General features: G+C 40.3%; 3 protein-coding genes across 11 annotated transcripts; 1 reads left to right on the top strand and 2 right to left on the bottom strand.

The window, feature by feature from the left end:
* Positions 1-9,332: 9,332 nt before the first annotated feature.
* MEAF6 (MYST/Esa1 associated factor 6) lies at positions 9,333-27,421 on the bottom strand. 4 transcript variants are annotated; one of them, XR_011853222.1, is made up of 9 exons: positions 27,275-27,421; positions 24,805-24,920; positions 22,476-22,563; positions 19,484-19,529; positions 16,635-16,827; positions 14,595-14,624; positions 12,531-12,586; positions 11,921-11,954; positions 9,333-11,223 (listed from the first exon to the last, which is right to left on the bottom strand). XR_011853222.1 is itself a non-coding variant. In XM_072136773.1 (7 exons), exons 1-7 carry the CDS (start codon positions 27,362-27,364, stop codon positions 11,215-11,217), a joined length of 576 nt encoding a protein of 191 aa, XP_071992874.1. In that variant the 5' UTR covers positions 27,365-27,421; the 3' UTR covers positions 9,333-11,214. The 4 variants fall into 4 exon arrangements, 1 of the variants encoding a protein (XP_071992874.1); XR_011853224.1 differs by lacking the exon at positions 27,275-27,421 and adding an exon at positions 26,778-26,975; XR_011853223.1 differs by lacking the exon at positions 14,595-14,624.
* A 6,206-nt stretch (positions 27,422-33,627) lies between these two features.
* On the bottom strand, positions 33,628-39,915 carry SNIP1 (Smad nuclear interacting protein 1). The gene is made up of 4 exons (XM_072136765.1): positions 39,528-39,915; positions 36,991-37,102; positions 34,733-35,262; positions 33,628-34,331 (listed from the first exon to the last, which is right to left on the bottom strand). The coding sequence occupies exons 1-4, from the start codon at positions 39,698-39,700 to the stop codon at positions 34,049-34,051; spliced, it is 1,098 nt and encodes a 365-aa protein (XP_071992866.1). The 5' UTR covers positions 39,701-39,915; the 3' UTR covers positions 33,628-34,048.
* A 64-nt stretch (positions 39,916-39,979) lies between these two features.
* On the top strand, positions 39,980-54,210 carry AIRIM (AFG2 interacting ribosome maturation factor). 6 transcript variants are annotated; one of them, XM_072136767.1, is made up of 6 exons: positions 39,980-40,063; positions 40,706-40,801; positions 43,734-44,006; positions 45,552-45,731; positions 52,141-52,262; positions 52,812-54,210. In XM_072136767.1, the coding sequence occupies exons 3-6, from the start codon at positions 43,735-43,737 to the stop codon at positions 52,853-52,855; spliced, it is 618 nt and encodes a 205-aa protein (XP_071992868.1). In that variant the 5' UTR covers positions 39,980-40,063; positions 40,706-40,801; position 43,734; the 3' UTR covers positions 52,856-54,210. The 6 variants fall into 6 exon arrangements, with proteins under 6 accessions (XP_071992868.1, XP_071992872.1, XP_071992873.1 ...); XM_072136770.1 differs by lacking the exon at positions 39,980-40,063 and adding an exon at positions 40,124-40,342; XM_072136769.1 differs by lacking the exon at positions 39,980-40,063 and adding an exon at positions 40,409-40,623.
* Positions 54,211-63,592: the final 9,382 nt, after the last annotated feature.

The following is a 63,592-nucleotide window of genomic DNA, read 5'->3' as shown; positions in this document are numbered from 1 at the left end:
AGTACAAGATTAAGGATATAGACTAGTACTTAAGTCCTAACATCCAGGCACATATTGGTCTGGACACTGGGGTGGCCCTAGATGTGTGAATAGCCCAGGGCCCATGGGACACTTAATCCGCGACTGATTGCTGCCATTCTACAGAAAGCTTCTAACAGATCTAGAAAACTGTGAAGAATTGATACAGAAAGTATATTCATAAAATTGTATTATTTTGTTTACACAAATCAATTATTTGTTGAAAGTGCACAACCCCCTTAATGTCTACTAATTAAAGGGGTGGGCCACCTTAATGATAAAACTTAAGGCCACTTTATTTAACAATAATATTTAGTCCCTCTAGTCATATTCTGGGTGATTAACCTAGGCGCACCAGGACATTATTGTATGTTCTCTCCGTGTTTGCGTGGGTTTCCTCCGGGTCCTCCGGTTTCCTCCCACACTTCAAAAACATACTGGTTGTTTAGATTGTGAGCCCCATGGGGACAGGGACCAATTTGACATGCTTGTGCAGCGCTGCGTAATCTGTGTGCGCTATATAAAAAAAGAATTATTTATTATTATTATTTAGTACGTCCCCGTAGCTAGATAGTTAGCGCACAGGGACGTTCTATAACGTCATGCTTCTGGCACCGGCTCACGAACGGAGCCGGCACCAGAAGCAGCGGCTGTCAGCTGTCTATCACAGCTGACAGCCTGCGCTAAGACCCGTGATTGGAGCCGGCTCCAATAGCGGGTGTTAACCCCTTACACGCCGCGGTCAAGCATGATCGCAGCGTGTAAGGGTGTTTGCGCTGTGGATCGGATCCCCCGTGCCGCTTACCGGGGGATCCGATCCACTTCCGGGCAGCTCCGAGGACTGGCATGTGCCCCGGAGCTGCCCGGTCTCCCTGGCAGTCAGACCCCTTCCGGGTCTGACTACAAAGTGTCTGAGCATGCGCCTGCATGCTCAGACAGTTTACACTGCTCTACAATAAAATAGTATTTCAAGTATGTATAAGTAAAAAAAAGTCAAAAACACTAGTTAATACATTAGAAAAATAAAAAATAAATACATTCAAATATAAGCCCCTAAAATGTCACTTTCCTATAAAAACACTTAAGTATATAAAACACAAAAACACCCCGCATATTTAGTATTGCCGTGTCCGTAACAATCTGTATAATAAAACAGAATCGTTACTGGACCCGCACGGTACACGCCGTAGGAAAAAAAACGCAAATGCGTTCCGAAAAAAGATAATTTTTAATTAATACCCTATAAAAATGCTCTAAAAAGTGATTTAACCCCTAGGGGACTCAGCATCTTTTGGCCTAAAGGACACGGCCCCATTTTTCAAATCTGGCCTGTGTCACTATAAGTGGTTATAGCGTGGGAACGCTATGAGATATCCAGGGGATTTTGAGATTGTTTTCTCGTGACACATTGTACTTCAAATTAGTTTAAAAATTTGGATGAAATCTTTTGCGTTTAGTTATGAAAAAAACAAAATTTGGCAAAAATTTTGAAAAATTCTTTATTTTCAATGTTCTAAATTCTCTACTTTTGATGCAGATAGTCAAAGCACCCAAATAAATTCATAACTTACATTTCCCAAATGTCTGCTTTATGTTGGATGGTTTTTTAAGATTCCACATATTTTACTAGAATGTTATGAGGCTCAGAATTTGGGTGCCATTTTTCACATTTTTTGTAAAATCGCCAAAACCCGTACTTAGATGGACCTGCTCAACTTCTAATTGACACTGAGAGGCCTAAATAATAGCGAGACTCATAAATTACCCCATTGTGGAAACTACACCCCTCAACGTATGAAAAACTACTTTTAAGAAGTTTGTTAACCCTTTACGTGTTTTATAGGGGTTAAAACAGGGGTCCCCAAACTTTTTACATAGGGGGCCGTTCACTGTCCCCCTCAGACCGTTGGAGGGCCAGACTAAAGTGTAAAAATAAATAGCGGTACATGTGACCGCATCCATAATACACTGGCAACCCCCCTCAATTAATTATTTAATATACCGGTACTGCACCCCCTTGTGAACTATTTTATATATTGGCCCAATTAATTAATTAATATACTGGGACCTCTCTCCATTAATTATTGAATATGCCTCCCCCCCATTAATTACTAAACTGCCCCTCATAATTAATTATTTCCTATACCTGCACCATTAATTATTTCCTATTCTACCCCTCATAATTAATTATTTCCTCTACTGCCCCTTATAATTAATTATTTCCTATACTGCCCCTTATAATTAATTATTTCCTATTCTACCCCTCATAATTAATTATTTCCTATGCTGCTCCTCATAATTAATTATTTCCTATACTGCCCCTCATAATTATTTCCTATGCTGCCCCTCATAATTAATTATTTCCTATGCTGCCCCTCATAATTAATTATTTCCTATGCTGCTCCTCATAATTAATTATTTCCTATGCTGCCCCTCATAATTAATTATTTCCTATACTGCCCCTCATAATTAATTATTTCCTATGCTGCCCCTCATAATTAATTATTTCCTATACTGCCCCTCATAATTATTTCCTATGCTGCCCCTCATAATTAATTATTTCCTATGCTGCCCCTCATAATTATTTCCTATTCTGCCCCTCATAATTAATTATTTCCTATGCTGCCCTTCATAATTAATTATTTCCTATTCTACCCCTCATAATTAATTATTTCCTTTTCTACCTCTCATAATTAATTATTTCCTATTCTGCCCCTCATAATTAATTATTTCCTATTCTACCCCTCATAATTAATTATTTCCTATTCTACCCCTCATAATTAATTATTTCCTATTCTGCCCCTCATAATTAATTATTTCCTATTCTGCCCCTCATAATTAATTATTTCCTATTCTGCCCCTCATAATTAATTATTTCCTATTCTGCCCCTCATAATTAATTATTTCCTATTCTACCCCTCATAATTAATTATTTCCTAAGCTGCTCCTCATAATTAATTATTTCCTATTCTACCCCTCATAATTAATTATTTCCTAAGCTGCCCCTTATAATTAATGATTTCCTATTCTGCCCCTCATAACTAACTATACTAGCCCCCAGTCGCCACAATCTTTTTACTGCCCTTTTTAATAAAAAAATTAAAACCCTGTACTCACCTAAGTCTTCCATCTTCTTGCCGCGGCCAGGCAGGAAGGGGTGCGCGGCCGCGTGATGACGTCATCGCGCGGCCGCGCAGCCTAGTTCATGGAGCGATGTGCGCCGGGGTTGTATTCCGGCCACATCGCTCCAGAAATAGTGCTCGAGCGGCCGTTTCCGGCCGCACCGAGCACTATACAGTGACGGGCAGGAGCTTCCTGTCCGGACAGACGGAGGCTCCTGCCCGACTGTTGCAGGCCGCGAGGGCCCGGCGCTGGAGCGCCAAGTGTCGGGGGCCGGATCTAAACGGTCCGCGGGCCGCATGTGGCCCGCGGGCCGTAGTTTGGGGAACCCTGGGTTAAAACAAAACGGAGGTGGAGTCTGCAAATTGTAATATTTTTTCACAATACACTCATTTTGGGTGGAAAATTAAACATTTAAAATGGATTAAATTAAAAAAGGCTCCACAAAGTTTGATACCCAATTTCTCCCGAGTACACGGATACTCTATATGTGGTGGTCACCTGCTGTATGGGCGCACGGCCGGGCATAGAAGGGAAGGAGGCGCCATCCAAATCAGATTTGCTATGTCACATTGTACAGGCTATAATTTTTTTCTTTTTTTTAATGAGGACCTATAGGGGCTTATTTCTTTTGCCACATGAGATGCACTTTTCTGGTACGTAATTTTGGGGCATCTACAGCTAATTGGTGAGATTTAATTAACTCTTTGTTGGTGGAGGAAATGAAAATCATCAATTTTTAGGAAAATTTTTATGTGTTTTTTTTTTTGGCCGTTAACCATACCATAAAAATAGTATATTATTTTTATTCTATGGGTAGCCACGATTATGAAAATACTTCATTTATATATATTTTTTAATTTTTTACCATTTTTACTGAATAAAAAGTAATTTGGCAAAATTGTTGTTAATTTTAGCATCACCGTCTTTCATATGTATAACTTTTTTATTTTTCACCTCACAAATCTGTTTAAGGGCTTATTTTTTGCAAGAATGATAGCTCTTTTTAGTGGTCTTATTTTAGATTGCGTAACTTTTTAAAATCACTTTTTTTAGAGCATTTTTAAAGGGCATTAATAAAAAATCATCTTTTTCAGAGAGAGTTTTTTTAGGTTGTTTTTTACGGGGTTCACTTTGCGGATCTAATAACAATTCTGTTTTATTATACAGATTGTTACGGACGCAGGGATACCAAATATGTGGGGGTTTTGTGTATTTTATTCAATTGTACTGAATAAAAACTAATTTGGAGAAAATCTTATTCATTTTAGCATCACCATCTTTTTATATGCATAACTTTTTTATTTTTTGGCTGACAAATCTTGTTAGGGGCTTATTTTTTGCGAGAACAGTTGTTCTTTTTAGTGGGCTTATTTTGGAGTGCATAAAAATTTTTAAATCACTTTTTAGAGCATTTTTTTATAGGGTATTAATTAAAAATTATCTTTTTTCGGAACGTTTTTTGCGTTTTTTTCCTCCGGCGTTTACCGTGCGGGTCCAGTAACAATTCTGTTTTATTATGCAGATTGTTACGGACGCGGCAATACCAAATATGCAGGATTTTTTTGTGTTTTTATGTTTTTTATACTTTATTAAGTGTTTTTATGGGAAAGTGACATTTTAGGGGCTTATATTTTATGTATTTATTTTTTATTTATTATAATGTGTAGTGTTAACTGGTTTTGCATTTTTTTTTACTTATACATACTTGAACTTGAACCAGTGATGCTCTGATCACTGGTTTAAGTCCAATACACTGCTCTACAATACTCTTTTATTGTAGAGCAGTGTAAACTGTCTGAGCAAGCTTGCGCATGCTCAGACAGTTTGCAGTCAGACCCGGAAGGGGTCTGGCTGCCATGGAGACCGGGCAGCTCCGGGGCACATGCCAGTCCTCGGAGCTGCCCGGAAGAGGATCCCCCGGTAAGCGGCACGGGGGATCCGATCCACAGCAGGAACACCCTTACACGCCGCGGTCATGCTTGACCGCGGCGTGTAAGGGGTTAACACCCGCGATCGGAGTCGGCTCCGATCGCGGGTGTTACAGCGAGGTGTCAGCTGTGATAGACAGCTGACAGCCGCTGCTTCTGGTACCGGCTCCGTTCGTGAGCCGGTCCCAGAAGCTGGACGTTATGCTACATCCCGGTGCGCTAAGCATCTAGCCCCCGGGACGTAGTATAACGTCGTGGTGCGCCTAGGGGTTAAAAAATGTTATGCACTCCAAAATAAGCCCACTAAAAAGAACAACTCTTCTCGCAAAAAATAAGCCCCTAACCAGATTTGTCAGGCGAAAAATAAAAAAGTTATGCATATGAAAAGATGGTGATGCTAAAATGAACAAGATTTTCTCCAAATTGGTTTTTATGCAATACAATTGAATAAAATACACAAAACCCCCACATATTTGGTATCCCTGCGTCCGTAACAATCTGCATAATAAAACAGAATCGTTATTAGATCCGCAAAGTGAACCCCGTAAAAAAAACCCCAAAAAGATCATTTTCAATTAATACCCTATAAAAAATGCTCTAAAATAAGACCACTAAAAAGAACAATCCTTCTCGCAAAAAATAAGCCCTTAAACAGATTTGTGAGGCGAAAAATAAAAAAAGTTATGCATATGAAAAACACCTAAAGGGTTAAAAAAACGTCTTAAAAGTGGTTTTTCATACGTTGAGGGGTGTAGTTTCCATAATGGGGTAATTTATGAGTCTCACTATTATTTAGGCCTCTCAGTGTCAATTACAAGTTGAGCAGGTCCATCTAAATGCGGGTTTTGGTGATTTTACAAAAAAATGTGAAAAATGATACCTAAATTCTGAGCCTCATAACATTCTAGTAAAATATGTGGAATCTTAAAAAACCATCCAACATAAAGCAGACATTTGGGAAATGTAAGTTATGAATTTATTTGGGAGCTATGACTATCTGCATCAAAAGTAGAGAATTTAGAATGTTGAAAATAAAGAATTTTTCCAAATCTTTGCCAAATTTTGTTTTTTTTCATAACTAAACGCAAAAGATTTCATCCAAATTTTTAAACTAATTTGAAGTACAATGTGTCACGAGAAAACAATCTCAGTGTTACCACGCTATAACCACTTATAGTGACACAGGTCAGATTTTAAAAATGGGGCCGCGTCCTTAAAGGACACCTGTCATCAGGTCTGTGTCACTTGTCCTGTCACCTCTACCTGTTGGAGCAGCTCACAAGGATCCCATCCCAGCCTTTATCTAGTTATTTCATACATTAATCATTGTAAAATCATCTATTTTTTATCATGTAAATGAGGCTGGTCACATGGTCAGAGGCAGTGATGTCACTCCTGTTACCCCTCCCCTCTCCTGCTCATGTCTGTGTGTAATGTATAGTATAGCGTGTGTGTGCTGCATCTGCTGACATGCTGCATCCTCCTAATACACAGGTAAGAGACACAGACATCAGCTACACATGAATCTGACGTGTTCTGCTGTAACATGGCTGCCTGGAGCTGCTGTATCTCTCCTAAACACACACACACGCGCGCACACACACACGCGCGCACACACACAGGCTGCAGGGGATGTGGCCACCAGCAAGCACATCATTATACAGGCTGTCAGTCATGCACTGGGGGTGTGGCTGTTCCTCCCACTCATGAATAAGGTGGACAGCTTGAATATGCTAATGCTTCATTGGACATTTCACAGGTCATTTGCATACAGCTTTAGGACCTCATTGCTTAGGTTTACAGGCATGTAGAGGGATAATGAAGGGATAGAGGCAATGCTCTCTAATGGCAGTTTATGAAAATCTATTTAGTTTAGGGGGGTTATTTTGCATGACGGGTTCTCTTTAAGGCCAAAAGAGTCCCGTAGGGCTTAAAGGGCATCTACCACCCCGATTCTACATATAAAGGTAGAAGGGGTGGTAGGTGGATGGATTGGACGTGAGGATAGCCCTTTTTTGGGCTAATCCTCACGTCCCGGGTGTCTTTTAGAAAACTTTATTTCAGGTATATGCTAATTTTTTTATGCGGCTACTGGGGCGTGGAGTAGCCGGACATGAGGCTACTAGTCGCGGCTACTCCACGCCCCAGTATCCACGTTACTCCGCCTACCAGGTAATCTTCGGCCAGCTGCGCGCCCTCGTCCGAATCCCCCGACTACTGCGCATGCGTAGTTCCGGCCCCGGAGCCGCGCAGCCAAAGGAAACCCGGACGAGGGCCCGCAGCTACTAGGAGCTACACGCCGAAGATTACCTGGTAGGCGGTGTAACGTGGCTACTGGGGCGTGGAGTAGCCACGACTAGTAGGCTCATGTCCGGCTACTCCACGCCCCAGAAGCCTCATAAAAAAAAAATTAGCATATACCTGAAATAAAGCTTTCTAAAAGACACCCGGGACATGAGGATTAGCCCAAAAAAGGGGCTATCCTCACGTCCCATCCATCCACCTACCACCCCTTCTACCTTTATAGGTAGAATCGGGGTGGTAGGTTCCCTTTAAGCAACTCGCCTGTCTTCTTTGAGGTCCCTGCAATTTTTTCTACCTGACAGGGTGGGATCAGCAGACTAAGACCGTGTGTACATGACAGGCCTCTGAAATCGATGTGCTTGCAACAGATGGGAAGACATGGGGACGGCAAAATGTTCTATCTATCCTTATACATATAAATATTTATATACATACAGGGTGTAGCTAAAAGGTAGGGATGATAGAATATCTTGTGAACTGCACATTGGTCAAATATTTTTCGAAATGATACCAAAATCCCACCCCCATTTCTTATTGCAGATTCTGATTCTCAGGTAAAAAAATGACACATTGCATTGATTCAATCTAGGATTCAAGATGCTGGATGATTATTGGGTGTAATACAGTGACTATGGAAAGTATTCAGACCTCTAAAAAAAATTGGTAAGATTTTTGCTCATGAATGTACACTCTGCATCCCATCTTGACAACAATAATGTAGATATTTCTACTAATCTACTTGTGACATAGTGTGTCACACACATTGGCTCCTGCTGTATGGGGCTGAGCCCTCTCCATACAAGGTGGGCGTTTGCTGCAGTAGACAGTTGTTAGACAAGTATTGTAGAAGGACTCCAAAAAGTGTCTGCTACTGAGCATGCAAGGAGTCCTTGTATTATATTTCTCTATGATGCATGTACTACTGTACACTGCACTCGGTGCAAGGGATCTGACCAACACACATGTCTGTTTCAGCAGCGGAGCATGTTTGTGTGCAGGAGGTCTTAGCCTTAATACTATGTCAGCAAAATATTTAAGAGTTACCTTTTCAATAAATTTCAAAGATATCCAACTTTGTCTTCTCAGGGTCATAAATGTGCAGAATAATGAGAGAAAATGGCTTGACACTGCTGTTTGGCAGGCAACTTTAGTCCAGGAACACGGTCCATGGTTAAATCACAGCAGTGTGAAACGGCCCTTAGGATGCGTTCACACATTGTGTTGACGCATGCATTTTCAAACGCATCACGCAGAGAAGAGGAGATTTACCCAATTACATTGCTGTCAACATTGTGTTAACAAACACAATTATTAAGTGTCCACTACAACAGTCCAATAAATAAGCCTTCATTTGGAACTTGTTCTATGGCTGTTATCCTCTATCCTTGAATAATCAAACAACTATGACAAAAATTAGGTCTGATCTGCAAGCTGACCTTCTATATGGGAAGTCAAGGAGTCAGTCCTATCAGTGATTAGCCATCTCTGTATTCCTTGAGAGAAGCTGTCAAACCCTGACATGCCCTCCTCCTGATTCGTAGAATAGAAAGGGCAAAGTTTTAAAATGTTTCTGAATCTTTTTTCCATATCTGATTAGCTACTCCTGCTCTATATCATGCTGTCTACAGACTCCACATTTTCCAAATGACAGCTTCACTTTAATGTAAACAAAATATTTAACAGTTTCCTAGTCAAGTGTTTACTAAATGTCTAGCAAAATAAGCACCAAATATTGTAGCAGTTTATATTGAACAAATTTTCACATTTTAATTGGTCACATTGTGGGTTATGGAAAGAGCTAAATAAGGGGACATTAATATCTTCAATATAGACAAAAGGATCTTTTCGAAATGGAAATATTACTTTGTTTCTCTGCTCCTGATGTAGTACGTCAACCCACTTTATGTACAACTGATTTTCAGTTTTTACACAAGTTTAGTAAGATACACAACAAGATGGGACTAGCAAATGGTTGGTTTATTTTGTATATCCACAGTGACTGGACAGGTTGTAAATTCCATCAAAAATAACTGAGGCTGACAAAAGAAAAATTATTCAGATGTAATAATTCATTAGCTGGAAATCAGGTTGGTCCACATAAAAGGTAAACATACAGATTACTTAGAGAATATATATATGTAAAATATTCCAGAGCTAAAAACCTCAAGAACAAGTTTTAAAAAAAATCTGGTCAGAAGGGTGAAAAGGAAAAAGTAGTGATAGATGCAAAGATGTGGACATGTCCCATCTTTTTCCGGCAACGGAACGGTATGGTGCCGCACTGTACTGCTCCGTGCGCCCATTGCCGTCCTATGGGGGATGCAAGTACGGCGGCCGTATATACGTCCCCAACGGTAGTCTGAATTTAGCCTTAAGCCTGGGTCACATAGGCAGAGTTCTGCTGTGGAGCATCTTCAGCTATTAAAAATTGTGTGATAAGCTTCTTGAATCCAGGCTGGAAGAACAGACTACAGGAACATGAAGTTTAGCATCTACAAAAAAGTTTTATAATACAATTCAAAGATATATCGGAATAAAGAGAATGAATATACATATTATTGCATCCTGTAATATTACCATTTGTGGTTTAGCTTATTGTGGGCAAAATTCAATGTGGTTTTGCATTTCATTTGGAAAACTCATTTAGTTCTTAATAAACTATTTAAAAAAAAAAATTATTAAAAAAAACATATGTACAAATTCACAATAAAACAAAGCCAAAAAAACCAAACACACCCCTACTGCATTTGCACTAACAAACATGCCAGCCAAGTATAACTGCATGTGACACCTCAAACTCTCAATATTTAAAAGGAGCCAGTTTCCGATGCCAACAGCATCAGCCAAAAATTATTTAGACTTTAGGCCAGGGCATCATTGATTAGAGTTATTAAGCCACATTGAGATACAGTAGCCTTCTAAATGAATAAATTGCAGTGGATACAGTTTTGTAGATGGCTCAATAGTCAAAATGAATTTGTAGCAAAGTAACAATGTCACTTTGGCCCAGGTGTATTTTATATTTGATGTAACAGGAAAGAAAACTGAAAAACACAATTACTACACAAGATCATATAGGAGGGGGGTAGTTTTTCTTTACTGTATACTAGACAGGAAGCAGTTCAAGATACGGATCCATGCTTTGAGGTCTGATGCACAGAGATTTAAAAAGTTACCGACTCGGCCCTGAAATTTGCACATAGTTGTCCAAAAGTATGCAACAATTAATGAAGGAGTGCAAAAAGCCAATATGTTATTCTGCTGGTCTTTACTGGCCACAATATTCAGGTAATCCATGGGAAGAAGACTGGGACTATAGAAGTTCCATCCATTTACAATCAAAGATTATAGAATTTAATTTTCTATCACAACCTGTCACCTTCCTACAGAATCCCAGGCCATGCCAGTGCTCTGTTGGTCTTTTAAAAACATGTTGCAGCAATGACCTTCTATACACATAGGAATGTTGTACCCAATTACTGGCTCTAATGTGGTATCACAAAGCTGGTAATTTCTTGTAAGAGTCATGAATGTAAATGGCAGCACAAAAGAAACACCAGGACAAGACCTTGGAAAAGTGTTGAGATTCAATAGGCAAGTAGTGACTTGGTAGCAATAGACCAATTCAAGGATAAAGAAATGTATATAGAGATTTGAACCCCCACCAAACCCCTACAAGGACATTGCTGCTCAAATCCACCTTCAAAGAGTTTTTTTGTCCATCTTCAAAAACCTCTTTAATGTAGAAACAAACAAGGTTCAGTCTTGAATAATAAAGTGAAATTCTGGATAAAACAAAATTAATTTTTCTGCTGATGTTTTCCTTGATATTGATGTCACATTAATAATCCTGAAAAAAAAAAAGGAAAAATGTAATTATATTCAAAGCTATAGAAATGCTAGTAATGACAGCACATTTACAAAGCTTTTAGTATTTCAAAGTCAGCAATAACATACATAGGTCTTACCCGTTACAATTGGCCCCAAAGGTTCATATAAAAAGCTACATATTAGTAAAATGACTGATGAGTGTTTTTCCACAAGATATTTCTTAAAAAGGCACCTGTCACCAGCTTTAACCCCACTAAACTGCAGGGTATAATATATTCTTTCTAAAATTGCTTCCTTTTATGTTTACTATCAAAAGTTAACCTATAAATTAAAAAAAAGGTAATCCAAAGTCATGTGAAAATGAGCAAAACTCATCTTTAGCCAGAGGAACAAGAGAAACATTTTAAAGAGAACCTGTCATCAGTTTCTAACCCATTAAACTACTTGGGTGTATAAGAGCCCAAAAAAATGGGCATCTACTCAGGCTCAAAAACTTTGCAAACCATTTCTTGGGCTTCTTATACACTCAAATAGTTTAATGGGGTAAAAGCCAGTGGCAGGTACCCTTGAAGTTTTTCATCTATGCTAATGGACACATGCTCAGCTTTCTTCATTCACTTCCATAGGAGTTTTGAAAATGGCAGCATGCATAGCTACCATTTTATTTATATGGCGAACCCAGCACTGAAATGCAAACGTTAATACTAAATACTTACCGATCTTGGCTTCTTGTTTAACTTGAGGTCAATCCTATAGCCAAAAATAAAAACGACACAATGAATTAACAGATTTCTTCCCTCAGAAGGAACTGACAAGGAACATTGACAAATGCAATAAATGTTGACTATTTCAAATGCCATTTGTTTGAAGGTTTTGCAGTACAGTCGTAAGACGCAAAGAAAAAACCTTAAAAAGGGTTTCCTTGGATAGTTCAATAATTTATCCTAAGTCCTCATTATCAGATTGCTGTCCAACAAGCAGCACCAGCCCAGCTGTTCTCAGACACAGAACGAGACTAGGAACACAGCTCAGTTTCTAGTGCGTCTCTGCAACTTCAAACCCTTTCAAACCACTTTACCAAGAATGGAATTGTCTGCTTTCTGTCCCATCCCTGATTTATAAGCTGCTGAGGACATCTGTGGGGGTGCTGGGTGGTTGAAGACATGAGTTATGAAATTGTTGTAAATAAATTCCAATCCCCTTTAAAAACCTTGTCTTTTTAAGCAATTATTTTGCCATACTAAAGGGACAGTCTAAACTTTTTCAGAATAACCTGACATTTGAAAGATTGCACATTACTTCTAGAGACCCTATGAAGCCACTTACACATGGAGACAAGGAAACGCAGGCGTCACTCTGTGCTTGATCGCGAGATATTGAGACTGAAAATAGAGCAGATTGTCTTCAACATACAGCAAACATAGAATTAAAGCCATACCGATTTTTATGAGGGAAGGAAATATGCTTGAAGTTACTTTTTTGTGACAGTGTCCACATAACACAATACAAATATGGACAGCAGAATTCCAAAAAAAAAAAAAAAACCTCAAGTTATCCTACACACCCTCTGAAAAACCCTGCCTCTGTTTGACCTATTAAAATTTATGAGAATATGATCGCTAAAGTGTCATCAATGTCTGGTACAATAGGAATGAACCGCAATCGAGATTTTACACGTCAGTATTGTAGGGTATGGACATTATCTACATCTACATGGAGTCGAGGTTTGAATGATTATAAAATCCATTCATTATAATTTTTAACACTAAATTCTCTAGTTTTCCCAAAAGATCATTAGCAAAATGCAAATCTATTAAAGATTTGAACAAGATTATGCTTATGGAGTCTGATCAAGGGGTTACCCCCCTTTGCCAAATTTCCAATATGTTATTAAGTAGCTTCTCTTGTCCTCATAGATAACCACAGCATTTCATTTCCAGAAACCAGCTGCCCTTGGGTACAGCAGGTAAAGATGGTGAGAGACATGTAATTCCCACTTTTGTACAGGCACAACTATAAGAGGTGTTGCTCCCTGTATCTGCACTTTAACTTCAGACATTTAGTGATTGTGCATGCAGACCGAGTGCTGGGACAAACTGGTAACACATCCCATAAAGAAATCATGTGAACCACCATCTTCATTATAGCCTTCAAAAGCCAGGGTTAGAGGTTAAGGCTTATGGCACATTAAAAATGCAGATGTTAATGGCATCTATAATAAACAAAAAATGCTCCACTATACCACTAAGGAGCAGCTCTCTGTGGACAGGGTTCAGAAAAGCTCCTACAGTGTGGTCAGCAACTTTGCCCCAAAGTGGCAGCCATAGGAACCTTTAAAAGACCCAGTAAATCTGCACTGCTACCACTCTTGGGTACATGTTGCACTTTTGGAGGAATTGATACAGAAAGTATACTGAAAATGTTATGTTTCATCATACAAACAGCAACATTAAAAAGGGGTTGTCTCAGAGTAAGAAAAAATAGTGGGGGGCTGCATAAACAAACATGTACTAACTTCCTCCTTCCCTCCCCGTGACCCACGCCGTGGTCCCTCCATGCCCTCCGGTCCAATTAACTTCTGGCCTGTAAACGAAGGCACGGTGGGACCATGGAATTGAAGGGAAGGGAAGGAGGTGGCAAGTACTTATTTATGTAGTGTCCCCCCAACCTCACTATTTTCTCAACTCAGACAACCCCTTTAATTTGCTGAACCATTTAAAGGGAACCTGTCAACAAAAAGTTGTTCTAATAAACCAATACCAGTATGTTGTGAAGCAGCTCAACACCTCCCAGATTGTTTCTTTCATGACCCAGTGTGATGGCGTCATCCAGAATTTCTGCTGACAGGTTCCCTTTTACAGCTTTAAGCTCAAATGAGCATGGACTACATCCATGCAATCTTCATATACATCAATGACTGTTCCTATTAAAATATAGTTGTAATATGTGGATCTATATGTGCAACTAAAACAGCAAAAATAATAAATATTGTAGCTACTATGAACCATTGCGTTTGAGGAGTGAAAATATATACTACTAAAGCCACCCTCACACAAGCAAGTGTGATCAGCCAAGCGTGCTGCGTGTGCTTCCCAGAACAACTGGCCCGAAAACTGAACAGCCGAAACAAAACTTAACCGACATGCTCAGTTAAGTTCCAGCCTGTCATAGTGGGCAGCATACATGGCGAGTTTGACTGGTCAGACTCACTAGTGACTGGTGTAAAGGAAGAGATATATATTCCCCCCCCCCCCCCCCGCAACATAAGGGACTTAACAGACCAATTATATGGCAACATTGAAGCATGCATTAAACAGCACATGCAGATAAAACATACAATTTGCATGATCCAAATATAAGCAGTTGTACAAACCCAAGAATCACACTTACTCGAAGTCATAATCATACATGCCAGATGGACTGGGGAAGCATTAAAGAGAAAAGAAAGCAATAGGAATTAATGCAGCGATTAGTAGAATTGTGTGATTAGCATAAAACAGACTGCTAATCTGATGATAAATATGCTGGATTAGGACAAAGCAGGAGACTGGAAACAGGTCTTAAAGCCAAGTTGTTTTCAGAAAACCAAATGTATGGCCTCAAGTGAACAGTCATAATATATTGCAGTAGAGAAAGTTCCCTACTGATTTAGAATTACATAACATTCACTGACAAGTGGCTTTTACAGAAATATGCAGATACATTTTCCAGGATGGAATAAGAAAAACCATTGCATGCATAAAGGAGGTGGCTTTATAATACAGCCAGAAAGCAGACAACTTCCTTGTAGCCCATAGGCAGATTTCAGGTTGCTACTAGAGATGGGTTGTCAGCATTCCTGACATGGTTATATTAGTACAGGCGGTCCCCAGGTTACATACAAGATATGATCCGGAGCTTTGTTCTTAAATTGAATTTGTATGTAAGTTGAGACTGTATATTTTATAATTGTAGATCGAGACAAAAAAAAAATTTGGTCCCAGTGACAATTGGAGTTTATACATTTTTTACTGTAATGGGACCAAGGATTATAAATAAAGCTCCATTACAGACACCTTACAGCTGATTATTGCAATCTAGGATTATAGTGAAGCATCCAAAGAGCATCACCAGAGGACACAGGGGTCTGTCTGTAACTATGGGTTGTCTGTAAGTCGGGTGTCCTTAAGTAGGGGACCACCTGTAGTGACTGTATTCCTATGACAATTTGGAGCCCTACACTTTCCTGTTCCTCTGGCATAGAAATTCTCAAAATAAAAGCTAGGAGTCAGTTGTTTGACACTATCCATTCAGTTAATCTTAGACACACCCAATATTATACATTTCTGTAACTAGTAAATTACTGACACCACAGCTGATGTCTAGGGAAAAAAAACCCTTAAAAAAGGACCTCTAGTCATACCAGATGTGTGCATGCCAGTAAACACTTCCATTCAAAGGAAAACACATACACACACAAATTTGATATTTTACATGTAGTAGTTTAGTACTGGTGAATGGCAAGCTACCATGTAAAAGGGCATGAGTCTGGAGCAGTTGGCTCTGTGCTCCATGTCGTGTTCAAGAAGCTAAACTTCAATTGAGCTGTAGTTATGGGACGCTGAGACAAGGTTTGCTGAATGAACATACAGAGGAGATACAAAAGGCATAATTTTGCATGAATAATTTGATATGCTTTCCATACAAATTGAGCCAAGTATGAAAAAAACTATAAAAGGTTCCTGAATAAGACTGCATAATAAAGCATCTTTAAACACACATTTGGAGAAATCTCCAAATATTAGTCTGCAAATATCAATGAAGCTTCGATACTACACACTTAATAAATTACATCTTCAGGGGTCATCGGTTCAAAGGGAAAGAAAATTCACCTTTGTTTCCAGTTTTCTGACTAATTTAATAGAGTCTCCTTTTTTCACACCAGTTTTCCTTAGGGTTGTATCTGGTTGTCATGCATGTCACAGTGCTCAGTCAGTGGCAAAAGGCCCTCTACTCCTAAACTGGTCCTACTATGCATCACCATGAGCAACAAATTCAGGAAATGAACTGCAGAACCATCTCCAGGCACTTGTTCAAATATATTAGACATAAGTTAATATATGTGTGGACACACCTAATAACCAGGCTGACAACTGACACCCTGGAAGTTTACAGATTCTATAGATCTACAGTTAAAAGCTGTTGGCCACAATAAAAGCAAATAGAAATATCAAACTATTTTATAGTAAATTTTAGAAATTCCCACTAATGAGCAGTTTCCTTTTACCAAGTACTATTCTTACATAATTTAATTACCATAATAAAACAAATATAGTTAGTACAGCCTCAAATCTGAAATCCAATATGGGGGCAAAAGATGTAAAAACTACATGCAAGTTTGTTTACGTAAGGAGGATTATAAAAAGAAAACAACATAATTCTTTGGCCAACCTGTGCCTGTTTTTATTCTTGCGTTTCTTATGACTGCTATGATGCCCTCCAGAGTTGGTCGATGAAGCGGCTTTCTGAGGCTTGACACTAGACAAGGAACCATCTAGATCTTCTGCATCATCTTGGCTGGGTTCATTTTCTTGGTTTTGAAAGTCTGGGGAGTTGTCACTCTCTGTTCCACTACCTGGTTCCCCTGAAAGACAAGATTGTATGTGAGAAAGACTGGTCCCCCCCCTTTTAAGCCATTTCACCTATATAAAATGCTGAATTTTGCTATTAACCCCTATACCGCAAAAGACTTTTCACCCTCCTGACACAGCCCATTTTTTTAAATCTGCCCTGGTTATAACTTTGGAACGCTTTAACATATCCAAGTGATTTTGAAATAGTTTTCCTCGTGACTCTTTGTACTTCATATTATTTTGGGTAAAATGGTAATTTGCATTTATTTATGAAAATAAAAACAAACACATTTGGTGACAATCTGGAAAAATTTACGATTTTCAAAATTCAGAATGTTCTACTTTTTCCCAACGCATAGTCATAATAGCAAAAAACCTGGTAACTAACATTTACCAACATTTTTATGCATCCTCATTTTTGTAGGCTGTTATGGGCATTTGAACTTTAGGTGCAATTTTTCACATATTCATAAAAACAGCAAAAATCATACTATTGAGGGACCTGCTCAGATTCCATGTCACTGAGAGGCCTAAATAGTAAAACCCCATAAATTACCCCATTAAAGAAACCACATCCCTCAATGTATGTTAAACTTTTATGAAGTTTGTTAACCCTTTAATAGTATTACAGTGGTTAAAACAATCTGGTGCATTTTTTTTTTGTCTATATGAAGATATTTTTAAAAAATTTACAAATTCTCAGTGGATAAAATACCAAAACGTTTCACAAAGTTTGATACCCAATCTCTCCTGAGTACAACAATCCACCATATGTGGTGGTAAACTGCTGTATGTGCATATGCCATGACATTAAAGGGATTGTCCGAGACTTATTTAAAAAAAACCCCATAAGGTGGCCGGGTGTCCCCCGCTGCTATCGCTCTGTGCGCCATGTAAACAAACATGGCCGTGGGAGCGGTGCTGGATTCAACTTCCGGCCGGCTGTGGCCAGCCATGCTCCACCCATCCCTATTCACAGCATTGTATATGCAGGATGGATGGGTGATGGGCCCGGCTGGAAGCAGAATGCAGCACTGCTTCCGTGGACATGTTTGTTTACATGGCGCACGGACCGAAGGGATACAGGGTGTCGGGAGGTAAGTACACCTATTTTTTTTTTTTTTAAGCAGCTCCCTCCCTCCCACCTTTTGTTGTTTTAATAAGTCTCGGACAATTAAGGTGCACCATTCAGAGCAGATTTGCACTTAATCTTTTTTTTGACAGATGCTCTTTACAAATACTTCATTTTAGTTGGCCATTAGTTAATTGATGAGATTTTATTAACTCTTGATTGTATGGAAGAAAATTTGTTTCTTTATTAATAAGACAGTGTTTTAAAAAGTGTATTTTTCATTTTTACAGGTTGGCTTGAATAAGTGATGCTCTGATCGCTTGTTCAAGCTCTTCTTCATCTAACAAAGTGTAATACAGATGTGTGTTACAGCCTGGTCCTGCTAGACGAGAGAGAGGTGGCTCCAAGACACCCAGCAGGGACCAGTCATCAGGAAAATATCACCATCTGTCCATGTATGGCGTCTCTACATCTCCCAGGGCTTCCCCAGAGACGAGGCTCTAAATTACGCAATGAAATATTTTGCCAAGCCCAAGATTTGAACCCACAACCTCTACCATCAACCTGCCATAGAGATACAAGATAGAGATGGATCTTCTCATATACCAGATTACTGTTATTAAGCATAATACAGTAAAATTACATTAATAAAAATGTACAAGACAAAAATAAAGGCTCATTCAGACAGGCATGTTTGCTGCGTGTCTGCAAAATACAGATGGACGTGATGGCTGTGTTTGTAACAGTTTTTTTTTTTCACATCCGTACATCATTTTTTTTTTTCATATATGCAAAAATACTGATGGGTTTCTAATCTACTTCTTGTCCTGCCCAGTTGGTTGCCTAGCAACATTTGAGGAAAACCAGCCTGCATACGGATGTCATCCATGTAACATCCATTTAATTTTATGGATGTATATGGTCCACATGGTAGACAAAATAACGCATGCAGCTATTTTTTTTTTCTCACTATCTGCACATCCGTGGGAAAAAAAAAAAAAAAAAAACACCCCACACGGACATGTGACATAGGAAACATTCGGTCCGTTCCATCCAAAAAAAAAAATAAAAAAATGACAAAATATAATAAAAATGATAATAATGAGGATAGTGAACGGACATCAAAAACGCCTGTCTAAATGAGCCCTAAATAATAGTATACTTAATAGTTTTTTATATTAACATTTCCAGGATAACCTATGTAATACCTAAACTACATTGTCATAAGTACCAAATCTTCTCTTCGCAAATCATTGTCTGACAGCTATTGATCGCATGCATTTAAATGGAAATGGATATGTGATTAGGCTGACCCCCCTTCCACAGATGTTTGCATTGCTCCATGTAACCGCACCCATAACATTTAGATAATCTGATACTTTTTTCCCCCCTTTCCTTGAAAGTATCGGTATCGAGTATTGTGATACTCTTCTGGGCATCGTATCGCACTCAAAATTCAAGTATTGGTGCAACCCTACACATGTGGGTACAGTTTCCAGGGGTCAGAAAATGAATTCATCACTGGAAAGAAGCAGTCAGCAAAACGCAAGAGAAAAGATTCTATAAAACATAAATCAGACTGTAGTTTAACTCACGTTTATCAATCATTTGATCCTGTACTCCAGCCAATGCACTTACTGCCTAAAATGTAAAAGAAAGGAAAAAGAATTTTTATTGAGCACAAAATAATCTTTTGAAGGCTACTAAATCCCAAACAACCATTATTAAGGTGCTTCTCAAAGTGGAGTTTCCCATAATTAGAAAAAAATATATACTTGAGAAAAATTGAGAGTTTATGATTCCAATGGCCAATTCATAGTGTAGGGCACTAAAAACAGATTGCAGTGGGTCCAAAAGTAAATAAGATGCCAGAACCAGACCACAACTGAGCCAAAAGTACAGCAAAGTTCTAATTTACAGCATCTTAACTCCCATTCTGAATATCCAAGTTGAAGTTACTCAGCTCGTCCACTACACATTTTCATTTAAGCCGCGGCACACGTGGCGTTTTGAACCCGTTTTTGGGCCATTTTTGAGCAGTCCATTAAAAAAAAAAAAAAAAGTTTTTTTTTTTTTTTTAAAAACACATCCGTTTTTTAACCCGTTTTAATTAAGATAAAACCGGAAAAACGCGCACGCAGGTTTTCCACGGACTGCTTAAAAGCGCTCCAAAAACGGGTTCAAAACGCCACGTGTGCCGACGGCCTAAAGCTGTGTCCCACATAGTCTGAAAACAGACTATCCATCGGCAAAGCTCCAGTCTACATCTTTCCATCCAGCTGAGTAACATAATAGACTCAGGAGGCAACAGAAGCCTATGGGAAGCAGACGCAACGTCCCCCAGCCTCTGCTGAGCCAATACGTAACTCAGCAGGAAGGAGGCCGCTAGTGATGTCACTGTCCATATAACAACGGTGACATCACTGGAGGAATACCCCTACCAATCACTAGCTGCATTCAGCTGAGAAGAGTTTTCACTGGGCAAAGTATCCTACTGCATAAACATACGGTTGGATACATCTGTGTCATTTGTTGTAGGGACACACCTGGAATCCGCCGTATAGCAAGAAACTAGGTTTGAACCCAGGCCAAGTTTTTATACCCTTGAAGGACACCTGTCACTATTTCGGTCACCTGTCTGTTGGATCACAAGGATCCTATCCCAGCCTTTATCTAGTCAATTCATACATTAATCATTCTAAAATTCATCTTTTCTTTATTATGTAAATGAAGGTGATCACATGGTCAGAGGCAGTGATGTCAGTAAGTGATGTATAGTAAAGCATTGCTAGAGTCTGTGCTTTATCTGCTGACATGCTCTCCCTCCTAATACACATGTGTGAGACACAGACATCAGCTACACATGTAGCTGACATGTTCTGCAATAACACGGCTGCCTGGAGCTGTTGTATCTCTCACACGCACACATGCTGCAGGGGGCCGCCAGCACCAGGAGGCACATGGAGGAGCCATTACACCATTATACCTCACATGATTATACAGGCTGTCAGTCAAGCACTGGGGGTGTGGCTGTGCCTCCCACTCATGAATAAGCTGGACAGCTTAAATATGCTAATGACTCATTGGACCTTTCTCAGGTCATTTGCATACAGCTTTAGGACCTCATTGGTTAGGTTTACAGGCATGTAGAGGGACAATGAAGGGATAGAGGCAATACTTTCTAATGGCAGTTTATGAAAATATATTTTGTTTAGGGGGTTAATTTCCCTAACGGGTTCTCTTTAAAGCCCTCACATAAAGTTCTGAACATGCAGTGTATATGATTTAACACTGCAGACTTTTATGAAACTACATCACAAGTCTCAAGACAGACACATACATACATATACACTCACCGGCCACTTTATTAGGTACACCTGTCCAACTGCTCGTTAACACTTAATTTCTAATCAGCCAATCACATGGCGGCAACTCAGTGCATTTAGGCATGTAGACATGGTCAAGACAATCTCCTGCAGTTCAAACCGAGCATCAGTATGGGGAAGAAAGGTGATTTGAGTGCCTTTGAACGTGGCATGGTTGTTGGTGCCAGAAGGGCTGGTCTGAGTATTTCAGAAACTGCTGATCTACTTGGATTTTCACGCACAACCATCTCTAGGGTTTACAGAGAATGGTCCGAAAAAGAAAAAACATCCAGTGAGCGGCAGTTCTGTGGGCGGAAATGCCTTGTTGATGCCAGAGGAGAATGGGCAGACTGGTTCGAGCTGATAGAAAGGCAACAGTGACTCAAAACGCCACCCGTTACAACCAAGGTAGGCATAAGAGCATCTCTGAATGCACAGTACGTCGAACTTTGAGGCAGATGGGCTACAGCAGCAGAAGACCACACCGGGTGCCACTCCTTTCAGCTAAGAATAGGAAACTGAGGCTACAATTTGCACAAGCTCATCGAAATTGGACAGTAGAAGATTGGAAAAACGTTGCCTGGTCTGATGAGTCTCGATTTCTGCTGCAACATTCAGATGGTAGGGTCAGAATTTGGCGTCAACAACATGAAAGCATGGATCCATCCTGCCTTGTATCAACGGTTCAGGCTGGTGGTTGTGGTGTCATGGTGTGGGGAATATTTTCTTGGCACTCTTTGGGCATCGTTGCAATGCCACAGCCTACCTGAGTATTGTTGCTGACCACGTCCATCCCTTTATGACCACAATGTACCCAACATCTGATTGCTACTTTCAGCAGGATAATGCGCCATGTCATAAAGCTGGAATCATCTCAGACTGGTTTCTTGAACATGACAATGAGTTCACTGTACTCAAATGGCCTCCACAGTCACCAGATCTCAATCCAATAGAGCATCTTTGGGATGTGGTGGAACGGGAGATTCGCATCATGGATGTGCAGCCGACAAATCTGCGGCAACTGTGTGATGCCATCATGTCAATATGGACCAAAATCTCTGAGGAATGCTTCCAGCACCTTGTTGAATCTATGCCACGAAGAATTGAGGCAGTTCTGAAGGCAAAAGGGGGTCCAACCCGTTACTAGCATGGTGTACCTAATAAAGTGGCCGGTGAGTGAACAGTCTTAAAAGGAAACCTATAAAAGAGCAGAAATACTCACCGCTGCAGAAGTGACAGAAGATTTACTGAATAGTCTTTCTGCTTCTTTGAATTTTCTATTCCTTCTATCATTTTTACTATTTGAATTCCTATATACAAAAATATATCATGGTTATACTGTTACCATTAACATGTTAAAAAAAAAAATCAAAAAGTACAAGAAAATCATTTATCAAGATCTCTAAATTATTTTTCCATGTACAGGCAGTCCCCGGGTTACATACAAGATAGGGTCTGGAGGTTTGTTCTTAAGTTGAATTTGTATGTAAGTCGAAACTGTATATTTTATAATGGAAGTTCTAGACAATTTTTTTTCTTTTGCCCCAGTGACAATTGGAGTTTCAAAATTTTTGGTGTAATTGGACCAAGAATTATCAATAAAGCTTCATTACAGACACCTTACAGCTGATCATTGCAGTCTGGGACTGTAGTAAAGCATCCAGAGAGCTTCACCAGAGGTCACAGTGGGCAGAGGGGTCCGTCTGTAACTATGAGTTGTCTGTAAGTCGGGTGTCCTTAAGTAGGGGACCGCCTGTAGAGAGTTGTGGGAGGGCTTGTTTTCTGCTTTACAAATTGCACTTCATAGCAACAGTATTTAATATTCTATGCCGTACATTGGAAAGCGGGGGGAAAAAATAATAAAAAATTCCAAATGCAGTGAAAATGGTGAAAAAAAAAAAGGATTTGCACAATTTTCTTGAAGGCTTGGAATTTAAGGTTTTCACTGTGCACATGTGACAGGTCTACTTTATTCTTTGGGTCGTTGCAATTACAGAGATACCAAATTTATATAGGCATTATTTTTTCACACATTTACAAAAGTGAAAACCTCCTGTACAAAAAAACCCTTCATTTTGCCATCTTCTGGAGCTAATAACTTTTTCATACTTCCAAGTACGGAGCGTTCTGTGGTGCCATTTTTTTGCTACTTATGAGTACGTTGCTACAATTATAAGGAGTGTACAGCCTTTTGATAATTTTATAGAATTTTTTTTATATTTTTCAAAATGGCAAAAAAATGGCATTTTCGACTTTGGCGCTAATTTTCCTTTACGGCGTTAAACACCAGGAAAAACCATTAATATATTTTGATAGATCATACATATTGGGACACGGCGATACCAAACACGTTTATGCTTGTTTATTTTTAACTTAAATAAATACATTTTTAAAAAAAAAAAATTTTTAGTAACTGATCTACAACCCCGATTACTTCAGAGGGGGCGGTGATTGATTGCAATATGGCAGCGCCCATGCGCTGCCGGAATTTATAGGTCATCTACCACCAGGATAAAGGATTGTATGCAAATGAGTGAGGGGCTCCAGGCACCATAGGAATTAATACAGCCTGGAGGCCCTCAGGCTCATTACAGTCACTACAGTCTTTTATCCAGGTGGTAGATGCCCTTAAAAGTCTCCATGTAAATGCTTTTCAGGAGGCATTTACATGGTTAGCACCTGCGATCGGTGACAGCACAGACCGCAGATGTTACCAGTGGGTGTTTTCTGCAATATGCTGCAAACTCTACCTTGTATGGAGAGGGCTCAGGGGGAGCCATAGTGTGACATACTATTACATCACACGTTGTAATAAAACCATAGCTCACTTTATTGCTCCTGATCTATATTTTTCTTCATATTCTTATAAGAATATGAAGGGTGAGCTGGTGCCGGTACTTACTTTCGTTAGTGTTATAAACCGCGGTATCGCAGTTTTAACACTTTTTAAACTTTAGAGCAGGAGAGGCCGAAGCCTGTTCTGGTCTAGAGTTTAAAAAGTGTTAAAACCACAATACCGCGGTTTATAACACTAACGAAAGCAAGTACCGGCACCAGCTCACCCTGAGCTGGTGCTCGGTACTTACAGCTTACCCCTGCCATTATAACTGGTAGGTTTCCTTTAACACTCACTGACGGATACATCTGTCAGGGAGCTGTTAAGGATGTATGAAGAGGGCTCACGGGATGAGCGCTCTTCATACAGTCATGTGGTTTGCGGTACATTACATTATAATGAATTCTATGTGAAATCCTCATATACTGCAATACAGTAGTATATGGTAGAAACAATCAGACCATCTAGGTTTAAAGTATCCTGGAGGGTCTTTTAAAACAAAAAAAAAAAAAATTCAAATCATTCCCCTTTCCCGAGAACGGATCTAAAACTAAATTAACATTAAAAATCAAACATTTAAGGTATTGCCATTTCAAAATATGAAAACTGTTATTGCCGGCGGTGAGCAGCATAAAGTAGCACCCAAAAGTCCAAGAAAGTTAAAAAGGTATAGCTTTTTGATGGAAGGGAGTAAAGAACAAGAGCAAGAACTTACTTTTGGTTTGTTAAGTAACGGTCCCAACCTCTGATAATATTTCCATACATCTGAGTATCTTCCAGGTAACTCCCTTCGAATGCATAGATTTGGCGTTCTAAATTTGCCAATGTTTCCTATAAAATATAAGGAAAGGTTAATCCAGCTTATAAAAAGATCCTGACTCCTCATGCTTCCAGATTAATAACGTTGATATGTTGTTATCACAGCTTTGGATATTAGACCAAAACCTGGAAACATACACAATCACCGTTTGGGCTAGAATGAGGACATCCACAGGTGGGGCGAAAAAAAAACGGCACACAGAGGGGGGGGGGGGGGGGGGGGGAGACTGCTTCTCTTCAGTCTCTCCCAGGGGACTAATAGACTAGTCACAGAGCACACGGCATTTAAAGGTAATGTATAACTTTTTTAAATCTATTTTTTTGTTATACAAAAACTCTTTGCCAGTGTATGTACTATGCTCTATGGGGACAGGAGGGTGTGCTAAAAATGGGTCTCCTGGTGACAGTTCCCTTTAAGCAATGTGTTAAAGCCAGCTTTGTAACTCGCGTCAACTTTGGGGATTGTTTTCAAGGGTTCTACCAGCAGATCTCATAAAAAGCTACAGGCAGTGTTCACCCTTGGAGATCCCTGTATAATACTTGTGTGTGTGGACCTCCTCTTGTCATGTGCCAAAAAAGGGAAAATTCCCCAGCTTCGTTGTGCATGCACCATATCTATAGCGCTTGTGCAGTGAAGTCAGGGTGTACTACACCAGATTCACTTACTGCAACATGCAGGCACCAAAGGGGAACAAAGTACGAAGTATAAAGTTTGCCCCCCTCCTCATTTATTTAAAAATGTTACATGGAGACTTGGGACCACTGGTCCTTAAGGACCTATGTGAGTATGTGAGGTTTGTCGTCCCAAACTGCTATGACAAGAACCTTTAATGCCTTTGGTCGCTATAATACTACTACACCGGGGCCCGCATTTGACATGACCTCTGCATGCATACATACAAGCAAGTAATGATCGGTAACGCTGAGCCAAAGACAGGAGAGGATTGTTCACCTTGTTTGTTATTTTCATAATCCCTAGGACGCAGTAGGGCTACTGCCTTTAACAGAAACCTACCATTAGAAATCTGCCTATTAAGGTAGTAAAAAGTCACAGGTGAAGCAGCACTCCGTATGGATAAAGTGAAAAGGATAAGGATGCAACGCTTCGTCTTGCTCTATGAAGACATTATCAAGCATAGAGCAAGATGTCTTCATAGAGCAAGACGAAACATTGCATCCTTATCGCTGGTGGAATAAAATAAACTTTTTCACTTTATCCATACGGAGTGCTGCTTCACCTGTGACTTTTTGCTACGACTAACGGGGTTTGTCGGACCCCCGACAAAGACCTGCACCCTCCCAGCTTGCACGGTGCCACTCCACACTTTTCTTTTTCCTGCCTATTAAGGTAGAAATTATGGTAGGTTCCCATTGACCTACTAACCCATAATCCATTTTTAATAAATCCTGTAACTGTTCTTATTAGGTCCCATCCCAAGTTGCTGATGGGTGGTGGTCTCAGAGAATGGGGGGAGTCGCACCGCCGAGATGGCTGGAACAGCTGGTTGTGCATGGCCTGGCTGCCCTGTTCATCTCTATTGAACTGACGAAGATTGCAATCTCTGTCAGCTCCATAGAGATAAGCGGGGGCAGCCACCACACACGCTGCCTTCTTCAGCCATTTGGTGCAATGTGAGGAATTAGTCCTCCATTCTAGTGATCTGTGGGGTCCCATCACCGAGACCCTCACCAAGTTTGCCCTGTCCACTGGATACGACCTAACTTGCTTCTCCTGAAAGCCCCCTATAACAGGTAGATTTCTGATGGAAGCTTTTTTCTTTAAGGAGATGTGAACTGGCTCTGACACATACATGATTCCTGGTACGCAGGTTTTATACGTGCATTAAGACGCATGAATGCGAGTCCCACCAGCATATACTCCATGCAGCAAGACATCGCCAAAGCTCCACTATATGACCATATAGCATTGAACAGCTATAAACATGATCGTGTTAGTCCCTGCGGCCAAGCAGTCGCTGATAAAGACCGCCTGACTCCCAGCGTCAGCCGCATTTCCTCATGGGATTCCTCCTTCCCGCCACTAACATCACCCAATTAAACAGCCGCTAAATTCCGCTCCAGACGTAACGTACAACGCAAGGTACTGCGCAGCCGCTGTGCCGCTAATAAGAAGGGGTGGAAACACTGAAGACGTAGTATGTCCCATAAGCGGTTATGGACTAACGTAAAACAGCAATTCACGCAGCACACTACGTCCCTGAATACACGCAGCAGAAAGGTTAACCGTCCAAGCTACGCTAGTCGCGTAACTCGATGGTGAAAATGCAGGGTGTTAGGAGATATGAAGCAGAGACGTGAATGAACCGTTCCTAGAGATGCAGAGAAGGAGAGAGGATGTCGGTTACCGCTAGCTCCTGTTTTCGCTTCACCAGCTCGGCTAGTTCTCGACGCGTATCTGGGATCTGTGGCGCTGTGGCCTTGTTATGCATCGCCATGATGGAGTGCGAGGAAGGGAGGAGGGACAAGGGGGGCGGCGGCCACGAGCGAATATATAAGCCTGCCCACCTACCATGCTTTACCACAGGCGGCTGCTGGGAGGTGGAGGAGTTTAGTGTATATGCCCTGTACATAAGGAGGTGCAATGCATTATACGTTGCTTTCTACACCCACCAACCTAGTACTGTAGTATTTATATAGGAACGCCCGGTGTCCCGGGCTTAGCACCATATATGAAGAAGACGCAGCCAATCACACCGGCGTCCTGCACAATGATGCACGCTGGCTGCATGCACACGCTGCGATTTGAAACGCATTGGATAAGCACTTTAGAAGGGCAAACTTTCAACAGCTAAAGGAGGACCATAATAGCAAAAAACTGGGGTAATGTTCTCAAAAATGAAGTTACCAAAAAAATGAACGCTGAAGTCAAGCTCTTTCCACCTTTGAACTCCTCCTCCCCTGTGATTGACATTATTTGCCGGACTTCAGGAGATCTGTTCAATGCATTTTGAGGCAGAGAGAGCTTGACTTCAGTGTTAAACTCTCTGCCTCCTTGACTTCAAAAAAACTTACATCCCCATTCAAAGTCGATTTTCTGGATGATGCCACAACACGATCTAGAAGCTGCTCAGCTGCTTGATAACATACAAGTAGGGGTGCATTCGGCCAATTTCTGATGAGGGGTGCGCTTTAAGGGCATTTGGACTGAAAGCCCACTCTGCAGTGACCATACCTCTCAGCAGAAAGAATCAAAAGGCAAAACTCACATTTGGTGAGAAGCATGTTGTGTGGACAGAGAAGTGGTCCATAGTTCACTTTGGCGTGAGGTTAATTTAATTTATTCGCATCTAATGGGAAACATTGGGGCAGATTTATAAAACTGTCTGAAAGTCAGAATATTCCTAGTTGCCCATGGCAAACAATTACAGCTCAGCTTTTATTTTACCAGTGCTCATGAATATTTTAAAGGGGATCTGTGATTGGTTGACTTGTGGGCAACTGAAAATATTCTAACTTTCAGACAGCTTGATAAATCTGCCCTATTATGTTAATTGACAGACTAAACCCAAAGGGCGCGTTCACACGTTCCGCTATCGTCGCGTTCATAACGATCATGCGATCGATTAATCGATCATGCGATTAATAACCCGATCGCATGCGTTTCTCTGGAAACGCATATGCGATCGGCCCAAACTCCGCCCCCTGTGCGCTAGCGTCGCGTTATGAACGCGGCGCTAGCGGAACATGTGAACGCGCCCAAAGGGTGTAAAGAAGTCTGTGAAAGGTGGTGGAGGAGGTGTCATGGTGTGGGGAATATTTTCTGCTGCAAGAGCTGGACATACAGCTACATGGAAAAGTGTGTATCAGAACCTTCTTCAACAACACATGGTTCCTTCTTCGCGTTCATCACTCAATTAGCCAGCAATTTTGATGCAGTACAATGCCCTGTAACACAGCAAAACGGGTAAAGCAGTTGTCAACAAGGATCTTCCAGAGGTTTTATTTTGGGTTTAGACCAGGACTTCGGGCTGGCCATTTCATTGTTTGTTATTAGGCATTATTTGTTGGCAAAACAAAGAAGAAACCAAGAAGAAAAGTGTAGCAAGTAAACAGTCTTATAATTTGGAAATGAATATGCAATAAGGTACAAAAGAGCAGCAGTACCTAGGTACATGAGGAAGGCTTAGACATATATGATATTCATTGACATATTGGGGGTTCAATAGTACTTCTGCCCCATTTTTGTTTTTAATATGATAGGTAAGGTTTTTTGCTTATATAGGTTAGGTCACCAAAACTGTATTGTATTGTGTGCAAGATGGCCCACAATGTATACCGGCAGTCCCTGGGTTACATGCAAGATAGGGTCTGTAGGTTTGTTCTTAAGTTGAATTTGTATGTAAGTCAGAACTGTATATTTTATCATTGTAATCCCAGCCAGAACTTTTTTGGTCTCTGCGACAATTGGATTTTAAAAATGTTGGGTTGTCATAACAATCAGGATTAGCAATAAAGCTTCATTACAGACACCTGTGATAACTGTTATAGCTGCTCATTGTAGCCTAGGACTAAAGTACAATAAATTACCAACATCCAGAGGTCCGTTTGTAACTAGGGGTCGTATGTAATTCGAGTGTTCTTAAGTAGGGGACCGCCTGGACTGGTTTTATACAGGCTTCGTATCGCCCGTATGGTTATAGCATCGCCTCACCCTCTCTCTGGCCCCGTCTATGCTGTCGTTTCCGCAGTACATGGACGCTTCGGCCGGTTGTCTTGGCGATGCATCATGTGACCAAGGAGGATGGCGGGAGGGGTTTGTATCAGGTGATGTACCCACGTGGGAAGTCCTGCTAGAGGCGGGTTTTCCATCCGGGTTGCGGACGGACACCACGCTCTGCTGGTTTCACCTGGACTCCTGAGTTTGGGGTGTAGCAGTCGCCAAATGTGGTGAGTTTTAGCCTATCCCAGGTATAACACGTGTGATTGGTGGTTTTCTTGTTGCACGACATGCTGTTCCACCTATTAGGGGACGCTTTACATTGTGTTTGCAGGGAGTGTACCTTTACCTGATAACATAAAACCCCATTCCATTATTTTAATCACTATGCACAGAGGCCGGAAGACACGCAGATCACGCGAAACGGCCATAGCCTTCTTTTGAACATCATGTTTGCACTCCCTCCCTACTTGGTCCTATTTTTGTATTTGCTACTTTACTAAAATAAAGGGAAACTCAATTTCTACAGGATACGGTTGAGTGCCGTCCCGTTCATTTCGCTTGTACTCTTTGTATGGATTAACCTTTTTTGGGGTCTGTGCACCACAGAAATCCTGGTGGACATTACACCTGTAATAAATATTCCAGTTGGACTTTGCATCTATGCATGTGCCTATGTATGGTGGTAGAAGGTGGTACCCATATCTCCTGTTTGTTTATTCATATGTTGGTTTGCTGCAAGCAGTTTTGTACAGGATAAGCAATACAAGTGCTACACTATAAAATGCTTCCTCCTGGCCAGAGATGATCAAATTCTAAACATACCTCAAAGATACTTTATTGTCCTTAGCCAAAAATCCAAGTTTTTCTTGGTATCCAACAGTAGTTACGTTTCATTACTGAGTGAGCCATTGCACATAATAGTCTGTTACCTCCAATGGTGATACAAGGTACTTTGCCAGGTTGTGACACTTCTTGGGCCTGCCCAGTTGCAAATTTATCAAGCACTTATGAAACCAGCTGAGATGCCAGTTAAAGCAACCTACAAGTGTGCAGAATCTACAGGCCCAGCTATAACATCAATTAGTAAAGTGCTGCAGGTTACCAGATGGACCATGCCTGACGGTATCATATTTTGTATCCAAGCTAAAGGCTAACAGAGGACACGAGCCTCAATCCAATTGTACAGTCTTCCTAATGTAGATGTTCATTCTCATAGTGTAGTCATTTAAATATATAATCATTACACTTTCTTTGTGTTAACAAGGGCGTTTAATATCATGAATACTTTACAGGGCTGTTGATTTAAAGCTGAAATCCACTGACTTTTTGTATCATGTAAATTGGACTTTATTATAGGATTAGAAGGCCATTTACAATACAAAACAACTTATAACATGTATGGCACTGCTTGTTCCACATATAAGTGTACTACAATAACTTTAAAACCTCAACGGTATCCAATTACAATACTGGATTATAATATTAGCCCAAAAAGTGCATATTAAAACCCAAGTTTCATTGTTTTCCCAATCTACAAAATAAGTGGAAGTCCAATCAGTAGGCGACCCATTGATCATGAAATCTAAAGTCCTGTTCTCACCAATTTATGAAGCAGTAGATCAAGGATATGTCCATTCATGAGCTATAGGAATGTCAGAAACTGCCAAGCACGGTATTTGGGCATTTCTGGGACTCTTATCTATGAGAGTTCTTGAGATAGCCATGCAATGTGCCCATTTCCAGAACTCTAATAGACAGACATTGAATGGAGCAGCAAAATGAATGCTCAAACTGCCCCTTCACAAGAGTGCATGGAGTCTTATTACTATTTGATGATCCGTGGGGGTCCCAGTGACAAAACCCCCTTCAGATCCAAGCCCTGTGAAGAGGTGATGAAACTTGCGAAATCCATTTAATCAACTATTGTCTTAGATATTGGGGCACATTTACTAAGAATATAGGAAACTTCCCTAAAAGTGCTCTGCCTGTGTATAATGCTGGGTGTGACAAATTCATTAAGAACGTGCACCAGAAATCATGAATCTGTCGCTTCCCTGCACTGGCCCGACAGAGTTCAACTTTTTTGTGGTGCACCTTTAACATAGGGCGTGCGACAGACTTTGCGCATGGTCCGAGTGGGCGCCAGAACGCCCTCTAATTCGTATTGCAAAGTAGTAGTGTGCAAACACTTCTTAAATACTTGTGGAAGCAGTTTACACCTAAAAGAATGTGTAAAGTCTGTCAGAAAACTGACGCGAAGCCCTTAAAGGAAACCTACCACTTCTGAAGGTATGAGATGTAAACACCGGGCACCAGCTCAGGGTGAGCTGGTGCCGGAGCTTACCTTAGCGAGTGTTTTAAACCGCTATATCGCGGTTTAAACACATTTTGATTTACATCCCCGAGGTAGCTTCGGCGCTGCGCGCGCCTCCATACGAAGCTACCTCGGGGCTGTAAATCAAAATGTGTTTAAACCGCGATATAGCGGTTTAAAACACTCGCTAAGGTAAGCTCCGGCACCAGCTCACCCTGAGCTGGTGCCCGGTGTTTACATCTCATACCTACCATCAGAAGTGGTAGGTTTCCTTTAATAAATGTGCCCCATTGACTGTTCATCTCTGCTTGGCATCAGTGAATCTGACTTTTATTTGCCTACAATATCAAGCAGTTATTCAGAAGGTAGCAGTAGATAAAAGGTAAAAAAAAAAATAAATCACTTTTTGTTGCAGGTCAGCAAATGCAGGCAGTCCCCGGGTTACATACAAGATAGGTTCTGTAGGTTTGTTCTTAAGTTGAATTTGTATGCAAATCAGAACTGTATATTTTATAACAGTAACCCCAGGTATCTGACAATTGGATTTTAAAAATGTAGGGTTGTCATAAGAACCAGAATTAACAATAAAGCTTAATTGCAGACACCATTGTTAACTGTTATAACCGTTTATTGTAGCCCAAGGCTAAAGTACAGTAAATTACCAACATCCAGAGGTCCGTTTGTAACTAGGGGTTGTCTGTAAGTTCGGTGTTCTTAAGTAGGGGAATGCCTGTACCAACATAACTATGAATACATCGAGACAGATCAATGTTTGCTACAATAAGTGTTCTGCATAGGTTTGGTTTCCCATCACCACAAGGATGTCTGGGGTTTTAAAGAAAACAACCTTACAACTCTTTATAGGTCAACCTACTAAAATTACCCCACCACAATATTACAAAAAAAAAAAAAAAACACCTTTCAAATGTATGCATAATACAAGCATCTCGCCATAAAGAATATTCTCCTTCTGGACTGCAAAGTTCTTTGGACCAGGACTGTGTTCTTATTTTCTCATAATGTACTGCAATATATGTTGTTACTGTACATAAAAATGCCCAGCATAGTTTCCAACTGCTGTATAACATTGCTGGTATTTATATTCTGCAATATCTATTCTTTTTCAGTATGTAAGCAGTTTCCTAAAGACTATTCTGTATTCACAAAACCCTGAAATCATACCCAATGTAGATAAAGGCAAGCTACATCCTACATCAGTGATGGCAAACCTATGGCACGGGTGCCAGAGGTGGCACTCAGAGCCATTTCTGTGGGCACTCAGACCATCACCCCAGGACAGAGTTCACCAAATAGTACCAAAACTTGCAGCAGTCCCAGGCAACTTAAGCAACACTTCTTTGTAACTGCGGGAAAAGTGAGAAGGCGTTGACAGAACTGCATTATCTTTGTAGGTCATCCTGCTGGACCCACCATTCTTTCTCTACAGAGAGACCCTAGAGAGAAGCTACAATGAGAGCCTGATTTGCCCTCCTTCTTTCCACTGTATTGGTGGCCTCAGGGGGCCGATATAATTGAAAGATGTGGAAGAACAGATAGCTTTAAGTTACTGCTTAAACTGCCATGTTGGCACTTCACAGTAAATAAGTGGATTTTGGTTGAAGTTTGGGCACTCTATCTCCAAAAGGTTGACCATCACTGTCCTATATATATATATGCACACACACTTTTTTTTTCTTAGAAAATAAGCCTTTCGCACAATATCATAATTTGAATAACATTGAGGTTTTATGAATAAATGTAACTTTAACAGAAGCTACACTATAATAGGGTTTCTTGGCCATTTCAGTAATTAAACTATTTGGGAGACCAAATTGTTGATTTAATACCATTATGTGATACCTTCACATGGGTGGCATTAGTCACAAAAAATATACAATAAACAGAGTTACAAATTTACAGAGTAAAAACAGCAGAATTTACAAAGATGTGTATCTGAGAAATAGCAGTTCACAGAAACGCTCTTCAATTACACCTGAGGGTTGGAAACAAAAAGCACACTAATGCCACTATGTCCATATGATCTTAATGAAATAAGAGAAGTCTTAGAGGCAGGACTTGAGAATTAGTCCCGCCAGACCTGATCTAACTGGTCCATTGGACAAAAGCACTTGCAGGGTAAAGTGGCTAGCCATCCGTCCCTTCATCTTCCTCAACTTCGTCGTCGTCATCATCATCATCATCATCCTGCTTCTTATCCACTTCTGAAGTATCTGACGATTCATGTAAGACTACATATTCCCGGCTGCTGAAGCCAAATTTCAGTACATCTTTTTCTTTCAGTTCATAGTACCTCTGTGGCTCAATTCTTTGGTTGTTAAGGTAAGTGCCATTGCCAGACCCAAGATCAATAATGTATGGTCTGACCCTTCTTCCTATTGTTCCATCTGTGCGGGTAAACTCCACCATCCTAGAAACAAGAAAACACTGACAAATTGGTATTTTTATATATATAAAAAAAAATAAAATTACTTTTATTCAGATTTAGATTTTTATTTAACAAAATCTTTTCGAGCATTTAAAATAAAAGAAGAAACACTTTTTTCTCCCATCATCTCCTAACCCCCTCAATGTGAAATTTATATATATAAAAAAATAAAAGTAACAGAAACTAGTCTACAACTCCTGCAACAATTTTGTTGCCAGATTTTTTTTTTTCTATAGACAGAATCCTATTTTAGGACAATTACACTGATTTACAGCCATTTCCCATCAAATCATACAATGACCCCAGTTGATAAAATTCTTAAAATTCCATAATATTACATTATAAGTACAATCTCAGATCCCTCCTGTCAATGGTTATGTTACCTGTACTGTAGAACAGCATGCTGTTTAGAGCAAGAAGGATGGTCTATGGGTATATCTGCAATCCGTCTTTGCCTTCCCAGTAGGTAAGCACTTTGCCTGTGAATGTACATGACTGGGAGAGCCTCATCATTCTTGAAAGGATACAGTCGCCAGCGTTTCTTAGGTGTTCGAGCTTCTGGTGGTTCACTGTACTTTATGACCACACCTCTGAAAGTATTTGTGTCTTCAAGTAATGCTCCAGAAAGTTCAAAGTTTGGTGCTTCTTTCTTATTAGTAGAGCTGTCAGGCTCATCTACATGTGGTTGTTCTTCCTCTTCTTGCTCTTGTCTTTGCCTTCTTTCTCTCCTCCTGTCATTGTGGAATTCCCTTTCTGCTCTCTGTTCTCTCAGATTGTTCTCTTCATGCTCTCTCTCTCTGTGCCGGGAGAGGTTGTAGCGGCTTCTATCAGTTTGGTCTCTTTGTCTGTTCCTTCTGGGTTCTTCCCTCTGTTGATAATCATTGTGTGTTCTGTGAGGGCGCTCTTCTCTTTCCTAGGGAAAGAAGTATATAATCAGCATTAGACCTATGACCATGTCACAAAAAGACAGCATCAATCACTAAGATGATTGCTTAAAATCTTGATGAGGTTTCCCTTGCAGCAGTGACAGAAGGGTAATTGAAGTATTGCAAGGGCTTAACCCTTTCATAACCATACAGATATATACATCCTAACTTCAAATACACCATTCAGATAGCACATGTATAGACATAGAACCGTGACATCTAGAAACACAGTTGGAAGTGGGAGCTGTACATGAAAATAGCACTCCAGGCTAACTTCAGTGGTTCTGCAGCATCTGGAAAAATAATCCTGGTGCAACATTACAATGACACCAGAACTGTGCAGAAGGAGCAGGAATCGGCAGGGAGACAGAGCCAGCAGTTTGAAAAAGTACTTGCGCACTCTGCATCTATAACTAGGGAAAGATGATGGACTGACAATGTCCTTGTTTTGGTAGAGGTTTATTCAGTTTTACTGCTTCATGAAAAATTTCAATACGAAAAGTGGCATTTTCAACTTCTACGCTATTTTTCTTTACAGGTTTAAATGCCGGGAATAACTGTTATTCAATTTTGAGCGCCCGTTTTGGAACGCGGGGTGCCCAACATGTTTAGGATTTTTACGGTCTATTTATATTTATATCAGTTCTAGGGGAGAGGGGGGTATTTGAATTTGTAGGGGTTTTTTTTTTTAATTACAGTTTTGTTGAAATGAGATCTTTTGAACAGCTTTTACTGACTTTAATAGGATATCTTATGTTTTGTTTATGGAATTCACATATAAATGACTAAAAATGTCCCCCCCCCCCCATTTTTTAACAGATTGCCATGCAGGATTGAGGATCCTCAAAGTGGTAGTATTGAAAACGTCATCTGAAAAAAAATTAATAAAATTGACACCACACAGAGCTCTGTACACTGAAGTTTGAAAAAGTTATTAGCGCCAGAAGATGGCAACATGAAGAATTATTTTTGTACAGGAGGTTATAATTTTTGTAAATGTCTGAAAACATTATAAAAACCTATATAAATTTGGTATTCCCATGATTGTACCGACCCAATGAATAAAGGAGACATGTCATTTGGGGTGCACTGTGAAAGCCTGTCACTATATACTGTCCCTATGAATTGCAATTTATTACGCAGAAAACAAGCCCGCACACTGCTCTTTACATGGAAAAATAGAAAAGTTAAGATTTTTTTTTTTTAATGGTGTGGAGTGAAAAATGGAAACGCAAAAACGAAAAAGGGCTTAAGGGGTTGAAGATTTTAAGTAATAAATGGCCGAACATGGTAGCGTGTGGAGACACTGCAGAGCTGACAGAGGTAGATGACAAGCAGTACTTGAGTGAGTGTATAATGGAAAGGCGGGACCCTTTCTGGGTGGGGGCTGCCAGTGTCCTACCCATGTTCCCCATTTATCATAAAACATTCATCAGTCATTTCTAAAATAGATGTAGTCACAAGGTTACATTTGCTAAGTCTATCGAAAAAAGAGAAAATGTATTCTTTACTTCACATTTGCAAAGTATGCCAATCTCCATGTTGGCACTGATTACAGGGACACCTAAGAGGCAGTGGATATGGAAAGTGTAAAGGTTGTAGGAACATTTCCCTTTAACTGGTGATAACCACTTCACAACTAACAAAGTCATGCCAGTGTGTAAATGGGTAAGGTTTGCATATAAGGGCAGAATACAACTAAAATATCTGTGTACCTGCTTTATTTTTACAGGTAGGTGTGGTGGGCTTCTACTGTCACTTCTATTCCGCCTAGCTCTAGGAGATCGGCTTCGTTTGATAGGCGCTTTTTTCCGTTTCCCTGGAGACCTACACATTGAACAAAAAGTTTTGCAATTAAAAAGATATTGTAATAAAAAAAAGAAAATATTATGAGACCATTAGATATAAATGATTATCTAAACGTATAGGGCATCTACCACCAGGATGGAAGACTGTATGCAAATGAGCCGGAGCCTGCATAGGTTCTAATGGAGCCTGGCTCATTCACATACAGTCTTTCATCCTGGCGCTAGATGTCCTTTAAATGAGGCCCCTAGTAGCATTTTTAGAAGATGATTGACAGAACAGTCTCCATTTACTGTATAGAGGTGGCATGGCTGAGCTGTAGTTACTCCAATGCTGTACGGTAGACAGAACCTTCTTCAGTACTGTATATAGCCTTTTTTTAGCCTACAAAACCTGCCACATATTGTTAAGGGGTTGACCAGAAGTTGAAAACTGTGACCTTCCTTACAACGACACCAGACAATGGTTTGTGTTGGAATCGCAGCACAGCTGGAAAGAAATGAATAAAGCTTAGTTGCAAAACCCCACACTACCCAAGATCAGGAGAGGAGCTGTTTTTGGAAGAAAACGGACACTTTTTTTTTTTAACCTCTGGACAACAGATAATAGTGAAGCCCTCATTACCTGTTGTAATTATCAGGCCAGACACTACTTCCCCATATGGAACATAATGGACTGTCCACAGCAAATCACATTACGAGTATGAGAGTTTTAGCCTATTCTGTATATATGTGCTCTGTACATATACTGTCCAGACAATACCTGCTGCCTCACAATGCAGTCACTCGTCTCCATCCCCATAGATGGCTATAGTCACATTGTTAAAACTATCATATGTATGAGCAGACACCTTTACTCATATCTATAAACTACTATAATCATGTACTAAGTACTATGTATGAAGTCACCTGTCTCTATACACATAGATGGCTAGAGTCATGTGATAGGGCCATCATGTGTATGTGCAGTCATGTCTCTATAGCCATGAGGTGATACCAAAGTGAGTGTCCCATCCCCATAGAAAGCTATAGCCATGTGGTAACAGTGTATAGTGTATATACAATCACCTGTCCCCCATAGACTGCTATAGCCATGTGGTAACAGTGTATAGTGTATATACAATCACCTGTCCCCCATAGACTGCTATAGCCATGTGGTAACAGTGTATAGTGTATATACAATCACCTGTCCCCCATAGACTGCTAAAGCCATGTGGTAACAGTGTATAGTGTATATACAATCACCTGTCCCCCATAGACTGCTATAGCCATGTGGTAACACTGTATAGTGTATATACAATCACCTGTCCCCCATAGACTGCTATAGCCATGTGGTAACACTGTATAGTGTATATACAATCACCTGTCCCCCATAGACTGCTATAGCCATGTGGTAACAGTGTATACTGTATATACAATCACCTGTCCCCCATAGACTGCTATAGCCATGTGGTAACACTGTATAGTGTATATACAATCACCTGTCCCCCATAGACTGCTATAGCCATGTGGTAACAGTGTATATACAATCACCTGTCCCCCATAGACTGCTATAGCCATGTGGTAACACTGTATAGTGTATATACAATCACCTGTCCCCCATAGACTGCTAAAGCCATGTGGTAACACTGTATAGTGTATATACAATCACCTGTCCCCCATAGACTGCTAAAGCCATGTGGTAACACTGTATAGTGTATATACAATCACCTGTCCCCCATAGACCGCTATAGCCATGTGGTAACAGTGTATATACAATCACCTGTCCCCCATAGACTGCTATAGCCATGTGGTAACACTGTATAGTGTATATACAATCACCTGTCCCCCATAGACTGCTATAGCCATGTTGTAACACTGTATAGTGTATATACAATCACCTGTCCCCCATAGACTGCTATAGCCATGTAGTAACAGTGTATATACAATCACCTGTCCCCCATAGACTGCTATAGCCATGTGGTAACACTAGAGTGTGTATGTGAAGTCATCTGTCTCTAACCATATAGATGGCTATAGTCTTGTGGTACTGCTGTACTGTGCATGAGCAGCCACCTATTCCCATCATCCATAGACCACTATCATGTGATAACAAGCTAATGTGTATGAAGACACCCGTCTATCAAAATGGATGGCTATAGTCATGTGGTAACGCTGTAATGTATATGCGATCACCTGTCTCTAATCCCTATAGATGGCTATAGTCATGTGGTAACGCTGTAATGTATATATGTGATCATCTGTCTCTAACCCCATATATGGCTATAGTCATATGGTAACGCTGTAAGGTGTATGAGCAGACACCTGTCCTCATCTCCATAGACTGCTCTCATGTGATAAGGAGCTAATGTGTATGAAGTTACCTGTCCCTATAGATGGCTATAGTCATGTGGTAAGGCTACCATGTGTATGGACAGTAACCTGTCTCTATAGTGAGTTTGGTTTACCTGCTTCTTCTCCGGGCCGCAGGTGAATCCCCTGCGCTATCCCCGGAGCTTGGACTCCTTGGTTTCCGGTGTCGTCTGTTCGGGCTTCCCCTCTCCTCTTTCACTGGAATGGCGCCCGGGCTGTGCGGCCTCCTGTTCTTCTTATGCCTTCCCTCATCCCTGACCTCCTTCATCGTTCAGTCAGACGCCTCCGCTTCCTCTACTCTAGTGCAGGTGCGGGTAGCCTCGGCTACGAGGCCGGAAACAGCCGAGGATGCCGGGAAGACTAGTTTCCGGCGATCGAACGCTAACTTCCGTTTATGTTAGCAAATTCGAAAAACATTTAAAGTAAAGTAACAGCTTACAATAAAAAAAACTGAAAATAAAAAGAACCATGTACAATGCTACAACTTTATCACAGTATATATTAGCATACGAATCAATATTGCGTAGTATGTATCTGCAAACAATACGTTGTTCACTTCTTGTTAGTTTCAATAAAGTTTGTTGATAGGGTTGTGACGTCAAAGGGCGTGCTCCCAACTGCGTGTTTTCAGGTACGTGTATTTGTCGGGGTTACGCTGCGCTTTATATCGATATAAATTCCGTTTCTTATCAGTGAGCGGGGCCATTTGGCTCAGCTCGATAGTAACAATCGGCTATTTCAGCTGCTCTTACACGGTTCCATATAATAGTTTATTGCATATATGCTCCGTCGACGGCCATTCCCCCCCTCTCCGCTCCTCCTTTGATATGATGGTATGATCCCCGGCTACTGGAACCTCTGATTGGCTGTAGAGACTGCTAATCAGTGCAGTAGCCAGTCATATTATCCGGTAATCATACTATTAGATAACGAGATTGCCCGTGTAATAAAGAGGTGTGGCTCATTATCGGGGGCGGGGCTTAGGGTAATTGAGTCGTAGTCTCAGCCCGGAGCCCCCTTGTGTAGGAGTGACGTCACCAGCACTTAGTGCTGTTATTCTTGTTACGTTTCTGATAGATTCCTGACCTGTCACAGATCTTCTGCTTTCTGTGGAGGTTTTATTCCACATCCGTAATCTGCAGCAATACATTCTAAATCCACAGCGGGAATTGGGATTATGAGATATGTCTGGTGCTGTATTATGCTGTGCATTATTTGTGTTTTTTCTTATAACATGCAATGACTTACATTCACGATTGACTTCTACTTCTAGACAACACTGAAACTTTCTCAGACTTGACTTTCCTGCAATCTGAAGGAGACGGCATTTATATCCGTGCAGACAGACTGATCAGAGGAAGGTTTGCATGTAAGATCAGGGGGAAATACAGTAGTCTTCTCTCCAGATACCCATAAACTTTTAATAAGTGTAACAATGCAAGCAAGACAAGTATATATTATATGTCATAATTCCACTATTACAAGCCACACTAATAATCACATTTTCAATCATGATTGGCTTCTCTAAATTGAGCTGTTCAGTGTCCCCTCTGTCCTCCAGACCCCAAAAATTTCAAATGTGGTCTTTACAGTTTTCGCGGTTCAAATCACACATGCCTTTTTTGTGGATGGCACAATGAGGTATTCATTTTAATGGACATCAAATTAGCATAAAGTATGACGATCCGAGAGGACACGCCAACTCCCTAAGTAGGGCCCTGCTAGTGAGAGGTCTTAACCTCATTTATAATATTTATGTGTTCACATGTCTGTTTACAAACACAAACATATTTATACTAGCTTGGGTATTCATATAGTGCTTTTTGGTGCTCAAGTACCATGTGAATAACCAAGATTGAATAATGGTTTCCAAAATAAATAACAGAATTTAATTACAGTATATAAATTGTGTTGAACTTGTGAACCTATGGTAGCAGTGCCAACTAATATAAACTATTAGTCACATTTTAGATTTTGATTGTAGTACCTACCTAGGTATATAAAGTGAGGTGTGTGCCACTTGGACCCCAACTTTTTATATTATATGTGTTCTAGCTATTATTATGAGCTGTGGAGTCTGCAAGACAGAGTTCAGACTCCAACTCCTCAATTTCTCTAAGTCCAACTCCACCAAAATGGTCAATGACTCTGGCTTCACAGCTCTATTTTCCTGGTCACTCTAGCAGTTCTAAGATGAACGCATTCCTTCCCATTACATTTTTCCTCTGATCTGTAGCAAAGGAGCTTTACTACTTTGCATTTGCATAACGTGCAGCACACTTTGATCTAATTTAAAAGCCAGGACCAGGGGTTCACAAACGACGGCTGATGGGCCCTATGCAGCCTGTCAAACCATGAATTGTGGCTGGCACTCTACTGAATGTCGAGAGTCCAGTGAGTGCTTCCATAACTGATGGCTTATTGGTTCAGGAGGCTGAGTAGCATTGTATGCAGCTGAGAAGTCCTCACTGTTCTTAAGTATTATTATTATCTGCTTTGGGAATCTCCAGTATTGTTAGTCTACTTTGATTGCAGTGTTTGGTTTCTGTGGTGGTATTTTTTGCCTTACTGTGGAATTTATAATCTCTGCAGTAGCATTCTGTTCTGTACTGTGGTTGCTTGTGCATCTAGGTTTCTGGTTACTGATGCAGTATGGTAATGCAGCCCTTGGACGAATAAATATTGTTCTCCCCAGGACTAAATCCTTAGATCAAAAAAGAACTGATATTTAAAGGATTTCATAATTTTCCCAAATTCTTCTGAGAAAATATTCAGCACATACTGCATTGATCAAACTGTACCAATTTATTATAGATTCGTGAAGTTGGTGCATTTTATCACAACTCTGACTTCATAACCCTGATTTTTATATGTTTACTGTATATAAATTTTTTTGCAGCAAAATTGTTATTTATTGTTAAGATTAAACAGAACAAAGAGTTTTGGGTAGGCACCAGTCATTACAATGGTATTCACATTTTTGTGTTTTTAAGCTTTTTTTTATATTATAAATGGTGTTTGTACCATAGGGGATTTGATTGCTTATACAATATACTGCAATACATCTGTATTGCAGTATATTTTGAGTACAGTCAGTCCCTACAGATGACTCCTACAGACGACTCCTAGTTACTAATTGGCCTCTTTACTTACTGTGACCTCTAGTGAAGCTCTCTGGATGCTGGTAATTTACTAAACTTTAGCCTCAGGCTGTTGGAAAGGGGTTAAATAATAATGATAATACAGGCAGTCCCCGGGTTACATACAAGATAGGGTCTGTAGGTTTGTTCTTAAGTTGAATTTGTATGTAAGTCGGGACTGTATATTTTATCATTCATAATCCCAGCCAGAACTTTTTCGGTCTCTGTGACAATTGGATTTTAAAAATGTTGGGTTGTCATCAGAACCAGGACTTACAGTAAAGCTTCATTACAGACACCTGTGATAACTGTTATAGCTGTTTATTGTAGCCTAGGATAAATTACCAATATTCAGTGGTCCGTTTGTAACTAGTGGTCGTATGTAAGTCGAGTGTTCTTAAGTAGGGGACCGCCTGTACATATTTATATAGTGCTGCCATATTCCATAGAGCTTCTTAGATAATGTGGTACATATACAAATAAAATAAGACATAAGGCAATAAGACAGGTTACTTGTATAATGATCCAGTCATTCTTTAGGGGCTAAAATAATTAAATAGATAAATAATGAATGCATCAGTTTGCATAGAAACTGGTTTCATGGTATCAAGTGATGATGGATTATATAGACTGGAAGAGAAATCAGCTGAATAACACAAAGAAAAGAAAGACCCCCATGTGTCATAAAAATAATGATACAAAGTTTTTTTTTGATAGGCCAATTACAAAAGTTATGGCTGTTAAATTACTTTGCCTGCAAAAAAATGCTAAATAGTGTTTTGTGGGCATTAAAAGTTTCCATATCAATTGCCATGTGCCCTGACATCAGCATCAGTTTGAGGAGAACCAATGTATGGAAGAGGTCTCTTTCCAAAGCAAATGTTTCTTCCAACTGAGGGGATCCCCTAGATGCCCTTGTGTAAAATTCTTATACACTATGCCAACTACCACAACTTTAACTTTACAATGTTGATTATACCAATTTGCTGATGTAAGAGGCTGATTTGTTGCATATCATGTCACATCATTTTCACCCACTGTATAATGCAGTCTATTTGGCATGGTTTCTCCTTATGTATTTGTTGTAAGGTATTCTTTGTTTGCAAGTTTTACAGTATTCTGATATATTTTCTGGGTTTTTTGTGCTTATTCCCCTTCTAGCATGCCAGAGGATTCAGCCCTGCTCTCTCTGCATAAGTCCCTTAGACGCTGCCTTGATGTTATAGATGAGCAGCAGGAGGAATGGTATCGTGCGCTCATAGACTGTGTCCCCTTGGTGAACACCTTGAATAACCTGGTTGATCAGCTGCTGATTTGCGAGAGAGTAAACTTCTCACAGACCCCACTAAGGGGCTTCAGTATTTTACACCATCAAATTTTTTATAAGCTGGAGGAGGGAATTGACGTAACTCTTGAGAAACTGAATCGCAATGTGTAGGTTTTTTTTCTGTTTCTTTTATAAATAGTAATTCCTATGCCACCTCTTGATGGCTGCATGGAGAATACTGACCTTTATTTAACGATAAAAGGCTCATAAAGGAGAACCACTTCATGTTTCTGTTTTTTTAAAAAAAAAAAATCTGTGTATATTACTAAAGGGGTTTTCCCAAGAATTCAAGTTAGGTCCTATCCACAGGACTTAGGTATTTTTGTGCATAAACTTCTTTCATTAAAGGGATTTTCCATAAATTGAAGTTAGGCCCTATCTACAGTGATGAGACCCCACAGATCATGAAAACGAGGGGTCCAATGGGGTCCCTCGTATATGGAGACACCATGCGCGGCTGTCTGCTCCATTAATCTCCGGGAGTGACATGGGTTCCGGCTGAGGTACCTGGGACCCCTCGTTTTTGTGATCTGTGGAGGTCTCTTCACTGAGACCCCCACTGATCAGCAACTTAGGCACTCTCCACAAGATGGGGACTAACTTGAATTTGTGGGAAACCCCTTAAATGAAAAAAAATGTATGCACAAAAATATCTCAAAGTCAACTGCAAATTATTTGAACCAACTTTGATTAGGATCCCTTATGTTGGCAGTCCAAGTGCTGAGAAGTGGGGTTTGTTTTCTCACTAGCATGCATCCTGATGCTTAATTCACACTATTGATGCGTTGGAAATTACTGAGCATTCAACTCTCTCCAGAACTTTTATTTACTCTGATCAGCAATTTCCGATTCTCGCATATTATTGTATGGAGAGGCAGGCTGCATGCTTCAACTATTATCATATATGTCATACCTTACCTGAGTGATCTGTTATTTTAGTAGGTTAAATTCTGCTCAAAGAGTTACTTTAAAGGTGTTTTTCCACAAAACAAGTTAGGCCCTATCCAAAGGATAGGGCCTAACTTGCTGATTGGTGGGGGTCTCGGTGAAGAATGAGCGGTCTGACAGAGGTACCTTTGACCCCATGAGACCCCCCCATTCTAGTGGTCTGTGGGGGTCTCATCACTGCGACCCCCTACTAATCAGCAAGTTAAACTTTATCCCGTGGATTGGACCTAACTTGTTCTGTGGGAAAAACCCTTTAAGAATGTTTGTACGGTAACTGCTAAATAGTCATTTTGGCATGTAGGTAAATATTAATCATAGTTGATCAAAATATAGCAAGAAAAAGGATATGGGAATAGCAGATTTTGCATTGTAGTGTGCTGTCTAAATAATTTATTTATTGATTGTGAAAGGGATGTCTCAATGAAAAATGTCAGCAGCTGTATGATGAATTTACAACTTGTTCCTAGTTGTCAGTCACCACAGTGGTAGTCTGAAGTCGTCTCCATGGATGTCAAAGATTCTATATCCTAATAGTTTCTCCTATGATGCACAGAAGAGAATGGTGTTTGGGTTCTCTTTTTTTTTGCATATGGGACAATATTCTTTATTGTAGATATATATGTATGTGTGTGTAATGATCTTTGCTAATTGGTTGAAGAAGGGTAAATATCTACACTAAGAGATGAATTGTTTTTCTATTTCAGTCGGATACTCCAAGGTGTGAGGGACGCAGTGAGTCACCATGTGGGTTCAGTCCTCCATGTTTATGCGGTGAACGCAGATGAGATTAATCTTGAGACAACCCTGGAGCGCACAGCTAACAGTCCATCCTTAGCCGACATATTGGAATGGCTGAAAGACACAGAAAAATTTTTCAGAAACCAGTATCCTTACTAAATGATAGGTTTACTCTTTAGGAAATTTTCCCCCAACATGGACCTAACCCCCAATTTGCACTTATAGTCTGACATGTTTATGACATTAATGAAGATTTTTTTTGCAGATGATGGAGTCTTCTGTCTGTGTAATGTACCAAGGACCCTCTCTTCTGATTTTCTCTAATGACAGGTTCCCATAGTGCTATGCTAACTATTGCCCTGTTTTTAGCTAAAAAAAATGCAGGCTGCTTATAAAACTATAAATATAAACTTTGCTAATTTACCTGGCACATTGCAGAAAAGAGCATCGAGTCACAAGGGGCTTGAGTCATTCATGCTAGTCACTTTGTGACTCGGCCCATGTCACCAGCATCTCCCCTATTCTTCTCTCCCTTGGCAGCACAAAGTATGACGTCAGCAGACGGGAATGAGGGAGATGCCAGAGACATGGGCTAGGTCACATAGTGACTTGCATGAATAACACACACATGAATTTTAATTTTCTGAGTATAGGAACTATGCATTTTTAAAAATGTAAAAACAGTGTTGGGAATGGAAACCTGTCATTAGGTTTATTATTAAAAATCTGCTGGCTAGATCCCTTTTAGCTCTCTTCATAGTACAAGTACAGATGTTTGCAGTTCCTAATATCAACTATATATATTAGGGGAGACTGCAGATGGTCTGGTTTTGCTCCTAAATGCTTGCATATGTGGTTTTATCAAGCCTGAAAAGGTACTATCCCATCTCAAAAATGTATTGCATATCAATAGGAATTGATAAAATTGTTGTGAATTCACAAGGTGTGACCAGCAGCTATCTCACAAACAAGGTTTAGGGATCCCATCTTGTGAATGTGCTTATTCACCTGTCTCACATTTACTCTTATGAGAATTCTGATGACAGACAAGCATGGGATTTAAGCTTTTTTTGAGAACTCCCAAAGTGAAGTGAAAGAGATAGGAATGCAATGCCACCATATATGCCATAAATGGCAACACATAAAACAACAACCCTGTTAGTGACATACAGTGACTTGCAAAAGTATTTGGCCCCCCTTTGACTTTTCTACCTTTTGCCACATTTCAGGTATAGTGATTTAAAATTGTACTTTTTTGGTGTAGAATCAACAAGTGGGACACAATTGTGAAGTAGAACGAAATATATTGGATAATTTAAACTTTTGTGAAAAATAATAAACTGAAAAGTGGGGCGTGCAATATTATATAGCCCCTTTACTTTCAGTGCAATAAACTCACTCCAGAAGTTCAGTGAGGATCTCTAAATGATCCAATGTAGTCCTAAATGACTGATGATGATAAATATAATCCACCAGTGTGTAATCAAGTCCGTATAAATGCACCTGCTCTGTGGTAGTCAAGTGCAGAAAGCATCATGAAGACCAAGGAACACACCAGGCCAGGCTGTGATACTGTTGTGGAGAAGTTTAAAGCCATATTTGGATATAAAAAGATTTCACAAACTTTAAACATCCCAAGGAACACTTTTCAAGTGATCATATTGTATTTGAAGGACTATCAGACCACTGAAAATCTACCAAGACCCGACCATCCCTCTCAACTTTCTTCTCAAACAAGGAGAAGACTGATCAGAGATGCCAAGAGGGCCATGATCACTCCGGGTGAACTGCAGAGATCTACAGTTGAGGTGGGAGAGTCTGTCCATTGGACAACAATCAATCCTACACTGCACAAATCTGACCTTTATGAAAGAGTGACAAGAAGAAAGCCATTTCTCAAAGATATCCATAAAAAGTCTTGTAAAAATTTTGCCACAAACCACCTGGGAGACACCAATCATGTGGAAGAAAGTTCTCTGGTCTCATGAAAGCAAAATCAAGCTTTTTGGCCACAATGCCAAATTATATGTTTGTCGTAAGAGCAACACAGCTCATTACCCTGAACACACCATCCTCGCCGTCAAATATGGTGGTGGCAGCGTGGTTTTGGCCTGCTTTTCTTTAGCAGGGACAGGGAAGATGGTTAAAATTGATGGGTAGATGGATGGAGCCAAACACAGAACCATTCTGGAAGAAAACCTGTTGGGGTCTGCAAAAGACCTGAGACTGGGATGGAGATTTATCTTCCAACGAGACAATGATCCCAAACATAAAGCAAAATCTACAATATAGTGGTTCACATATAAACGTATCCAGGTGTTAGAATGGCCAAGTCAAAGTCCAGACCTGAATCCAATCGAGATTCTGTGGAAAGAGCTGAAAACTGCTGTTCACAAACGTTCTCCATCCAAAGTCACTGAGATCGAGCTGTTTTCCCAAGAAGAAGGGGCAAGAATTTGTCTCCTGATGTGCAGAACAGAAAGACATACCGCAAACAACTTGCAGCTGCGTACTTTAAACCTTTCTCCAACGCATGGGTGCCACCATCTTGCTTGGGAACGTCGCTCCCCGTGACGTCATCGGGTAACGGCGATCCGTCGCCATGACAGCCTTGGGTCTTCGGAAGACCCGAGGCTGTTTCGTTTTAACCCCTTCGTTACAATGTGCTATCAGCACATTGTAATGAATAAGGAGGAAAATCCCCATATGATAGGTACCCTAGGGAGTTTGAAAAATAGTAAAAATAAAAGAAAAAACCTAAATATTCAAATCAACCCCCTTTCCCTAGAACTGATGAAAATATAAATAAACAGTAAAAATCATAAACACATTCTTATATCTTACACATTTTATATCTTAGTTTGAAGCCTGAAATGTGGCAAAAAGTTTAAGGGGACTGAATACTTTCGCAAGTCACTGTACAGTCATGGCCAAAAGTTTTGAGAATGACACAAATATTATATTTTCACATGATCTGTTGCCCTCTGGATTTTATATGTGTTTGTCAGATGTTTTAATCACATATAGAAATACAAGTGCAATCATATTATGAGTAACAAAAGCTTTTATTGACTGTTACAATTAGTTAATGCAGCAAGTCAATATTTGCAGTGTTGACCCTTCTTCTTCAGGACCTCTGCAATTCTCCATGGCAGCTCTCAATCAACTTCTGGTCCAAATCCTGACTGATAGCAGTCCATTCTTGCACAATCAATGCTTGCATTTTGTCACAATTTGTTGGGTTTTGGTTGTCCACCCGTCTCTTGATGATTGACCACAAATTCTCAATGGGATTAAAGGGGTTATCCGGGTTTAAAAAATTTCTTATGGCCGGGCTGGGGAGGGCTATTTAAACACAATAAACATGTACTTGCCTCCTCCGGTGCTGCCGATGTCCCGCGCCGCGGCCGGTCTTCTCTGTGCGCCGGTTTCATTACAAGTGCGCACAGGGAGCTTCCGGCCGGCCGGAAGCTCCCATGCGACACCATCTCCCAGCGCTTACAACGCTGAGAGATAGGGACGGATGGGAGGAGCCGGCCACATCGCGGACCGGAAGCTCCCTGTGCGCGGCTTCCGTGCCCCTGTAAACAAACAGGGGCACGGATCGAAGGGACCGCGGCGCGGGACATCAGCAGCGCCGGACAAGGTACCGTATATTCCGGCGTATAAGACGACCTGGTGTATAAGATGACCCCCCTACTTTCCTGTTTAAAATATAGATTTTAAGATATATTCGCCGTATAAGACTACCCCTTTTCCAACGCATACAAAACACCGGTAAAAATAAAAAAAAAAAACAGATTTGAATTTAACATGGTCCTTTTTTTAATTTAAATTCTTATGACATGCAGGTATATAGCAGGAAAACTGTCGCTCATAAACATAAGGCATACAACAACAACATTACCATCGTCCATTTTACTGTAAATGTTACCATACTGTACCTTAAATTTTTATTTTATTAAATATTCCATGCCATGTACTCAGAAGCGGGAAAAAAATTCCATGGAAAATGGTGAAAAACGCATTTGCCCCATTTTCTTGTGGGCTTGGATATTACGTCTTTCACTGAGCGCCCCAAATGACATATCTACTTTATTCTTTGGGTTGGTACGATTACGTGGATACCAAATTTGTATAGGTTTTAAAATGTTTTCATACATTTACAAAAATGAAAACCTCCTGTACAAAAATAATTTTTTTGATTTTGCCAACTTCTGGCGCTAATAACTTTTTTTATACTTTGGTGTACGGAGCTGTGGGTGGTGTCATTTTTTTGCAAAATTTGATAGTATTTTCAATGATATCATTTTTAGGACTGTACGACCTTTTGATCACTTTTTATAGATTTTTTTTATATTTTTCAAAATGGCAAAAAAGTGCCATTTTCGACTTTGGGCGCTATTTTCCGTTATGGGGTTAAACGCATTGAAAAACCATTATCATATTTTGATCGGGCATTTTCGGACGCGTCGATACCTAATGTGTTTATGATTTTTACTGTTTATTTATATTTATGTCAGTTCTAGGGAAAGTGGGGTTGATTTGAAATTTTAAGTTTTTTTATTATTATTTTTTTTTTTTACTTTTTTTTAAATTTTTATTGATACTATTTTTCGGACTCCCTAGGGTACTTTAACCCTAGGTTGTCTGATCGATCCTACCATATACTGCCATACTACAGTATGGCAGTATATGGGGATTTTCCTCATTCATTACAATGTGCTATCAGCACATTGTAATGAAGGGGTTAAAACGAAATAGCCTCGGGTCTTTGGAAGACCCGAGGCTACAATGAAGACGGATCGCCGCCCCCGATGACGTCACGGGGAGCGGCGATCCCAGGTAAGATGGCGGCGCCCATGCGCCGCTATCTCTTTGAGGCTGCCGGCAGCTTTGCCGGCAGCCCACGCTGTGAGAACACCCGCGATCGGTGCTAGCATCGGTTTCTGCAATATGCAGCAAAGACTTACTGGCTGTGGAGAGGGCTCAGCCCGTGAGCCCTCTCCATGCACCGGGACCCGACCGCCGCCGTGAATACACGGCGGGTGGTCGGGATTACCGGCGTATAAGACGACCCCATAGAAGACAGAAGATTTTTCTGTCTTCAAAAGTCGTCTTATACGCCGGAATATACAGTAAGTACATGTTTATTATGTTTAACTAGCCCTCCCCAGCCCGGCCCTAGGTAATTTTTAAAACCCGGATAACCCCTTTAAGATCTGGGGAGTTTCCAGGCCATGGACCCAAAATCTCTGTTTTGTTCCCTGAGCCATTTAGTTATCACCTTTGCTTTATGGCAAGGTGCTCCATCATGCTGGAAAAGGCATTGTTGATCACCAAACTGCTCTTGGACGGTTGGGAGAAGTTGCTCTTGGAGGACATTCTGGTACTATTCTTTATTCATGGATGTGTTTTTAGGCAAGACTGTGAGAGAGCCGATTCCCTTGGCTGAGAAGCAACCCCACACATGAATGGTTGCAGGATGCTTTACAGTTGGCATGAGACCAGACTGGTGGTATCGCTCACCTTGTCTTCTCTGAACAAGCTGTTTTCCAGATGTTCTAAACAATTGGATAGGGGATTCATCAGAGAAAATGACTTTACCCAAGTCCTCAGAAGTCCACTTTTGCCGAATATCAGTCTGTCCCTGATGTTTTTTTTCTGGACAGAAGTTGCTTCTTTGCTGCCCCCTTGACCACCAGGCCTTGCTCCAAGAGTCTCCACCTCACAGTGCGAGCAGATGCACTCACACCCGCCTGCTGCCTTTCATCACCAAGCTCTGCACTGCTGGTAGCCCAATCCCCAAGCTGAAACACTTTTAAGAGACGGTCCTGACACTTGCTGGTCCTTCTTGGGTGCCCTGGAGCCTTTTAGACAACAATGGAACCTCTCTCCTTGAATCCTTGATGATGCAGTAGATTGTTGACTGAGATGCAATATTTCTAGCTGCGATACTCTTCCCTGTTAGGCCAGTTTTGTGCAGTGCAATGATGACTGCACATGTTTCTTTAAAGATAACCATGGTTAACAGAAGAGAAACAATGATGCCAGCCTCCTTTTAAAGTGTCCAGTGGTGTGATTCTTACTTGATCATGACAGATTGATCTCTTGCCCTGTCCTCATCAGCACCCACACCTGTGTTAATGGAGCAATCACTGAAACCATGTTAGCTGTTACTTTTATGGCAGGCCTGCAATGAAGTTGAAATGTCTTTTTGGGGAAAAAGTTCATTTTCTAGGCAAATATTGACTTTGCAATTAATTGCTGTGAAGCTGATCACTCTTTATAACATTCTGGAGTATATGCAAATTGCCATTATAAAACCTGATGCAGTAGACTTTGTAAAAATTAACATTTGTATCATTCTCAAAACTTGTGACCATGACTGTATCTTTGTATATTAACCATTGTATTTGCAGAACATGTTCTTGATACATCGCATGTAATGTTGCTTGTGTTAAAGATACTTCGTTTTATTGTTTAGAAAAAAAACTAATTGACAAATGATTTTTTTTAAACAAAATTGAAACAGGTTCCTTAACTATGATCTAGACACTTAGAAAGGAAGAATCTTTTATATATGGGAAATGATCACCTACAAGATATCAGGAATTTATATAATACTTGGGAAAAGTTAAATGATTTATCTTCTATAAGGCAAAATATTGTTCAAGGTACTGTACAAATGATGTATATATTTGCTCACTGCTGTCCAGTAATAAGGGATGACAAATGGGGTACATGAGTTTGTACTTATTTGGAAGCTCAAACATTTATGTCCATAAAGATAAGTAATATAACAATAATGCTTATTATGTAATTGTTTTTATTATAGTGTATAGATATACCATCGAACACAATTAACACATGCTTTTTTTTATAAAAAAAAGTGTAATCTGATCAAATTTTTAGAAGAAATTTAAACAGAAGCTAAAAAACAGACGATGCTGTTAACTCGGCTATGTAAGGCTCTCCCCTACACTCGAGTTGGGAGTGGCATGTTTGTAGTTACATCTCTCCATTCTGTCACAATGGGTTTCAATGGACTACTATTCATGTGTTAGAGCAGAGTCTGTTATGGATTCTTTACTTTTTTAACCACAATCTTCATTTCATATTTAACTTTTAAATTATAAATGTGGGTTCTACCTGGCTGCATGAAAATGTCTATCCATACCTTATGCTATTTTGCATGTTGTAATTATTTCTCTCTCTGCCTACAGATATGTTGCTGAAGGTATCATTGTTCCGACAAGCCTCAAACTAAATATGGCAAAATATCTACATTGCAAAACTAAAAGGGCATAATTGTTGGTGCCATTGGTTCAACAGTTTGGTCAGTTTTGTACCAACATCCAGTACAACCCATGAGTTATTGTGTTGTTGTGTTTCTCCTATCATCGGAAAGAACTGAGAGTTAAGTTTGCCAGAGAAAGTACAGGGGTTTTCTCTATAATCAGGTTAGAAGTAGTTAGTAGAAGTAGAGACCATATATGTTTTAGTGAAATATAATCTACATAAGATAAAGTTCTGAGAAATTGCATGAAAATAACCTTTTAATGAATAATTTTAGATATAAGATTGGTATTTTATGTTGTTTAGAATTTTTTTAGGATTAGTGGTTGAAAGTTTATTTTACCAAAACATGTTTCTGATTTTATTTTACTAAGTGTTAGTTTTGATTAGCAACAACAACGTTAAATGTATATGTTTATACACATTTATACTTGTATTTCCATTTTTTCCTCCATTCAGTTATAGGCTAACAATAGCTTGAAAAAAATCTCCATATGATTGCTTATTTTTCAGTATAGTCCTCAGCTGTGTTATGTGATCAGCCTTAAAACAAATTGTCTTACTAGTGAATAATACTTTATCTATTCATTTGTAAAATGGCCTTGATGTCTCAAAGGAAAAATTGGAAGAACTATTTTTCTGTCCATACATAAGGCAGTTGCCTTTTGAAGAGACGTAGATATAGTCTCATGATACAGCTGAGGACCAGGAGTGAACAACCAGTTAGAACATTACCATCAATAACATTCACAACATTTATGTTCATAATGGGCCAAGGAATAAACATTTTGTTGAAGTGCTACTTTAAGAATGCATTTTCTCAATTTTTTTTATTCTATTATAAAAAATGAATCCACAAGAACACCTGGCTTACAGACTACCCCTAACTACAGATGGACCACTCTGACCACTCAAGGTCTCTGGATGGTTGTAATTTGCTGACATTAGGCCTTAGACTGCAGTGGACAAAAAAAAATCGTCTGGAGTAACACTTACAAAATATACCAGTTCCGACTTGCATACAAATTCCACTTAAGAACAAATATGCAGAACCTGTCTTGTACCTTACTCGGGGAATGCTTGGATAAGATCAAAACTGATATAGAAAAGTACTCATGCCTTTTTAAAACATTAATCACAACATCTTAATGAATTCCACCTCCAGATTCTCAAACATAGGAGGGTGGGCATGGTTTCATGATCTGGTTGAGCAGCAGAACAGTGTAAGAGGCTCTGTATTGCACGCATCTTGCAGTACAACATAAGACTTACTTGTACACACTGAAAACATATACGTATGGGGGGGAGGACAGTTTTCTTTAATAAAGTATATTCCAAATTTGCAATTATCATCTGTGCTATTGAGTTTTTGCAATTTTGGTAAAATGTTGTTTAAATACCCTCTTTAGACTTTACCCCCTTTAGTCCTTTTTGTGTTTCCATTTTTCACTCCTCACTTTCAAAATTCCATAACTTTTGTAATAATAATAATCTTTATTTATATAGTGCCACCAAATTCTATAGCTTATACTCTAAGGCTAGATTCACGCGATGTATACCCTCCGTACTGGAGCGGTACGTTGCAGCACATGGTACGTCGTGAGGCCATAGAAGTGTATGGGGGGTGTATATTCGTCGGCCGTATATACTTTCCCCATACGTCTTTGTGAATGTAGCTTTTTAAGACTTTTTAATTTTTCGCATACAGAGTTGTATAAAGGCCTGTTTTCTGTGTAACAAATTATACCTTGTGACAGTATTCCATATTCCATACCGTGTACTGGGAAGCTGTAAAAAATTCCAAATGCGGTGAAATCGACAAAATTGAGAAACAAGCCATTTTCATTTGGGCCCTGTCACTCTGACCTTCAAATGAAACTTCCCCTTTATTCTATGGTTGGGTAAAATCGCAGAGATATCAAATTAATAATATAGGTTTTATTATGTATTAGTACATTTTAAAATTCATAACTTTTGTGCAAAAAAAATTCTACATTTTGCCATATTCTGACACCAATAACTTTTTTTTATACTTCTGTGTATGGAGCTGTGTAAGGCATCATTTTTCTTTATGGGGTTTACTGATGGGAATAACCATTTTTATATGTTGACAGACTTTTGGGCTGCGATGCTACCTAACATGTTTGTTTATAAATGGGTATTGACGTTTCTGTAGTGGCCTTGTATGAGAGGACATTACAATAGTTTTCAGAATATAAGAAAAAATCTTGCTAAAAGTTTTGAAGGTCAGGAGGGTCCAGCACTGCCAGACCCTCGCTGTCCTGGAGATCGGGTGAAGCCCTAATGAAGTAGAGAGCAGAGCCTTTACACACATGATAACTACTACACAACTGAGAGTGATGTCTGAAGCATGTGAATGATGACATGCTTCATGTACCGCTTCGTTGACCTAAACCCTTTCATGTTTCCTGGTGATGGGAAGATGTAAGAGAAGTTGCCGCTGGGACTTTGTATGAGGAAGAGCTATGAATGGATGTAGCAGTTCTGAGTGTGTTCATATGAGAGAATGTATGTATCATAGTATATAAGGCCGGAAAAGGACGCAAGTCCATCAAGTCCAACCTTTAAGAATTAAATAAATGTTTTATCCCCATAACCCCTGATATTTTTTCTCTCCAGAAAGGCATCCAGGCCTCTCTTGAACATGTACATAGAGTCCGCCATAACAACCTCCTGCGGCAGAGAGTTCCATAGTCTCACTGCTCGTACAGTAAAGAACCTTTGTCTATGTTGATGGTAGAATCGCCTCTCTTCTAGGCGTAGAGGATGCCCCCTTGTCCTGGTCACAGGCCTAGGTATAAACAGATCTTTAGAGATCCTTGTACTGTCCGTTCAGGTATTTGCACATTGTAATGAGGTCTCCCCTCAGTCGTCTTTTTTCTAAACTGAATAATCCCAAGTTTTGTAATCTGTCATTGTATTCTAGTTCCCCCATTCCCCTAATAATCTTTGTTGCTCTCCTCTGCACCCGTTCCAGCTCTACTATGTCCTTTATATACACTGGTGCTCAGAACTATACACAATATTCCATGTGTGGTCTGACCAGGGATTTGTATAAGGGCAAAACTATGTATTTATCATGAGAATCTATTCCTCTCTTGATACATCCCATAATTTTATTTGCTTTAGCAGCAGCTGCCTTGCTCTGGTCACATGTAGCAGACCTGAGTGAGCGGATGTGCCAGAGCTGTGTGTGAGTGTATTGATGTAGCAGACCTATTATTGAGTGTATAGAAGTAGCAGTGCTGTGTGTGCTGCGTTTGTGTATGACCAACCAGAAATTTTTCATTTTTAAAATGGGAGGAATATACAGAAATGCCAAGACATATTTAATGTTATTTAGTAAACAATAAAGAAAAACAGATCTTCCCTAAGTCTGTTCCCCCAACCATCTAAAATGAATGTTGGAATGGATAAGGACTGACACACCTCTCGAGAAAATGTGTTGTAAGAGTGAAATTCCCAACCAATCCAGTGTTTCTTCAATCTAGTCCACTGTTCTGGGCTCAAGTGAATTTCAAAAAGAACTACGATAGCAAGCAAGTGTTGGTTAATAACATCATATAACATACAGCGCTTCTTTATATCGCTCAATGGAAACATCTAAGGATTTTTCAAAATCCTCATTGTGACATTTATGCTTTTATCTGTTTCGTCGTAAAAAAAAAACCTTGTCAGTATCCCATCCTTCTCCCCAACATGATCCACACATCTCCCCATACAGCAGATCCATAATAACTGCTATCACCCTCACGCTGTCCATTTGCAAAAAGAAAAGGAAAACAAACCCCAACCATTGCAGTCCCACTTTGTAATTTACCTCTGCACTCAAAATCCCTGTTGTTCCAGCCAGTCCAAGGCTTCAAAGAAACAAGTTTTAATACTATGCATTATCTTTTGGGTAACCTACTAACATTAAATTCGATATGCGATTTTCAAGATCTATTAGTTTGCCTTTCAAACTTTGGTTTTCTTCCTCCTCTTGAACTTCATTGACTTCTTGACCCATTCCCTGGCTGAGGCCTTCCATATTTTATCTAACGCAACCAATTTGCGTTCAGGTTTTTTGGGAGCCATATTTATTCTCTAAATCCAATGTTGGCTCAAATAGCTACAAACAAACTAGATTAACAATACAGTAATAAACCAACTGTGTGACATTAATGACTAAAAACCTCACTATATGATTACTGCAACAGACTATATCCTATGAACAAAAAAGTAAAGCCTCCTACTAGAACCGATTAAGTTGTTAAATCTGTTAACAATTTAATCAGTAAATATTAGATAAACACTGTGTAAACAATGCTAGAGATGACAAATAAATAGCATAAATAATTACTGGATAATCCTAATACACAAGAGTGTTGATGGTAATATTATTTCAACAGTGAAAGCTCATCCTGACTCTTTCTGCTTTTAAAGCTATTTGAAATGCAAAACAGTTCCCGTCACAGAAGAGTGTTGTAAAAGGTATATCAATATTAACCAGAGAAACTCTCCACTTTTAAGATTATTGCAATACAAATTTGTTGAAAGGATCAGCTGATAAAATCTGCAGTGTTAGTGATGACTATGCAAAAATTACCCCAGTAATAGCAGTGTTAAATCACTAGCTTTATCGGAACATACTGATAAAGCTAGCAAACACTGCAGTACGTAGCCCTCCAAACGCCGGACTAAGCTTACAGAGACAGATAATTCATGAGGGGGAGAAGCTAAGGAGAGGAGAGTGCCTTCCCACATCATATGCCAGCGGTGACTGCCAGGCTTCAAGTCGCAGTCACTGCCTCCTCAGACCACCCCCTCATGAATGGAGGGCTATGTAGTGTAGTGCTTGCTACCTTTATCGGTATGTTCTGATTTAACAATGCTATTATCAGGGTAGTGCTAGGAAGCTGCCTACTTTAGTAGGCAGCTCCTAAAGGGATTTTTTGGTTGACAGGTCTTCTTAAAATCCACAAAATCAAAGACAGGTCCACGTTCTTTCATCAGTTGAAGTTAAGGTAATACTGAATCGGGAGCAAGACAAATATATTCCAAATCGAACAAATCTAGCAATGCCCGTCTTTCAAGATGAACTCGCATGCACAGCCACCTTTTCCACACCAAGGAAGAAGACCAAGGTGAGCTTGTTTTCTCCAGACGGAGATAGTGCCCCCTTGTCTTTTGATTTGATTTAATCTGGAAGAACTTTCTACCATATTTTTTGTATGGACCATTCATATATTTAAATAAATAAATAAATAAATCTTGTCCCCTCGTAGTCGTCTTTTTTCCAGACTAAATAAATCTAGTTTTTTTAGTCTTTCATTTTTGTGACTCCTTGTTGAACCCTCTCCAGTTGCGGGGCATCCTTTTTATGGACTGGTGCCCAGAACTGGAAAGCATGCTCCAGGTGAGGCTGAACCTATGCCATGTAATAACAAATACCACTGCCCAGTGGTAATATTACATCCCTATCCTGAGAGTCCATGCCACTTTTGATACATGATAACATCTTGCTGGTTTTAGAGGCAGCTGATTAACATTGCATGCTGTTATTCAATTTATTATCTACTAGTATCCCCAGGTCCTTTTCAACAAGTGAATCTCCAAGATTTACTCCCCCAAGGACATATGTTGCCTGTGGATTATTAGCCCCCCACATGCATAACCTTAGATTTATCCACATTGAACCTCATTTGCCAAGTGGATGACCAAACAATCAGTATGTCCAAGTTAGCCTGCAGACTATGAACTTCCTCCATGGACTGTATTACACTACACAGCTTGGTGTCATCTGCAAAAATAGACAAAAGTGCTATTAATTCCTACCTCTATATTAATAGATAAATTAAATACTAATTAAATACAAGCACACAACCCTGGGGTACACAACTGACAACTGGTAACCACTCTGAGTAGGAATCATTGACCACGACTCTATGGATATGAGCCTTCAGCCAGTTTTCAATCCAAACAATGCAAATGATTCCTGCCAAACCAAAAGACCTTATTTTATGTGACAGTTGCAAATGCCTTTGCAAAGTCCAAGAACACAATATCCACAGCAGCTCCTCCATTCAGGCATCTGCTCACCTCTTCACAGAAGCAGATCAGGTTAGTCTGACAACTTCTATTCTTAGTAAACCCATGCCGGCTGTTACCTATTATACTATTTGATGTCACATACTCCGGTATATAGTCTTTTACTAACACTTCCAATGTTTTCCCCACAATGGAAGTTAAGTTTAGAGGCCCTTAACAACATTCGCCTGGCGCCAGTCACTAGGCAACATACCAGACATTAGGGAATCCCTGAAGATTTTAGACAGCGGTACAGCAATAACAGAACTGAGTTCTTTAAGAGCTCTGGGGTTTAACCCATCTGGTCCAGGAGCCTGGTACACATTGATTTTATTGAGCTTAGATTGGATCATGTCTCCATTCAGCCAGTCCAGTATATTACAGGATGCATTACCCGCACTGGCACCACCCACATCAGTAGTTCTTTCTTCTATTGTATAAACCAGTGATGGCCAACCTATGACACGCGTGTCAGCACTGACACACGTAGCCATTTTCAGTGACACACGGCTGCTGGAGAAAAATTGCTGTAGTGCAGTTGTCTGTTGTCTGGGGCCGGTCGGGCGGTCGGTTGGCGATGTGGTCTGCAGCGAGCGGCTGCATCTCAGTCAGAGAGATTACAGCTGCTGCTCCTGTCCTCCTGTCCTGCTCTGCAGAGGCCGCCCAATGACGCCAGAGTGGAGCGTGGAGACAGAGCAGCCCCAGCTTGCAAAGACGCAACCTATGCTGTGCCTGCGCGGGAACATCTACACAGGAGCTGAAGCGGCCTGAAGAGGAGTAACGGAGGCTCGTGGTGTCGTTGGAGCCTGTGCCAGTTAGGTAAGTTAGTTTATTGAGCTGAGCTCTGCCGGGCTGGGCTGTGATGTACACTCTTTGGGGGCCACTTCTCAGGACACAAATGTCCTTAAAACTAGCTGTTGCTGGACTGCCACAGGTTTGCCATCACTGGAATAATTCCCCCTCACCCTCACTTATCTTAGTTCATGGCACCCCACACAAGTTAAATAACAGCAAGACCAACAAAAGAAACCAACTGACAGATTAACAAAGAAGTCACTAAGCAGGTAAGTTAAATAACTATACGTATTTGTTATTTAAACTCTAAATATCACAAAATTAGGTTTTTTTTCTCAAGGTGACACACCACCCAAGTTATGCTCGGTTTTTTGGCAAATTTTGACACACCAAGCTCAAAAGGTTGCCCATCACTGGTATAAACGGAGCTAAAAAAAAACATTTAGTATCTCCGCCTTCTCTTGGTCTCCAGTCACCAATTCCCCATTTTCAGAATATAGGGGTCTAATTTGCTCTGACCCATTTTTTTTGCATTGATATACTTAAAAATTTTGTAAGTGTTTTGAAAGCCAAAGGTGACCTGTCAGATTTATATTTTTTAAGTGCCCTCTTTTTATCATTAATTTCCCTTCTTACTGTAGCTGTAAGCCACATGTGTTGCTATACTTGTTACCTAAATTGGAATAAATGTTCTGCAATAACATGGCAGCCTGGAGCTGTTGTATCTCTACTATACACACACACAGGCTGCTGGGGGCGCCAGTACCAGGAAGCACATGGAGGAGCCATTATACCTCACATCATTATACAGGCTATCAGTCATGTGTATAGGAGTATCTCATACACATAGGTTGCAGGGGGCGTGGCCGCTCGCACCAGGAAGCACATGGCGGAGCCATTATACCTCACACCATTATACAGTCAAGCATGGGGGGGGGTGACTGTGCCTCCCACTCATGAATAAGCGAATAAGCTGGACAGCTTGAATATGATAATGACCCATTGGACATCTCACAGGTCATTTGCATACAGCTTTAGGACATCATTGCTTAAGTTAACAGGCATGTAGAAGGACAATGAAGGGATAGAGGCAATGCTTTCTAATTGCAGTTTATGAAAATATATTTAGTTTAGGGGGTTAATTTGCCTGACAGGTTCTCTTCAAAGTCTCCCATTATCACTACTGTCCTCTTTCCTCAGAGATATTGGGGGGGGGGGGGTCTAAAAATTACATCAAGAATAATTTTTACAAAGCTCTTCTGGCTTTGAAATTCAACCCACAAAGTTTCAGCCTCCTCACACTCTTCATTGCCCACTGTCTCATTCACAATTGTTTTTAAGTCTCTTCTTACTTACAGACTTACACCCCCTTGTCTCCTATTTGTCCTGTCTTTCCCAAAGAGTGTAAAACCTTGAATATTAACACCCCAATCATTCGATGCATCGAGCCATGTCTCTGCTACACCAACTACATCTAACTAATACCAGAGCCTCAAGCTCGCCCATTTTTCCTGCATTACTTCTAGCATTTGTGAACATACACTTTAATTTTCCACAATTATGTATTTGATTTATAGTAATTTTACTGGCACATATTTCCGCACTATTGATTTGTAACTTGTGGATCTCCTTATCTACTGCCTTACTCCCCCATTCACTTCACCACCCACCAACTTAGGCTGCCTCCTGTATGACCTGTCTATTAGAGATGAGCGAGTATACTCGTCAGAGCTCGACGCTTGTTCGAGTATTTGTGTACTCTAAACGGCTCATTGCTCGGACAATTATCTCAGCTGCTGGAGATCGAGCATTTACTTAAGGAAACAGTGAAGAATACAATGAAAACAGTGAACACAGGATCATTTAAGTGAAGAACACATTGAAGAACACATTGCAGATGTTTCCGTACATCTGCTAACTTATCCGAAGACGCGTGCCGAACGGTGTTCTTCACAATAGTATGTGAAGAACAATATGTGTGAAGAACCCATTGCAGATGTATGTTGAGTGTTCTTTCAATGTGTTCTTTCGGTGAAAACATCTGCAAACATCTGCAATGTGTTCTTCAGTGTTCTATCAATGTGTTCTTTCAGTGAAAAATGCTCGAGTCTCCCATTGACTTCAATGGGGTTCGTTATTCGACAAGAGCACTCGAGCATCGGGAAAAGTTTGACTCGAGTAACGAGCACTCAAGCATTTTAGTGCTCGCTCATCTCTACTGTCTATCCCTTTAGTGTTTCCTTTTCCTCCTCCCCCGATCCTAGTTTAAATACTTTGCCACCTGTGCTAGGATCTTCTTCCCCAGCACAGCAGTCCCCCTTTAATTTAGGTGTAAGTTATCTGCAGAACACAGCTTCTACTCAAATGAAAAGTTAGCCCAGTGCTCTAGGAACCCAAATCCCTCTGCTCTACACCAAGATCTGAGCCATGTACTTAACTCCCTGAGTTCCCGCTTTCTTCTCTGTGCAGTGCATGGCACAGGTAGTATTCCAGAGAACACTACCCTGGAGGTTCTTCCCTTAAGCTTTGAATCTAATTCTTTAAAACTATTCTTCAGGCTCCTCCACCTGCAATCTATTCTGACATTGGTCATCCCCAGCCCCTCCCAGTAATTTATCCACCCTTTCCACCACATGCTGAACCCTGGCACCAGGGAGACAGCAAACCATTCGGTTGAGGCGGTCTTGGCGAAAAATTATTCTATCCTTCTCCCTGATTATAGAGTTCCCTACAACCACAAGCTGCCTTGGCTTACATGCACTACCATCCCCCCCTACTAGCTGGTCTGCTCCCCCGGCTGTTAGGGAGAGCAGGATTCACTAGGGCTGCCATTTCTGACACTAACGTCCTTACATCATTGCACAATTTTGCAATTTTGCTTGGGTGTTCAGAGTCAGAATTGGCCTTCCTTTTCTTGACCCCCTTTCTACCCCCTCTATTTACAGTAACCCAGCTAACTACCCCGTTCCACTGGCTTTCTTCTCCACCCTCCACTTCTATCATGCTTATTCCTTGCTCAGGGAGCAGAATACTCCTCTTAAGATTGTCCATTGCTCGCAGATGTGCAATATCTCTAAGATGTGAAACTGTAAGTGACCGTGGTATCTTTAGGATTGTAGTGTGGAGATATGTTTCACTGCTTTGAGTATACAAGGGTGGCAAATTCCTTAGCACTAAATTATGGAGAGAGGAAAAGGTTCTATACCTGATGGAGTCCCTCAGGATGAAGACCTGGATGGACAAGTTCAGTGAGGGTGCGGGTACACCTTCGACTTGCAATGCACCTTGAAACTCACTGCAACTGAAATGTGGATACATTTGTGCCTATTACATCAATTTCTTTTGAAATTGAAACAGAGGTGATCGGTAACTATCACCACGTGTTTTCCATGTAAATAATACAAAAGAGATGGTGCTTGACAGCGATCACCTGCGTTTCCAAGGAAATGCAGACGAGATGAGCACACGACCCTCCCCATTCCGGTTCCATTGCTTTTCACGACACCATGCAAGGGGAAGGCTTGACCATACTCAGAGAGAAGTCAGATTAATACATAATGTGATGTGTGAAGTCCCTGGTGTGCATTAAATGTATTGCTGCTGAATATTTCTTATGTGGTTTATTTATTGAAGAGATATATTTTGTGCAGTGTATTACCTTGTGGTATATATTTATGTGTGTGGTATTTTCATTGCTGGTATTTTTGTAGCATTGTACAGGTATGTAGGTTCTGGATACAGGGTGTGGATAGGCAGATAAATATTTATAAAGCAAAAATGGCAGCACTCCAGGAATACTGAACAAAATCCGGTCGACTTTATT

This window comes from Engystomops pustulosus, chromosome 2, assembly GCF_040894005.1.
Source record: "Engystomops pustulosus chromosome 2, aEngPut4.maternal, whole genome shotgun sequence".
Taxonomy (NCBI): domain Eukaryota; kingdom Metazoa; phylum Chordata; class Amphibia; order Anura; family Leptodactylidae; genus Engystomops; species Engystomops pustulosus.
This window is presented reverse-complemented; position numbering and strand designations above follow the sequence as displayed.

Bases quoted from the DNA above. Each gene is read 5' to 3' on its own strand.
- MEAF6 (XM_072136773.1), bottom strand. From the start codon at position 27,364: ATGGCGATGCATAACAAGGCCACAGCGCCACAGATCCCAGATACGCGT. The intron at 22,564-24,804 runs GTAAGTTCTTGC...TTTTGTATATAG, and splicing joins CGTTACTTAACAAACCAAAA to GAATTCAAATAGTAAAAATG. The intron at 19,530-22,475 runs GTGAGTATTTCT...TTTACATTTTAG, and splicing joins CTTCTGTCACTTCTGCAGCG to GCAGTAAGTGCATTGGCTGG.
- SNIP1 (XM_072136765.1), bottom strand. From the start codon at position 39,700: ATGAAGGAGGTCAGGGATGAGGGAAGGCATAAGAAGAACAGGAGGCCG. The intron at 37,103-39,527 runs GTAAACCAAACT...TTCAATGTGTAG, and splicing joins GCGGCCCGGAGAAGAAGCAG to GTCTCCAGGGAAACGGAAAA. The intron at 35,263-36,990 runs GTACACAGATAT...TTCTTTCCCTAG, and splicing joins TACCTGTAAAAATAAAGCAG to GAAAGAGAAGAGCGCCCTCA.
- AIRIM (XM_072136767.1), top strand. From the start codon at position 43,735: ATGCCAGAGGATTCAGCCCTGCTCTCTCTGCATAAGTCCCTTAGACGC. The intron at 44,007-45,551 runs GTAGGTTTTTTT...TTTCTATTTCAG, and splicing joins GAGAAACTGAATCGCAATGT to TCGGATACTCCAAGGTGTGA. The intron at 45,732-52,140 runs GTATCCTTACTA...ACTATGATCTAG, and splicing joins GAAAAATTTTTCAGAAACCA to ACACTTAGAAAGGAAGAATC.